This window comes from Cupressus sempervirens, chromosome 10 (genome assembly GCF_028749045.1).
Source record: "Cupressus sempervirens isolate cs-2001-9-10 chromosome 10, ASM2874904v1, whole genome shotgun sequence".
NCBI lineage: Eukaryota > Viridiplantae > Streptophyta > Pinopsida > Cupressales > Cupressaceae > Cupressus > Cupressus sempervirens.
Genome location: NC_143127.1, coordinates 184,523,796 through 184,595,884, shown reverse-complemented (window position 1 = coordinate 184,595,884; position 72,089 = coordinate 184,523,796). Strand labels below are relative to the sequence as shown.

At 32.9% G+C, this 72,089-nt stretch overlaps 2 protein-coding genes across 2 annotated transcripts; both read right to left on the bottom strand.

The window, feature by feature from the left end:
* Window positions 1-55,296: 55,296 nt before the first annotated feature.
* LOC149533251 (uncharacterized) lies at window positions 55,297-56,859 on the bottom strand. The gene is made up of 2 exons (XM_089804485.1): window positions 56,277-56,859; window positions 55,297-55,594 (listed from the first exon to the last, which is right to left on the bottom strand). The coding sequence occupies exons 1-2, from the start codon at window positions 56,737-56,739 to the stop codon at window positions 55,455-55,457; spliced, it is 603 nt and encodes a 200-aa protein (XP_089660611.1). The 5' UTR covers window positions 56,740-56,859; the 3' UTR covers window positions 55,297-55,454.
* Window positions 56,860-59,490: 2,631 nt separating this feature from the next.
* On the bottom strand, window positions 59,491-62,154 carry LOC149533250 (G-type lectin S-receptor-like serine/threonine-protein kinase LECRK3). Its single transcript, XM_089803912.1, has one exon. It carries the CDS (start codon window positions 62,086-62,088, stop codon window positions 59,695-59,697), a length of 2,394 nt encoding a protein of 797 aa, XP_089660038.1. The 5' UTR covers window positions 62,089-62,154; the 3' UTR covers window positions 59,491-59,694.
* Between the last annotated feature and the right edge of the window lie 9,935 nt (window positions 62,155-72,089).

Sequence of the window (72,089 nt, the reverse complement as noted above, 5' to 3'; positions counted from 1 at the left end):
ATATTTAACATATAATTGATTACACTATAAATATTTTTGACATTGAAATAATATATAATTATAATATATAAATATATTAAGTAATATAAATAATGTAATATTTCATGAATGATTGAGTTTTCCTTTTTTGATATTTTGTGTTAGGATGACACCCTCTTCCTTAAAAATAGAGCAAATGCTTTGGCTAAATCCACTCACTCTTTTGGATTCTATCATGAGTCTCCTTCATTTTAATAGAATTTAATTAAGTAGTAGTCATAATATATCTTTACCAATATTTTATCTAATCTATGAGATTTGACTCAAAAAAGTAAAATTTATTTTCATTAACTATAGTAATATACAAATACATTATTTTATTTTTTAATAAATTTTTTTTTTAAAATCAATATTAAGTTATTAAAAAAAAAAAGAATTATTTCCAATAATTCTAATTTTTATATTAAATTTTCAATTAAATAAATTACTAAAATTAATTCCTACACTATTAAATCAAAATTGAAGGCATAATGGACAATAAAGATTACATTTTTATAAATTCTTATCAAAAGGGATTTTGTAATAATTTATTAGTAGTTTTTAAAAAGAATTACAATTTAATAAAAAAAAAAGATAGAAATATAATGAAATAATTGAAAGATAACTCTAAACTATTTTTAGATTTATAGCTTTATTGTCCTTATAAAAATGCTACTATCATTATATTTTCTTATACGCTATTTTTGCTAATTTAAGAAAGACTTTAACCTATTTTCTTTCTTCTCAATAGAAGCTTAAGCTATTTTTTATAATTTATGAAATTTGTATTACCTATATAAACTCATCCTTTGCTAGGATCTCATGTGTCTGAACGAGTCAACATAATGACAAGAGAAATATGTGAGAGGAATTATGCAACTATTGAAAATGGACGAGAGAAGAACAATACTAGAGAATTGAAGAGGTTCATTCAAAGAATTTTTAAAAGTGATTCTTTGAAGAAATTTAGTCATATGTGTTGTCTTTAGCTTTCAAGAATGCTAACATCATTTTTGCTAGAGATTGTCCCGATTTGAATGATGACATTGTTGAGAATATTTTGGCAAGATGTTTGTTGTAATCATTATTGAGAGCCAAGACCGTTTGCAAAGCATGGAATACTGCAATCTCATTGCCCAATTTCAATGCTAAGGATCATCATATTCATCATGATCATTATTTTGTGATGCAGGTGGGTTACAATGAAAACATAGCCTTGTTTAGCACCGCCCTCAATCGCTGGTTTATAATTCCTCTTCTTGCGAGTACAAATGGTTTTGATCGTCGCATGTGTGCAGAAGCTGTAAGGCTTTACCTCTTTGTTCAATGGAATACCAATTTACTGTATTATAAAATGATCATAGTTAACCATGTAACAAAGTAGCAGAGGTTATTTCCTCCTCTTCCATACAATTGGACCCAAATGGTAGTGGAGCTCATGTCATGATCCGCCTTGTGACTTTGATTGTTTTTGTCTACATATGTGGCAATTATGTGGCAACTTTGGCGATTTTGACTTGGTCAAACTTTTTTTAACTTGGATTTAAATAATAATTGAGTTAACTACTATTTTACGATATGATTATTAGTATGATTTAATGGATAATAAAGGTATCAAAAAATAATGGTTACGTCATTCATAATGTTTTATGTTATGATGAATTTCATTTTAAATGATAATGTAATGACTTATGTTACGTGAGGATGTTGTATTTAGTATATTGATGCTTATGTTATCATATTTATTTTTATGATGTTGAATCAATTATCATTTTGAGGGAAACTGACTCAATTTTATTTGTGAGTGCTTGAGTGGATGCAAGATCGATGGGACGAGAGTGTGGTTGAGGTAGAGAGGGTTAACCTCTTAGAAGGGGATGGACAGATCATTTTTAGTAGCCCACACACCATGTAGGCGTTTTAATATTTTTTTAGAAATTGTTAATGTGTTTATTTAAATTTTATAATCTTATGTTAAGAAAATGAAAAAGAATGTGAGTGTTTAGGTTTTTTTCTCTTATATAATGTTCCATTAATAATTATGCAAATGTAAAAAACCTATTTTACTTTAATGTTGTTCGTAATTTCAACAAGATAGTGGTGTATCCCTTTTTGTGCTGAAATATATTATAGGATTCTTTCTTCGATTATTTATCTTCGAACAACATTGAATACAATTATTTGTTACGAGAGAAGCATGAGGGGAGTGGAAGGGATATTTATTAAATAATCAACCTAAATTCTAGAGGATAAGGAAGCTGGAATGAGAGTTGGAGGAAAAGACAATAGCAGAGGAGGAGTGTGGAAGAGAATTAAATGAGGAGGGCACTGGACTTAAATAGAGGGAAGTTTTGAGGGAAATAGATGGAAGGGGGGGAAAAAAAGAGAGAGGGGGTTTTTGTGAGAGGAGAGGGAAATTGGTAGTGAATAGTTGGAGAGAATAGGGAGAGCAACAACTGGGAAACAGGAAAAGAGATTGAAAGCATCAGCAAACCAGGTTTTTTTTCCTTGTTAATTTATTGTTTATCTTGTCAATGTTGTGTTGTTATGTCTAGAACTTCTATTTAAACTGCATCAGGCTTTATTACTATGTTCCTCTGTTTCCTTTCTTGGAATTTGATAATATCCCATGTAAGGCTTTAGCTATACAAACCTCTTGAAATTGTGAATGATCATTTGCTTGTGGTGGAGAAACTTTTTGTTGTTAAAAGAATTATGTTGTTGTTCCTAACCTAAATGTTGGGTGTCCCTAAACACAGTAATTCAAAATCTTGTGGTTGGTATCTATGACATAAAAGAAATTACTCCAAATAGCTGAAATGATTAAGTGTGGAGGTAACCGATATATGCTTCAAATTGCAAATCTTCCTAACAAGAGTTAACTAGAAAAATTAGCTTTCATTGGCATGGGATCTCTATGATGAATCAGCTATTAAAACTTCCTCAAGGCACAACACCTTGAACCACTTGACTAGGGCATCTTAGCATTTAAAGAGTTAAATATATACTATCTCTTTATTTCCAGCAATCTTGGTGTATGACTTATAGAACTATTATTGTTATTTCAGCATTCATGATGTATAAACATAGTGTTGTAGGTTATCATGTTGATCTACTACCTTCATCTCAGCATTTAAAGAGTTAAATATATTGTTGTTTCATTTCCAGCAATCTTGGCATATGATTTATAGAACTATTATTGTTATTTCAGCATTCATGATGTGTAAACATAGTGCTTTAAGTTATCCTATTGATATACTACCTTCATCTCAGCATTTAAAGAGTTAAATATATTGGTGTTTCATTTCTAGCAATCTTAGTGTATGATTTATACAACTATTATTGTTATTTCAGCATTCATGATGTATTGACATAGTGTTGTAGGTTATCTTGTTGAGCCACTACCTTAGTATACTATTGTTTTCATTCCAACAACCATGGTGTACAGATGCATTGTTGAAGGTCAGTTCATGGTGCATAAATGTACTTGCTATAGATGGTGTTGTTGATCTAATACTTTCATTTTTAGCATTCATAATTATTAGGTACTGCTACTTCATTTCTAGCTATTTGGGTGTGCAGCATAGTGTTGTAGGGTGTTTGTGGCTCTACTAACATTCAATTCAATGATCATGATGTTGACTATACCATAGTGGGAAGAAATGGTTATATTAGTGATTTTGGTATAGAATTATAAGCATTATAGGTATTAGGCTGAATTTTTACAACAAAATTTCTCTAGTTAAAGGATGATACCATTTAGAAGGATTATTATTACAATGATAGATAGATAAAAATACAACCAAAGATAGTTTTGACATCTTGCTGAAAACCTGAGTGTTGATGTTTAATTCCTTAAGGAAGAGTGTAATGTGGCATTTGGAGAAGGTGGGGATGGATGCATTATGTTATGCTTCTCTCAACCTATCAGATCATGAACAATAGGATTCATTATGTTTTCTCTCTCCTTTCTAGTGATGCTGACGAATTTTGTGCTTGGCCAAGGCAATTTTTATTGCATTTAAATATGTTATTTTTTAGACATGTAGCATATGTGCGTGACTATGCTCAAAATATCTTATATATGTGCAGATACACTTTATTTTAAATAAATGTACATGTGGATAACTATGTTACAATTTTTCTTTCACTGCATATGGGTGGATGTGTAGTGTTCTTTTTTTTTTTTCCCTACCACATTCTGTGATTAGGCTACTAGGCACATGGATACATGTAGTATGTTTCATGGCTACACCGGATCCATCCAATCCATCTTGTTCTAGGAAGCTAGGCTTCTCATGTTAGGGTTAGGGTATTCTTCATTATCAGGAAGAATCCTAGGGGACTAAACACTCCATAGTTGGTGAGGTAAAAACACCTGGGCCACACTCTCATTCTCAAATAGTAGAAGGACAATATCTGAGGGCTTTAGAGACTGCATACTTTTTTAGAACATGTATCAGGTTTTAGAATCAATCGCGGTCTTGTATCTTCATCTTAGAAAATGATGTATAGTATTGTTCATTTGATGTAACATTGATTTGGATATTGTAACTTTAAAAATTGGTAATGTAATATCATTCATGTATATGATGAGCATGTGATGTATATTCATTGTAATTCAAGACCATGGTTCACATGATGTAATGATTATTTCATCAAATTAGCAGCTTCATTTTTATGCCGAATTAATTTTTAACTTATTGAAATCTCTTTTACGAACAACATTATATTATGAGTGGTACTTTCAGTTAATAGCTTGTTAACCTTGAATATTTTTAAAATACAAAGATGCTTAGCTTTTTCTTATTTTAGCATTGTATGATGTGGCATTTTTATTCTGCACTTTTAGCATTTTTTCATGTGATTTGGAAAATACATTGTAGGATTGGTTCTTACAACTTATCAACCACTCTAACCATATTGAGGTTATTTCTTTTGGGTTCCATAATAGCTCTCCCTTATATTTGTGTGCCTTGATATTCATTTCCTTAACAAATGAGTGGAGGAATGGTCATTTAATGAGGGATACCATTTAGTTTAGAACCTCCTTGGGAAGATACCATGGGATCAACATAGTACACAATGGCATCATCTACATTACAACACTCTCTAGTACTCATCTTTCTTTGTATGATATTCAATCCCAAGAGTTTCAGTTTAGACAGATTGTGAGACATTTTCTTGTAGGGTATTTTAATTATTATTCTATGCCTTTGTTAGTTTTGTATGGTGGAAAGCTTCTTTTGGTGGTGCCTATAAAGGAGGCCGATATCAAGCACGAGCAGGTAGAAATATGGGAGGTAAATATAGATAATGACAATAATGCATGCTCTTGTTCTCTTATTTATGTTACTCCCAATGATTTGATACAAAGATCATGGGGCGCATTCTATTTCATAATCATAGCTGCATCAAAAAAAATTTGGCTTACTATTGAACTAATTAATAACAACACCTTAAAGAGTAAAAATAGAGCTTAAAAAATGGAGAAGCAAAACAAGATTGAACATATCAAATATGCACACTTTATTATTAAAGCATAGCTAAGAAGAATGCTCTATTTATAGAGCTTATACATATTTCCAGTAAGAAGCTTCAAGAAAGGAAACATTCTAGAGATTTCTATATAATTTTAAATTTACATATTGCTCAAAGAAAGAAGCTTCATTAGGTAAGTAGAAAGTTCTAGAGTATGCATTAAATGCATTCCTACCACTGAATAAATAAACATTATTCCAACACCCTCCCTTAATTCCTACCACTAATGGATCTATATGTGGGAGAAATTAATCAAATAGGACATGGGTCGTGACATTAAGCCTTCTTAGTACCCATTTTCAACATAAGATTTTGGTTCCCCTTATCATTATCATGTTATTCCTATTGTCATTAAACTTTGGGTTTTTTTACGAGTTCACCCATAACCATTTGGGATTTTCCAACTAATACAATTTCCTTTCTCTTTAAGTTTTTCACCCAAGCAAGTGGTTTTGGATTACCACAAACCCTTCAAAGACTTGGTACAAATATCATCTCAATGATGGGGAAATCATCTCTGGGTTTTTCTCCTTTATGAAATCTTATTCTTCGAGAATGATTTTGATTTTCTCAAACCACTTGTACTCCTCCTTGAGAATTCACAGTTTGAAAGATTTTTATTATCATTCACACTTGAAAATTTTCACTTAAAGAAACCTTTGATTATACCTACAATCTTTTGCAAACTTGATTCATAGCTCCGTCCAAAGTCCATTTTTAAACGCTTGTCCATACAAATATTTTTACACTTTCTATTCCAACACATCTTTTCACTATGACTCTTTAAGCCACAAATATTACATGGATGTAGACCCCGACACTTTTCTTTTGTATCTCCTTTCCTATTACAATTTGAACATCGCATATATTGTTTACTTTGAACAATTTTTCTTGAACCAATAACATCATTTCTTTCATCTATTATATATCCTAGTCCTTCATACATTGGTGTCATTGTTGGTAGAATAGGTTCTATGATTCCTTGTTCATGTTTTCCCAATACTTTACCTTTGTAACCTATTTTCTTCATGATATTCCAACCAACATTCTTATTATCACAACTAGTATTATTTGTGAACACATTGTCCTTTTCTTCTTTACATTCGTTATCATCTTTTAAAACAATTTATAAAGTGACGATTCCAAATCTTCTATACTACACAAAATATCACATACTAATTTCATCTCTAGGCATACATTCCTCAAAGTGAGTGGTTGATTTAATTCATCTTTTAACAAGCCATTCTCTTCTTCTAATTTCTCCATTTCTCTCTCCAATTCTTCATTTCTTTTCTTAACAATATCAAATGACTTTAATTGTTGTTCTAGCTCTCCATTTTCATCTATATAAACACTAGTCTAGTTTAAAAAGTTACACTTTTCTACACTCATTTATTTTCTTAACTTTGTCAATTCTTCATGCAAAAAAATCTTTTCACAAATTTAACCTATATTTTCTTTCTTCATCTTTATTAATTCTTGTTCTAAATTCTCTATTTCATAAATTAAATTTGCATTTTCCTTTAACACTCTTTTGCCTTGTTTTCCTATTGTAATAGAAAACTTTTACTTTGCCTAAGTAAGATCTTGCAGATTCATAATTAAAGTTACCTTTTCTTCAACCTTGATTAACTATCTACCTTCTCCTTGAGGAAATCTAGAAGCTTCTGCACTTTTACTCAAAAAATGTTTTGGATTCTTTCTAGCTAATCAAATGCTTAACTATAGTCCATGGTGATAGTAAAATTCAAATCAGTGTAATGTCCCCATTTTAGCAGTTGACCAAGTGTGTGTGCGTTAGCCTTGTTCTACATGGTCCTGAGGGCTAACGAAGGGTTTAATGGGATCTTGGAGTGTTTTGGCCTAGTCATTTCCAGTTTGGGCCAAAACGAAGTTGATTTACTCAGTTTCAGGCATACTTACTATTTTTAGTAAGTCGGCAGGACACAGTGCAGGTCAATTTTGGTGATTGGATTCGATACTCCTCGGTGAGAGCTTTCTGATGAGCTATCACTCGCATTATTCAGAGTTCGATTGCTAATACATTTTAATGCCTGAAATTTTATTAAAGTAACATCTAATTTAATTGTAAAATATTAAAGTGTTACTTTAATATTTATTTTATGGTGATGTGTACCCAAGGGAGACATAAGGGGTATTTTAATATATGTTTTATATTACACATCTTTTATCCCACATTGCCCATATGAGTTGAGCGGACCCATGGGAATAGAATAAAAGGAAGCATCTGTGGCTTCATTAGGCAGGTTGAATATGAGAAGAAATTGGTGTGTGAGTTGCAGCTTTGTTCTTGGCATTTGAGGACGTCTATCCTCTCTTGTAACATTCTAGACGTCATTCCCTTGGGGTTTGGCCTTTGGAATTCTTTCTTATTGGCTTTAGTATCAGGCAGTTTAGTTGCATTTCCGGCTACAGGCAGATTTGATATTTTGCTCATATCTTCTTCACTACTTGTCTGACGCTTATGCCGCTTGGAGGGAATGGTATTATGAAGGTAGTGGACTGATTGGAGGACAAAGTATTGTAGCAGGAAACTGTTTGACAAAATTCATTTCAGAATATTGGTTTAGTTTTATGGGACATCCAGGGGTGTCCATTTTAGTGGTATCAGAGCTATAAGTCCTGCCATCCTGTGGAGGTCTTATAGGGAATTTGGAACAGCCGGATAGAGGGAAAAAGTAAGTAAAAAAAAACATAGGCTAAGTATTTATGTTTGAGCATGCGACAGGGGTCTTATAATTTCCGCGATACCAGAGCAAGACAAAATAGGATTTCAGACTTGCAAAGCAAACAGTCTAGTACATCCGTGCAGGGGGACATTGAATTCAACCATATAGACACAGAGGAGATATTCTGTGATCAGGACAATAATATGGGTGATCAAGATGACAGGAATACAGGATTAGGCGGAGGCAGAAATGCTGGTCCAGATCAAGGGGAGGTACTGTTCCGATAGTTACTGGATACATTAGAGCAGGGGCAGCGTATGCAGCAGGAGCAGAATAGGCAAATGGACATGATGTTGCAGCTCATGGCTAGACAGATGGGTGTCAATATTAATCCAGGTGATGCCAACAACAGAAACAATAACAACGAGAGAAACAATAACAACGGGAGAAACAATAACCATGAAGGCCAAGGCAACAACAATGGTCCTGAGAATAACATTAATGGTAATAATGGACATGGCAACAATGGGAATGAGGCTGATAACTTTAGACACGTTGCACGCCCAGCACGGACTGTGAGCTCGAGACCTCTTCTACCCACTTTTCCACCCAGAGATCCGGTTCATCCAGTAAACAAACCGCAGATTATCGAGTTACAGGATCAGTTCAGGAGGGACTGGGAGGCTAGTGGACCAGAGTTTCAGGCAGATATTTCTCTTAGAGATTATATGGACTTGAGGATGAGACACATGCCTAAAGAAGGAGGGAGGAATCAAAACTTTGAGCTGAGGAAGAAAGTTGGAAAACTTTCTTTACCTTATTATGATGCTTCAGGGAAGATGACTGCACGAGCTTGGGTGCAGAAGGTAGATACATACTTGCAGCTTAATCCTATGCTTGAAGAGGAGGCTATCAAGTATGCGGCTATGCACTTGGATGGCGTTGCACATGAATGGTGGCATCATGGCATGGTGACTTTGGGGCATAATCAGATTACATCCTATGAGGAATTCACCGAAACATTGATTGGGAGATTTGACACTAAGGATCCCGAGTTACATTTCAAGGAGCTAGCACAGTTAAAACAGTCAGGTTCTGTGGATGCTTACATTGCCGAGTTTCAGCGCTTGTCTGTACTTGTTACTGATATCTCTCCTAGGAGATTGGTGGTGTTATTTTGTGATGGTCTTGCTGATCCATTATGAGGTTGGGTGAAGGGACATGATCCACTCACGTTAGCTGAAGCAACTAAAAAGGCACGAGATTTAGCCCCTTCGGTATACAAAGGAAAAAACCATTCAACAGATTCTTCCTACTGCAAGGACAAAGACAAAAAATCATTTTAGAGAGAGTATAGCAAACCCAAAGAAGGATCAAAAGGACTAGACAATGAAACCTTGAATGAACTTCGAAAGAAGAAGCTGTGCTTCCATTGTAGAGAGCCTTGGGACTTATCTCATAAATGTTCTCTCAAGGCTAAGGCAAATCAAATGGAGTATTTTTCAGTAGAAGAGTCAGAGTCAGAAGGGGAGGATCAGCACTCCGATTCAGATGAGGGTAACACTATAGAGGAGAGCAACATTCCTAAGGATGATAGATCGTTGGCACGCTTGACAGAGGCCCAAAAGGCAATGACATTTAAGGTTAGTGGTACTATCCAGGGGCAGAAAGTGATATCTCTTATTGACACTGGGGCTACACATAACTTCATAGATGCACAGTTGGTAGCCAGGAGAGGGTTACAGACAGAGGAGCATGATGGGTTTAGAGTCATGGTGGCTAACGGTGATAAGTTATTATGCACTCAGAAGATATCTAATCTTCGCATCAGGTTTGGAGATGGCTACGAGTTGGAGGATGAGTTCTATGTTGTGGACATGGGAGATTATGATGTCATCCTCGGCATGACATGGATGGCTTCACTAGTTGAGTTCACACTCAATCTAGCGAAATTGGAGATGAGATTCCAGCATGAGGGGAGAACTGTGGTACTTAGAGGGCTTTCAGATGGAGGTTGCAGAATAGTGTCCTTGAGGAGAATGCAGAGACTTTTTCGTCATGATGACATAGAGTGGGTGGCAGAGTGCCACATTATGCCAACTTCACCAGAGCCACAAAAAAAGAGTCATCCACTAGATGTCCAGAAGATACTCGATAGACACGCTAAAGTATTTAGCGATATTCCTCATGGGGTTCCTCCTGACAGAGGGATGGAACATGTTATTGAGCTCGAGGAGGGAGCCAAACCAGTTATGATTACTCCCTATCGTCATCCTAAGAAACACAAGGATGAGATAGAGAAGGCGATTAAGGATTTGTTGGAGATGGGGCATATCAGGCCCAGTAAGAGCCCTTTTGCTTCAGCAGTAGTATTGGTAAAGAAGAAGGATGGGACAATGCGCATGTGCATCGATTACAGGGCACTGAATAAGAAAACAATTAAAAATAGGTATCCCATTCCTAGGATTGATGAGCTGATTGATGAGTTGCATGGGGCATGCTTCTTCACCAAAATTGATTTGTGATCCGGATACCATCAGATCAGGATGAGAGCAAAGGACATTGAGAAAACAGCCTTCCGATGTCACTATGGCCACTTTGAGTTCATGGTTATGCCATTTGGTCTAACCAATGCACCTGCTACATTTCAAAGTTGTATGAACCAGGTATTCAGGAAGCAGCTGAGGAGATTTGTCTTGATCTTCTTTGATGACATCTTGGTCTTCAGTAAGACCTGGGAGGAGCACTTACATCATCTAGAGGAGGTGTTATCTATTCTGGAGAGAGAGTCATTGTATGCCAAGGAATCTAAATGTGAGTTTGGCATGACTGAGCTCCTTTACCTGGGGCATATCATTAGTGCAGATGGCGTTCGGGTTGATCCTGAAAAGATTAGAGCTATTGTAGAATGGCCTACTCCCACAAACCTTACACAGCTTAAGGGATTCTTTAGTTTATGTGGTTTTTATAGGAGGTTTGTTAAGGGATTCTCACAGATTGCTACACCCTTGACAGATCTTACCAGGAAAGGAGCCTTCGTGTGGACAGGGGCAGCACAGAGGTGTTTTGAGCATTTCAAGCAGGTAATGTCTTCATGTCCAGTTCTAGCTCTACCGAATTTCACGAAGCCTTTTGAGCTTCATTGTGATGCATCTGGTGATGGGATTGGAGCAGTATTGATGCAGGAGAAGCATCCCATTGCATTCGAGAGTAGGAAGCTCCGAGGAGTTGAGAAAAGTTATTCTATCTATGATCGGGAGATGTTGGCCATAATGCATGCATTGGCCAAATTTCGATCATATTTGGTAGGTGGACGTTTTGTGATCAAGACTGATCACAACAGTATTAAATACTTCATGAGCCAGCGTGATCTTAATGACCGGCAACAAAAATGGGTGACTAAATTGCAGGCTTTTGACTTTGACATAGAGTTTGTCAAAGGTAAGAAAAATGTGGTGGTTGATGCCTTATCTCGGAGACCTCACTTATGTGCTCTGACAGAGATTTCAGGAGATTGGAGAGATCGAATTATAGCAGAGTATGTCGGAGATGCTTGGGCTTCTGGATTGATTTCAGGTACCATACAGGATGATCGCTATGAGGTGATAGATGGATTGATCAGAGTTCAGGACAGGGTTTATTTGATTCCATCATCACATTTGAGAGAGGCGATACTGAAGGCATTTCATGATGCACCCACAGCTGGACATCTGAGGGTCTTCAAGACCTACAGGCAGATCTGAGAGCGGTTTTCATGAAAAGGGCTCAAGGATGATGTTCAGAGGTATGTCAGGGAGTGTGTGGTTTGTCAACAGAATAAGGGAGAACACACATTTCCTGCAGGTTTATTACAGCCCTTGCCCATTCCTGATAGGAAATGGGAAAGTATTTCGATGGACTTCATCACTGGTTTACCACGAGTACAGGGAAGGGATTGCATCTATGTGGTGGTGGACCGCTTGATGAAGTTTGCTCACTTCACTTCATTGCTATTCCGTCCACTTACACAACAGCACAGGTGGCAGAGCTTTTCTTTAAAGAGATATTCAGGTTACATGGGTTGCCCAGATTCATTGTCAACGACTGGGATAGTAAGTTTATGAGTGTTTTTTGGCAAGAGTTGTTTAGGTTGTGTGGTACAGATCTTACACCTAGCACTAGTTATCATCCGCAAATAGATGGGCAAACAGAGATTGTGAATAAATGGGCGGAAGGATATTTGAGGAACTATGTAACTACACAACAAAAGGCTTGGATCAGATGATTGCATATGGGAGAGTATTGTTATAACACCACTTATCATATGTCCATCAAGATGACTCCTTTCATGGCACTCTATGGTTATGAAGCACCTAGCTTCATGGATTTAGTTTTGGGGGACAGTAGAGTGCCCAAAGCCAAAAACTTATTGCAGGATAGTCAGGACATCCTGAAAGTGCTCAAAGAGAATATACAACAGGCCCAGAATCAACAAAAATTGTATGCTGATCAGCACCGAATAGAGCGCAGCTTCGAGGTAGGGGATATGGTTTACTTGAGGCTACAACCATATAGACAGTCATCGCTCAAGAAGAGCAGAGCTAAAAAGTTGAAACCTAGATTTTATGGTCCATACAGGGTGATTCGCAAAGTGGGCAAAGTCGCCTATGAGCTTGAGCTTCCAGAAGGCAATCGAGTGCACAATGTGTTTCATGTGTCTAGGCTTAAGAAAGCCATTGGTCAGAGTGTAGTGCCTTCTGTAGATTTACCCCCTTTGGATGAGGAGGGGAAGGTTGTGTTAGTACCTGAGGCTATTCTGGATACCAGAGAGAGGAAGCTTAGAAGCAGGATAGTGAAGGAGTATTTGGTCAGATGGAAAGACCTGCCAGAGGAAGATTCTACATGGGAGAGTGAGCAGGTTATTCAGCAGGCTGGACTGAGATTGCTTGAGGATAAGCAATTTCAAGGGGGGCGGACTGTAATGTCCCCATTTTAGCAGTTGACCAAGTGTGTGTGCATTAGCCTTGTTCTAAATGGTCCCGAGGGCTAACGAAGGGTTTAATGGGATCTTGGAGTGTTTTGGCCTAGTCATTTCTAGTTTGGGCCAAAACGAAGTTGATTTACTCAGTTTCAGGCATACTTACTATTTTTAGTAAGTCGGTAGGATACAGTGCAGGTCAATTTTGGTGATTGGATTCGATACTCCTCGGTGAGAGCTTTCCGATGAGCTATCACTTGCATTATTCGGAGTTCGATTGCTAATACATTTTAATGCCTGAAGTTTTATTAAAGTAACGTCTAATTTAATTGTAAAATATTAAAGTGTTACTTTAATATTTATTTTATGGTGATGTGTACCCAAGGGAGACATAAGGGGTATTTTAATATATGTTTTATATTACACATCTTTTATCCCACATTGCCCATATGAGTTGAGCGGACCCGTGGGAATAGAATAAAAGGAAGCATCTGTGGCTTCATTAGGCAGGTTGAATATGAGAAGAAATTGGTGTGTGAGTTGCAGCTTTGTTCTTGGCATTTGAGGACGTTTATCCTCTCTTATAACATTCTAGACGTCATTCCCTTGGGGTTTGGCCTTTGGAATTCTTTCTTATTGGCTTTAGTATCAGGCAGTTTAGTTGCATTTCCGGCTACAGGCAGATTTGATATTTTGCTCATATCTTCTTCACTACTTGTCCGACGCTTATGCCGCTTGGAGGGAATGGTATTATGAAAGTAGTGGACTGATTGGAGGACAAAGTATTGTAGCAGCAAGTTCGTAAGCATGGGCTGGAGTATTATGACAATATTGCTGAAGCAATTAGTGAGTTGATAAATCTGCCATGTATTTGGTTTTATGAATTCTAAAAATAACATTTTATTAGCAGCAGTTCATTTCCACTTTGCATATTGTTGTAGTTTCTCTCTTGTTTATGTTGTATGATACCAATTCCATGCACGAAACACAACAAACAAATAAACGTTTGATTTTCAGAGTTATAAGGGGTTTTAAGAGGTTGCATGCAAACTGTTTGACAAAATTCATTTCAGCAAATTGGTTTAGTTTTATGGGACATCCAGGGGTGTCCATTTCAATCAGTTTTCTTCGCAAAGTTGGCTTGATCTTCTCTAGTGGAGACACCTCTTCATACTCAAAGCAGCAACAATTCTTTTTTGCAGACCTTGGAAGGATTTTTAACTATGGCTTAACCTTTAACAGCTTCACTTTGTAAACAAAAGTGCTAGATTCCCTTAATAAGAAGTCTATACAGCCAGTGAGAAGCTTTTTAAACTCTTCTGCATACCATAATAAAACACTGAAGAATAGAAAGAAGAAGAACTTTAAATCTATTGAGAAATTAGAGTTTCTCACACAAAAAAAAAATCACAGCCCAAGAATCTATTTTTTCTTTGATACCATGTTGAACTAAGTAAAAGCAGCATCATAAAGAATAAAAATAGAGCTAAAAAAAAAAAGCAACAAAACAAGCTTGAACATATCAAATATGCACACTTTATTATTAAAGTACTATAAAAAAAATTCATGCATTTACAGTTGAGAGGAATGCTTTATTTATAGAGCTTATACATATTTCTAGAGACTTCTTGAAAAGCTTCAAGAAAAGAAGCATTTTAGATATGTTTTTAAATTTACATATTGTTCAAAGAAAGAAACTTCATGAGGTAAATAGAAAGTTCTGAATATGCATTAAAGTCATTCCTACCACTAAATAAATAAACATTATTCCAACACTTTCAATTACAGAATCTTAAAATTTGATTACTTTTAATATGCGCTCAATGAAATGGAGCAGTGTGTTGGTGGGTTGCCCAGCTGAATGTGGAATCGGCATGTTTCCAATTCTAGGGAGGGTGGTTTGTGGAACATTGTCCATTCACAACAAGCTTCATTTGTTCGACTAGAAATCTAATATTAAAGACCCATGAACGCTTTCTCTATCAGATATGTGATCCATTTTTGGTTTTATGAGTTCTGCTAATTTATGTATGCCTGTAAATTTTTTCTATAACATCCCATATTTAGCTAGCAAAATAGAAACCATATTTGTACGAAAAAGATCAAACAAAATAGAACAGAGCTTTGAAAAAAAGTTATATCTTATTTTATAAATAAAATTGTTTATACAGTTGGACAAATAAGTCTAACTTAAGCATAGTGTTATCTCACGGATATGTTGACTCACAAGACTGAAATGAAAAACAGTGATCAAAAAATCATGCATAGGAACAAAACTTAATCAGCATACTATGACACTATAATGTATATGATCTTTCTTTTCATTCTGATGAGTATATTTTGGATTTATCTGACAAATTTATTTATGGCGAATGCATATGATCTTTATTTCATTACGATGAGTATGTTTTAGATTCTAAGGCTAATTTATGTATTCATGTATGCATATGATTTTATAGTTCTTAAATGAATATCGATTTGAACTAATTTGATAAGTAGGTAAGTTGTTATATACCAAAATCTCATGTTTCCAAATCGGATTTATGTTGATGCATAAGATATTCTATGCCTCCAAAATACAAAAGCTACAAAGATTAACCATTCTCAGCAATAATTGCCTTACACAAGAGAACAAAGAAATCTCAAGAATTACATCACGGTTCTGGAGGTGTTGCGTCTTTGCAGACAACTAAACTCTCAAAATAAATCTTTTTTAACAATTTAAAAATTAATTTAGAAATTATTTCAAACAGCTTTTCTATTTTTTATTTAATATTCAAATTAAATAAAGGTAAGCTATTTAGCCACTGGCCTGATATTCCATGCATGGGTCAATTGCAAGAATATATTCCCTGTGTGTGTTAATTCCTAACTTAAGTGATTTACAGAGCAGTCATGCGTCAGTTTAATCTTGTTAATAAAGGTGATCACATTTTATGATTTTGCATATTTCATGCAGCTAACTAAGGACTTTTGTTAACCGTCTATGCATGTTATATTAATAGGTGGTTTACTATCACAGTTTGTTTTTAATTGCAGATATCTAAATTCTTTAATCAATTTTGAGTTTATTTAAATGGAGCCAACTTATTTCCATGATATCCAGTCATTGCATCCCTATCCATTCCATACATCAGTTGTGGCTATTAGTCCGAGTGAAAATCTTGTCCCACTGATGCATGTAGCAATTAAAATTCGCACCAACTTCTATCGATAGAGCTAATAAATAGAAACCAAAACTATTGATTTTAAGAGAAGAAAAACTAAAATTTCATTCTTTGTGAGCAGAACATTTCCACCGGTGGATAGAGTTCCTATTGTGTTGTTTCAGTAAGTTATTTAGATTTATTTATGTTAGAATTATATTAGTTCCTTTGTTGTTTTATTTATATTTATTTATGTTAAATTATATTTTGGTTTTAAAAGCTTTCTGTTTGAATTATAAATAATTATTTTTTATTTCTTTAAAATTGTAAAATTCAATTGACATTCTGGAATTTTTTGCATTGTCAAGTATTGTTTTATACAATATGAACAACTGCGAGTCAATAGTGTCTTGTTTGAATCATTACAATTGATCATTTGGTACATTTTATTGAATAAAAAATAAATATTTTTTTTCTTTTTTTCCAAAGATTTTTTTAAATGCTTACAATAAAATCTATTAATTTCTAAGATTTTAGTTGATCAAGGTTATTCAAAGGCAAAAAGCTAAGGAAAACCAAGTTGGTAAATTATAATTATTTATTTTTATTTGTGTATGTTTGAGGGCTTTTTACAATTTGAAGTATCATTCATTAAAGATTATAAGAATTAAATATAAGTTTATTTAGCAAGTGTAAAATCATTTCGTCTTAATTTTTAAATATTTAAAAATAAATTAAAATATCTTTAATTTTAAATTAAATAACATATTCAACATGTTATTTAAACAAGTGATGCAAGTTTGACTACTTCAAATATAAGTAGTTAAAAGCATTCGATTTTATTTGAATGATTCTTAGTAGAAAAATTAAGATTAGAATGTCACATAGTATCTTAGAAATAACAAAAATACTATAGAATTGAAATCATAGTATGTATCTCTTATCAACATCAAACTAGCATCATATCTCTTCTCAACATCGAAATATTAAAATACTAATATTAAGTTCAAGTCACTTAATATTTGTGTGTTAATAATATTAAAAAACATAGAGTGTTGCACAAATGTCCAAAGAATATCAACAATCATACTTAGGAGATCATTAGATATAAAATGGTCACCTTCAAATTAGGTTATGTAAAAAATAAACAAAGCTAATATTAAAGGTTTCACCTAAAATTCATAGGCTAAACTTTTTCAAACTTTTCCTTTAAAGAATTTATTTCCATCTTTCATTGCTAATGTCCAATCATATAGCTAACCTTTGCATTGAAATTTAGTCATTTTACCAAAATTAGAATTTCCTAAAACAAACCCCCTTCCTCAGTCATTGCTATAGTAAGCTCATTAAAGTCCACCTTGACTTATCTTTTATCAAATCATACGTAGTAAACAAATATAGAACAATATATCATACATTCACTTATAATGTATCAAAAAAAATATTGAACTTTTGTATCTCTCATTTTTTATATTGTTGAGATATTTAACGATATCTCTATAATTCTTATATTATTAAATTGATTTTTATATACTTTATTTCTATGAGTTTTGCAACATGGCATGGAATTAGACACTAATAGTTAAAAGAAAGTGTTAATACCAAGTAAAGAGAATTATACTATAGAGTGATTAGAAAACTAGTATATTTACTCCTACATTTTGAATAGGACAATCACTAATTATTTTAATATTATTCAAGATGGGTAAAAGGAATAAATGGGAATCACTCATCGCACTAGGTGTACAAGATATTCCAAACCAAGGAAATGATTTCTCAAGTGATAATCTTGAATGGAGACATGTTGAAAAGGGTGGTGACATGTGCGGCAATCCCTCTTGAAAGACCCCCTCACTTTGCCAAAGGGGAAGGTGTGTTGAATAGTACAGAGACACACTTTGTATATAAGAAGCATAAAGAGCCCATCTCAAAAAATCCTACTAACCACACTAAAATGACATACTTAAGGTTTTCCTAAACTAAAGAAATTAATTAAATGTCAGATGTATTGATACAATTTTATCAAGTCAATTAGATTTTTTTTCATATATACATAGTTATTGGTGTGCTTATGGCCCTAAGAACAATAGAAGAAAACCTAAAAACATTGAAAGGAAAAGGAAATTTACCCCAAAAAGGGGTTGTCAAGCTCATTTCCTAGTTCGGGTTATGTATGGTAGAAAAAATGTTGATATAATTACATATAATGATTTTACCCATTATGACACTAATGGTGAGTTTTGTCATGGAAAGGATGACCCTATTGGTGATCCAAGGAGCAGTTTTGCAACAAGATTATCAAATGACTGCAAATCCTACATTAAATCTTTATTACTAATGGATGTCAAAATCAAATAGTATGTGAGCAATACTACTTAGATCATAGTCTAGCTAAGTTGATGAATAAAAGCTATGCAACATGTTTATTGAGAAAAATATATATTGAATGTATGGAAGAGAGTGTGATCTTTTCAATCTCAAAAAGAAAAAGATGATGCAAAAAGTATAAGCTTATAGCCTGTAGAGGATTAAGATAATTTTTTCTACTATAAGAGGCAAAACAATACAGAAGATGTTCTATTTGTCATAGGCATCCAAACACCATGGATGTGAGAGATGATGGTGAAACATTCACATAACTCACTTATTGCAATGGATTCCACATTCTCTACAAATAAATATGGTGTAAGTAAAACATTGATACCCATATCTATGGATCATAAATGTATCATTGATACTTCTAATCTATAACTTCATAAATATACTTTATTTATTGAGATAGTATATCATGTGTAGTTCAAGCTATATATTTTACTTCTATTCGATGAGAAAGAGGTTGGTGCTCTTGTTACATGGGCAATATCCTCAAGAAATGAAGTTGAGGATATAAATGGATAGCTAAGTGATATTTAGAAAAGAGGAAAAGAGTCCAAAGAAGACTATCATGTTAATGCATTCATGATAGATGATGTTGGTTCAAGGATTGAGGCAATCGTATTTTTATTTCTTGATACTTAGTTTATAAAATTATATTTTTCATTCAGTTTGACTACTAAAAAAATATTTTGGTCAAATAATACTTATGAATTGCTATAATTGAATTTGTAGGCTATCCTTCAATTGTCAAATAATTTTATCTATTTGGCATGTGTGTGGGGCATGGTTGAAGAATTTGTATAGGTAAGTGAATTTTAAATTATAATGCATAAATATTAGATGTTGGAAAATCATATCTTGATATTTTACTTTGTAATTTAGGTATGGGAGAAATAAGGACATTGGAACAAAAAAATTCAATAGACTAGGTTAGATTATGTATGCAACGAATGATGATGAAGACATTACTACTCACCTAATAAATAATTTTCTGGAGGAATTCAAAGAGGATAAGGGTTTTATTGATTATTTTCAAAAAAATTGGTGTCATCATGAGAATCATATTGGTAAGATCATGTGATTATTCATTACATTTATATAAATTTATGTCATATTGTCTATTTTTTTCTAAAATAATTATATTTGTTTGTGTAGAAATGTGGGCCAAGAATGTTTTAAACTTTTCTCTCTCAAATCAAGAGACCAATGCTTCAAAATCATACCATTGTCACATCAAAAGTCACTATTTATGTGATCATTCTAAGAATTGAAAAAGGAGAATGGATTGGCTCATCCATGTACTTCTTCCTAGGTTAGAGCCATTCTATAAAAATAAAAAAAATTTGTAGTTATCTAGGTTTCTAACAAACTTCAAAAAAGAATGATACTATAAAACTACTCTAGAAAGATAAAAAATGAAACTAGATATAGATTGCTATGCTTATGATCACCATAATAATGTGTATAACATAAGAAGCCAAACAATTCTAAAAAAATGGTAAGTTGTTAGAAGATGTGGACCTAATTTACATGTGTATGATTGTCAGTGGGCAAAAAAAGGAAACATGTGCAAACATGTATTGAAGATTTTACATCTTCTAAAGAGAAACAAAATAAATGAGAAGGATCAAGTTGTAGGTATGTTTTATTTCATACACATGTTTAGTTCTTAAAATTTTAATTATTATTGTTATTCGTGTCAAATATAACTAGTTTAATATTATTATGCTATAGAAGGTGTTGGTCTATTTCCTAATGGTGACCACAATGACAGAGGGTATCTTAATCATGAAAACATTGATAATGGTAATCTCTACAATATCGTTACAGTTAAACATTACATTATTTTATGGTTCTCAAAACCTGTTATTTCTTATTTCAAATTTATATAGATAGTTGTGTTCAATTTCAAGATCATGATGCTCTCGAATTTATCATCGGTGAAGACCAAAAATAGGTAAATTTTGTATGTCATCATTTCAAAATAAAGTGATTATATTCTTTAAAGTATTTTCTAACTTATATTTATTTCCAATCCAGATAACATATTTGATGGTTCAAATGAAGACTTTGAAAATTCCATCAATTATGTAAGTTCATTGCTCCAAAATTTACCAACTAAAGCATATGAGAAAAAAAAATCTTAGTGAATATATTAAGACATTTAGAAAAACTATTGAAACACCTCTCACTTCTTCCAAATTTCAAGCAATGCCTAGGTCAGAGAACATTTTCATGAGATGAATATCACCATGGTCCAGTCTAAGAAAAATGCACAAACATCATTCTACTCAATGAAAGCGTAATACCATTTCTCAAAACTTAAGCAAAGAGTTGAGCATGAAACCTTTCAATTCCCCTCTAGAGGATGTAGAAAGAAAATGAAAAGTGAGGGAATTAATTGCTTAGGTATAGCAATACAAAAGGAAACTCTTATTATCAGGAAAAAAAAAGGTGAGTACATAAAAATAATTAATTTATAGAAGTATGATTCTTTATCATTTAATATATTAATAATATGTTGGTGCAACTTTGTATACTCAAGAAAGTACTTCTTTGTAAGAATTTGCCTAAGGCAATAATTCAACACCAAGATCAAAAAGCTCAATAGATAGCACAAGAGAGACTAATGATGATCAAATGAGAATCTCAATAATGATCAAGATGATAATGGATATCCAATAATTGGATATGAGATGAATATACACTAGAAGTGCCTCTTATATAAAGGTAACTAGAATGACTAGGATTCAGCAAAGAGATAAACATCGTAACTAAGCACATGTCCACCAAGAGTGGATTATCCTCCATTGAGCACAAGAGTTTGTGTGATAATAAGAGGATAAATTTACATAGGTGTATCTCATAAAGAGATGTTGTAGACACCATGTTCTCTAATTAATTGGTAACTCTTCAACAAGACAACTCATGTGTCTATGCATATTCCTAAGTGTCTATATGACAACTAATATAAAAAAATAAGTAAGCTTAAGTAAAGTGTAATAAAAAATAATTATTTATATTAACAACCACCCCCCCCCCCCCCCACCCTTAAGTGCAACATAGGGGAATGCACTTAAGCTCACAAAGCTAAATGCAAGATGCAATGTGGGTCCCATCTATTAGGCCATGTTAGGTACCCATGTGCAAATGCAATGATCTACAAATAATGCAATGCAATCTCTCTAATAACAGATAAAGAGGGAAAACCTCATTGGAAAAATCTCCTCCAAAAAGATAGATGAAGTAGTACAAGATGCATACAAGGATAGAATAATCAAGGACCCTCATGCATCATGCATGTACAAGCTTATATCCCTCATAAGAAAAAAATGCATGATGGTATCCCCCCTTATTGAATAATCTCCTACAAGGATGTCATGAAGATAAAAAAGTATCCAATGCCTACAAATGCAATTTCTCCCTTTAGAAAGAAGATACACCAAGTATAGGTGCAAGTATACTTCCCATTGTGGATAGGAAGATGGATGAGGAATCCATATGTAGTATGTTATGGATGCTACCTCTAAAGTCTACTCATATGTTGACAAGTCCTTGATAAATGTAGATGCCTCAAGCCAATCTGGTGGATGCCCAAAAGAAGGTGGCAAACAAGGTAACATGTCCATGTATGAAAGTGAATCAAAATCCAAAGACAAGGAAAATCCTTATAGGAAGATATGGAAAGAGAAGCAATGTAGCTTCCCCTCAATGTTGAATGCACACCCATGAAAGAAGCTCCTTGATGATTGAAGAAGCTACACCATGAAAACTTAATGATGTTCCTCCTTGTAGAAGATATGATGTCTAAGGAAACTAGAATACAATCTGCAAAGACTAATATGTCTCCTTTGAAGTAAAAGAGTCCTCCAACTACTGTAATGAATTGTCCACAATCATGTCAGACTTGAAAGAAAGATCAAGTGGTTGAGGGTCATAGTGTTCCCTCACAACAAGTGAAGAAGAAGTCTCCTTAACAAAGAGAATATGGATGTCATAAATGATATCTCCCACATCTTCAATGTAAGACTCCACAACTAATACTACAATTTCTGGAAAGAAGTCATCCCATGAACCTGAAATAGGAAGATATGTTGTTTCCTATTGCACTAAATCAGGAGCATCTATAGCTGGAACTGGAACAGTAGAAGTAATAGGAGCATCAGGAGGTAGGATTTCAACTAGAGTTGTAGGTACCATTATTGGAGTGACTAGAGGTAGAATGTCCTCTGGAAATAGAGGGATGCTTGGATCTCCATATGCTTTCCAAAGAGCCATCCAAAGATCATAAGGTTCATTGACCTTTCTAAGGACATCAAAACAATTAGAATTGATATTGAAGGAAATGGCTTGCGCAATTATGTGAATAGGTGTCAAATCAGTGTAAGAGGACATTTCTTTAGAACATAGAAAAGGAAATACTTCCTTATGCTCTCTTAGATGATCAATCATCAAAGCACTCCATTTGTGATAGTTCCTTTTTGTCAACTTCAATTTTAAACCAAACTAACACTTGTGACATGACTCCATGAGATCAATAAATATATGTACCCCCCAAAATGCAAAAAAAATCAAAGAAACCCCCCTAATGCATAATTTGGCACTTTATATTTAATGTGATTATAATGGGCCACTTGCCAATTTAGGGCCTAAATGGACTTCTAATTTTGTTGGTTACAACAACAAATATGAAGCTATATCAGACTCAACAAGATAAAACACAAGACCTATCAAGGATTTAATTAATTATAAGTGCCAATAGGCCAAAATGAGACCAAATTCTAAAAGTACTATGTCTACTCAAAATTACTCCAAATTGAATATAGCACTCTAAAAAAAAATAGCACCTGAATATGTGTCTAGATGAGCCTCAACTAAGCCTTTGAAGTTGCAAAAATTGGGATTTTTAAGTTGTAGAAAAATTCAAGAACAGAGATCTCAAACAACCTACACCAATGTGTAGATCATGAAATTCTACTCCAAAACCAAAAAACTTTCTTGAAAAAAGAAGTTTGTATGAGGGAGATATCACTGTTTGAAAATCATCTCTGTAATTATTTTTCCTAAATTGCTATCGTTGCACCTCCAAAAATCAATTGACTCTAGATTTCACCTTAGATGTCCAATTTTGATGAAATAAAAGTCAATTTGGGGGTTTTTTGACCTTCTAAATATGATGCCAATATTTGATTGCAGATCTAAAAATTAATTGCATAGATCTAAAGAGATCATACCAATTTTGCAAATTGGGCCTTCGGGTTCCAGTTTGCAAACAAATTTGCCTCAATTTTGACTATGGCCTAGGGTAGTCAAATTTATAGTCAAAATTTACTTAACCGATTCTCTAGATGGAATGGTGAGGTCTGCATTGGCTCTAGATGCTCCCAATAGTGACAGATACTCTAAATCTGAATTGTGGTCCTCTGAGAGGTGAAGCAAAAATGGTCTCCAATCGCTATGAAATGACACTCATATGGCTCTGATACCATGTAAGAAGTAAGAATTTTTCTAAGGCAATAATTTAACACCAAGATCAAGAAGCTTAATAGATAGCATAAGAATTTTCCTAAGGCAATAATTCAACACCAAGATCAAGAAGCTTAATAGATAGCACAAGAGAGACTAATGATGTTTAAATGAGAATATCAATAATGATCAAGATGATAATGGATATCCAATAATTGGCTATGAGATCAATACTCACTAGAAGTGCCTTGTATATAAAGGCAACTAGAAAGACTAGGAGTTAGCAAAGAGATAAACATCACAACTAAGCACATGTCCAACAAGAGTGGATTATTCTCCATTGAGCATAAGAGTTTGTGTGATGGTGAGAGGATAAGTTTACATAGATGTATCTCATACAGAGATGTTGTAGGCACCATGTGCTCAAATAAGTTGCTAACTCCTATGTTGTCAACAAGACAACTCATCATGTATCTATGCATACTCCTAAGTGTCTGCATGACAACTAATATAAAAATGCATTATCCTAAGTAAACTTAAGTAAAGTGTAATAATAATTACTTATTTACACTAACATTCTTGATGTCATTTACCTTTTTCTATTGATCTAAAGAAAACAATAATAGGTGAATTACACCTCATAGATGGTATCTTTTAAATATTAAATTTCTTTATTTATTTTATAGAAAATTAATTAATTATGTATATAACAAAATCTATAGAAATTCAAGCAAATTAGATACAATTTTTGGAGATTAAGCATTGATGGTGAATGTTACCCCTGAGCAGACATTTCAACAATCCATAAATACATTTTAAATATTTATATACGAGTTACATTAAATAATTTTACACTTGAAAAATGTTATCTAAGTTGACTAAAATTGAATGTGCATGTTATTTTAGTTTTAAATGTTCAAAAACAAAATGGACATACGTTACCCTTTTTTATGGATCTCAACCAAACACCAACAACAATGAATCGAATGCAAATTGGATATGGTAAGAAAATTATAAAATAAATTATTGTGAATCTTTAATTTTTATTTGGTTTGCTAAGTTGACATTTTAAATTTTTATGTTATTATATATTTAAATGATACAATGGAAGGGCATATGTTTCCTTATGAACTATTGATATCAACCATACACCAATGGATGATGCAATCCAAATTTTAGATGGAAGAAAATTATGAAGTGAACTAGTCAATTTTGAATATTCAATTTGTATATTGATTTCATCTAATTTGACTTGTGAAATGTACATATTTTTGTAGTCTTAATTGATCACCAGAATAGTCAATGACTATGTTTGGACCTTAATCAAGAAACTTGAAAAATTGAAAATGTAATGCAAACTAGAGATGGTAAGAACATTGTACTATGAAATTCGATCAATTTTGAATCTTTATTTTGTAAATCAATTTTATAACTAGCTTATGTGTTTGTAGGTACAGATGATACTATAAGGGAGGGACATGGTCAATATTTTTTTTGGATAACTATTATTCTGAATTAGTGTAATATGAGTTACCTAATGAGTTTTTTAATGCTATTTAAAATTTGGCTCTCAGAGATAGTACCTTGTAGATGACTATCTATATGTTATATACTTTTGAGTCGGACAAGTATTAAATCTTTTGAAACTTGGCTAACTTTCTTATGGGATCTTAACCATTTTATGCGACAATCAATTAATTTTCTTTGGGTCACGTAGTTTTTAGAACATAACTGAATTTATTTAATATTTCACTTGGCATGTGTTGAGTGAAGATTTAATGATTTGTATGATAATAAAGTATTGTTTTGTTAGATTTATGTAGAGGACATGTCAATATATGTTAGTCTCCATTCATAACTAACATAAACATTAATTAAATTTAAAAAATTATCATATTAAACAACTTTTATCTAGATATATGATTACAATATGATCTTAAATTTAATTAAATTTTTTTACTCAATAAATAAAATTGAAAGAGTATCAACAACCTTTGCACATTTAGAAATTATTTTAACTAGAGAAAGAAATGGTAACGTCTAAGGAAAAACAATTTTATTTGTTTTTAACTAAAATCAATAAATTTTAAATATACTAAATTGTATAGTAAATTCTTAGTTTGCTAATTTATTATTATAATGGTTGACATATAGATGGTTGACAAATTTAATCTAGAAGAATAAAAGTTAACATTAACACACTCACACCATCCCATTCCCCCATTCTGCCATTATAGAATACCTATCAGAATTAATAAAATAAAATAATACACTTTAAAATAAATAAAAAATATTATGTATTTTTTAAAATATCTCTCAACACATATAAAATAAATTATTTAACTCTTATTAATAAAATTTACACTTTAGAAATAAATATTTTTAAATCAAGAAACATCAACTTCATTAAATCTTTTTTTTACTACCAATATATTATTTTATTTTATAGTTTATTTTACGAACACAATGATCTATCTCATGTAAAATAGTGAAAAACTTTTATTAGTACCAACATTTAGATCAAAGGCCATATATAAAAATAAGAAATAAGAAATAAAACACAATGAAGCCTTGTGAGTGGTGGTTATTCTAGCAAGTCTTCTCATATTCCTCTATACAGCAAGTTGAAACTGGTCGGCTATTGATTTCTCAGAATTTTTGTTTGCAGTCCCGATTCTTACCAAATTGGTATGCACGTGTACTTACAAAATTATTCTGCACGCATACTTAGTGTGAAAAATCAAACTATTGCAGTCACTGATTATTAATCTCCTATCACAAATGATTATTAAACTGCTGAAAATAAATTCCCAGCTAATATCGAAAAATAACACAACTGCAACTTCACTTAAAATATGGAAAGAAATGTGCAACAGAATCAACACAATATTTTCGGACAAATTGTCCCTGGAAAAACCCCTAAGGGAAAACCAGTTCTACAGATGAGAAATTATATTAAACTTCAGCAAATCAAGAGATACAAAATTCCTTGCCTCACACTGGCAGAACTCCGACAACCTCCTAATTTCTTCCTGTTATATTTCTCACTGCTATCCCTGCGCTAACACTGCGCCCTTGCTAACACTGCAAGACTGTTTGCTAACACTGCAAACTGCTTCTCCAAAAGCTTCCTTGCTAACACTGCAAGACTATTTGCTAACACTGCAAACTGCTTCTCCAAAAGCTTCCTTGCTAATACTGCAAGATTGTTTGCTAACACTGCAAACTGCTTCTCCAAAAGCTTCCTGCCTTCCTCTCCAAATGCCCCCTACACCCCTTTTTATACTACTCTCGTTGGTAAACCAACGACCGAGATTAAAAAAAACCAACGACTGAGATTAAGACAACTCAACAGCCAATAATAGAATTGGTTGCAAGGTGTCCAAAAGGGAATCTCTAAAATTAGTAAATAAAAACCATTTACTAATTTTTGGCAAGTGGACAAACAGCTGTCCAAACCGCCCATAAATACAACCACTATTCATAGATAAGGACGAACAGTTGTCCAAGCTACCCATAAATAGTGCTGCTATTTTCGGGTCAGAAATAACAGCTGTCCAGCTAACAATAATTAACACTCCCTCTTAGCGAGGAAGTTGTTCTGCATGACACCCATCTTATCTCTGAAGAAGATAAATTTGGCCTTTCCCAAAGCCTTCGTCAGAATGTCTGCTACCTGCTCATCTGTAGGTATGTATTGTAGTCGAACAACTTTCTTCAATCTGCACACGTGGGTCTCTTTGCTGTGTGCTACAAAGCCTTCTGGTTGTTCTATGTATACCTCCTCCTTCAACTCACCATTGAGGAATGCTGTCTTGACATCCATTTGATGGATCTGCCATCCCATCTATGCTGCAAGTGAGATTACAGCTCGTATAGAAGTATACCTAGCAACTGGAGCAAATGTCTCCTCATAGTCTATTCCCTCCTTCTGAGAGAACCCCTTTGCCACAAACCTAGCCTTGTATTTCTCGATGCTACCATCTGCACTGTGCTTTGTCTTATAAATCCAGTGTGATCCAACTACAGCCCTATCTGTTGGTCTAGGTACTACCTCCCACACATCATTCTGCATTATTGAAGAATATTCCTCAACCATAGCATCTCGCCATACCTGATGTTCTGCAGCTTCCTGATAGCTAGAAGGCTCACTATCTACCAACTGACTAACTAATGCCACATAGTCATTGAACTTGGCTGGTTGTCTTCGCTGTCTAGTACTCTTCCTAGGAGCTCCCACAAACTCCTGAGTATCCCTTTGTGTATCTGGAACCACATGGTTCCTGCTGCCAACTGTAGAGGATGAAATGTCAACCTCTAAGTCTTCCAGATGCATTTCTTGTTGCACCTATTGCTCCATACTCTGTGAATCTTCACTAACTAAGTCTACACTCGTACTGGTAACTGTACTTGAGCTTTGATGCCCTTGACTTGGTCTTGGAGCTTCTATTGGCTGCTCACTCTGATCATCTGCTAGCAAATCTCTGGATCTCTTGAATGCCTTGTCCTCCATGAACTTGACATCCCGTCTGACAATAACTCTTTTAGTCCCCGGAATGAAAATCCTGTATGCCTTTGAGGTCTCACTGTACCCAACAAAGTACCCCCTCTCTGCAGTTTGATCTAACTTTGTACGTGTATCTCCAGGAATATGATAATATGCCAAACTCCCGAATATCCTGAAGTGACTAACATCTGGCTTCTTCCCTGTGAAAGCCTCCTCTGGTGTCATCTTCCCTAGCACCTTGTGTGGAACTCTATTCTGAATGTAGACTGTTGTATTACACACCTCTGCCATAAGCAACGGGGCATGTCCTGGTCATGTAGCATAGCTCTTGCTGCCTCCGATATAGAACGGTTCTTCCTCTCAGCAACTCTATTCTGCTGTGGATTGTAAGGAACAGTCCATTCTCTCTTGATTCCTTCTCTGGTGCAAAACTCCTGGAAGACATTTCCTTTGTACTCGCCTCCATTGTCTGACCGAAGAACCTTTATCTTCTTTCCTGTCGAGTTCTCCACAAGAGCCTTGAACTCTTGGAATCGACTGAAAACCTCATCTTTAGTCTTCAAGAAGTATATCCAGGTCTTTCTAGAGAAGTCATCAATAAAAGTAACATAGTACTCATATCCTCTGAGAGATTTCGTTGACATTGGTCCACAAACATCTGAATGTACTAGATCAAGAACACCCTTAGATCTGGTGTCACTCCTTGGAAAAGATGCTTTCGCAAACTTCCCCAACACACATCCCTTACATACATCATCATGCTCTGTGCTCACCTCTGGAACACCTGTCACGATCTCACGAAGCAATCTAAGTGCTCCATGATGAATATGGCCCAACCTCCTATGCCATAGCTCTCCAAGATCTCTAGGATTATTGTTGCTCATAAGTGCCTTAGGAGTATCAAACTACAATCTATAAAGGCGACCACTCCTAACTCCAATAGTTATGGGTGATTTCCAATCCTTGTGCTTAATCAACACATGTGTCCCTCTAAAGAGTACATTATACCCCCTATCCTGAAGAACAGATGCAGAAATCAAATTCATACCTAAGCTCGACACATATAACACATCATGAAGAGGAATTATCTTTCCATTCTCCCTCTGAAACTGAACAGTCCCTTTCCCAACGGGGTTGAGTTTGGACAAGTTTCCCATAGAAATCTGGATGTTGGTGTCCTCCTCCTTGTAACTGGAGAAGTACTCTCTAACTCCTGTCATATGAAATGACGCCCCACTATCTATATACCAAACACACTGTGAGGTTGAGCTAACCATACAAGCTATGAGTGCAAACTCATCTTCCATTCTACTGGAGAGTTCTTCTGCACTTGCTGAAGCTGCCACCTGCTTCTTACCCTTTTTCCTCTCTGGGAAATCACTGACATAGTGGCCAAACTCGTGACATCCAAAGCACTTGACCTTAGAAAGGTCCTTCTTCTTCTTTTCACTTTGTGAATTTGATCCTTTGCTAGATCCCTTCTTCGCTTTCCCTTTACCCGCTAGGGCAACGTTCTCTTGTTCCACCTCATTTTTCTGACTCTTGTTGGCCCCATTGACAAGACTTAGTCTAAACTCCTCCTGAGTGAAATCAGCCCATAGTCGATCCCAACTTGGTAAAGTATCTCGTCCACTGACAACTTGAACAAAGACACTCCATTGTTTAGTAAACCCATTTAGGGCTATTCTCACTAGCTCATCATCACTAGGGCTATCTCCAACAGCTGCTAACTCATCCTTGACAAGTCTGGGCCTGGTGAGGTAACTTGTGACGTCTTCTCCCTGATTCATCCGGGTATTCTTTAGCTTCTCTCTGAGAATCAACTTCCTGTTAGTGGTAGCATTCTGGTACAGATTTAGAATGGCGTCCCACATCTTCTTTGATGTATCTAGCTCCGAGATATGTGGAACAATATGATCCTTGACACCATCAAGGATAATTCTCCTCGCTTTGGCATCGTCCTTCCTATATGCTGCAAGCTGTGTTGCATCCGTTGGTACAGGTACACCACTGGTAGCATAATCCTTGATACCATTCTCTTCCAACAATAAAGAAATTCTGGCCTTCCAGACACCAAAATTTGAGGCACCATCCAATCTATCCTGATCTCTCAAACCAGCTGAAGCCATCTCAAGGGTTTAAAGCAATAATAAATCTAAAGAGATCAAAATTTCTTTCCTAGGGCAAAACTCTTCTACCCTTAATAATGCTCTGATACCATGTGAAAAATCAAACTATTGCAGTCCCTGATTATTAATCTCCTATCACAAATGATTATTAAACTACTGAAAATAAATTCCCAGCTAATATCGAAAAATAACACAACTGCAACTTCACTTAAAATACGGAAAGAAATGCGCAACAGAATCAACACAATATTTTCGGACAAATTGTCCCTGGAAAAACCCCTAAGGGAAAACCAGTTCTATAGATGAGAAATTATATTAAACTTCAGAAAATCAAGAGATACAAAATTCCTTGCCTCACACTGGCAGAACTCCGACAACCTCCTAATTTCTTCCTGTTATATTTCTCACTGCTATCCTTGCGCTAACACTGCGCCCTTGCTAACACTACAAGACTGTTTGCTAACACTGCAAACTGCTTCTCCAAAAGCTTCCTTGCTAAGACTGCAAGACTGTTTGCTAACACTACAAACTGCTTCTCCAAAAGCTTCCTTGCTAATACTGCAAGACTGTTTGCTAACACTGCAAACTGCTTCTCCAAAAGCTTCCTGCCTTCCTCTCCAAATGCCCCCTAGACCCCTTTTTATACTACTCTCGTTGGTAAACCAACGACCGAGATTAAAACAAACCAACGACTGAGATTAAGACAACTCAACAGCCAATAATAGAATTGGTTGCAAGGTGTCCAAAAGGGAATCTCTAAAATTAGTAAATAAAAACCATTTACTAATTTTTGGCAAGTGGACAAACAGCTGTCCAAACCACCCATAAATACAACCGCTATTCATAGATAAGGATGAACAGCTGTCCAAGCTACCCATAAATAGTGCTGCTATTTCCGGGTCAGAAATAACAGCTGTCCAGCTAACAATAATTAACACTTAGGAATTTAGATTTTCTTCTAGAGTATGTTAAATTCAAAGGAAACTTTTCTGCAATCATACACAAAATTCAATTCCATAGTATGGACGGAAACTTTGAATGAATTGAGGTGATCTTTTAGGGCTCATCTTGGATTTATTGTACTATTGCCCTTTTTTTAAAGGGTTCTCCCTGTTGCATTGTTCTCGGCAAACTTTTAACTACAAACCAAAAAAAGTTGACATATTTACATTTCTAAGTTTATATTTTAAATGATAATCTCATATATCTTTTAAAACCTATTTTCTATTACATGGATTATTTATTACAAATTTAAAAATAATATATTGCTTCAGATAAAATTGTGATTTTAAAAATTAAAATTAAAATGACATTGATAACATTTACATTTCTAAATTTTAATTTTAAAACATTATCTAATATAACTTTTTTTTTAAACTCGATTAATTTAGTAGAATTTCAAAAATAATAAATCGTTTCAATTATACCACTAATTATACTTTTTTCAAATCTTTTACCTTTAATTTTTTTTTCAATAACTATAAGATATAGGAAAATAACAAACTTAGCCTTTGTTTTCTATTTATTAATTTTTTTATAAGTATTTTTAGTGTTTTATAATTTGTAATTAAATTGTAGATATATAATATTGAATTGATATTTTTAAATTTAAGAGAATTTTTACTATTATAAATAGGGATCTTTCATATTTTTTGTTGAAATATTCATCTTTTGATATTTAACATTCAAAATTCAAACATACAAATTATGAGTGCATATATAATATGTGTTTAGAGAGGAGACAATTTTTGAAGTGGTACAATGGATCTATAATAGAACTAAGAATTTAAATAAATGGGAACAATATTCTTTAAAACTAATTATATTTTTAAGTCTTCAATAATATAAACAACTATTTTTATTTTAATCTATTTTATACAATAAAAAAACATTTTTTATTTTTTCTATGTTTATAATAACAAACTATTAGTATTTAGAAGAATTTTTTGAAGTTATTCAAACTTATTTAAGAATTTGTGAAAATTCATGTAATCATGATGAGAATATTACTCTACTTTAGTAAGATATATTGTACTTTTCTTTTCAAATTTTAGCTACAAACAAACAAAGAAAAGAAAATTTAAATTTAAAAACATTAATTATCTAAGAACTGATTTCCATTACATAACCTCTCTATTACAATTTAAAAATAAAATCATACTTCAAATAATATTAATATACAACTAATGATATGAAATGAAAAATAAATTTTGTAAGTTTTGAAATAACTCTTCACTTCCTATTACTATTACACTAAGGTAGGTACATGCCACTATGTGACACTTGTTAAAGATAAAAACTATTATGTTTTGCATATAATAAGGCAATGCAAAAATTAATATATGTTTTAATTATTAGTATGGAATGAAATAATAACTGATATTAAAATGTCAAAATATAATATAATATCAATCAAAGTTTATATGTAATGTTAATTATTGAGATGTCCTTTTTAATGTTAAGCTTTTGAAAATAATTTTATCATCCATTAAAATTAATTTATTAAAAAATCATTTTTAAGAAAGTAAAATTTACATGTTATATGTAAGTGATCTTTTATTATAGAAATTGATTGAAACATTATGGTTCATTTGGTTGTTGGCATATGAATTATAAATTAGAATTCAGAATGGGAATGGATATTGGGAATGTTAGAAAACATGGATCAATATCTGCAAATGTAATTACATTGTCATTGTTATCTAGATATTTTCCAAATGCAGATCCCAATCTCTTATAAATATAAGAGTAGGAGACATGTTTTTATGATTAATCATCCTTATTAGTTAGTATATATTAACAATATAAGTCACAATATAACATATATATATATATATATATATATATATATATATATATATATATATATATATATATATATATATATATGTTATATTGTGACTTATATTGTTAATATATATATGTACATATGTACATATATAATATTACAGATATAAGATATGTTATATCAACATTGTATCTTATGATTAAATCAATCCAACTGTAGCTATATCTTAACACTCCCTCTTAGCTAGGAGGATTTGTTATGGAAGACATTATGCTCTGAAGCATATGGAGATATATCATCTCAATGTGATATTCATGGAATAAAATATTTAAGGATATCAACATAAATTTATCAAAACACACATATATAAACATATATTACATGTGGAATTGGCTTCAATTCACTATGAGGCTAAATTTTTCAATACTCCATCTTTAGTAAAGAGATTTAATTAAAGCAATTATAATACAAGATTTTTAACACCACCTTAAGTTTTCACTATGGTAGATTTAAGCTATGGTATCTAACAAGATCTAACCCAAAGAACCATAACAAATTGATTTTCATGGTGTTCAGGAAAATTTAGCCCAAAGAACCATGATGAGTTGATTATGAAGATGCCTAGCAAAATCTTGCTTGAAGAACCATGATAAGTTGGTTACCAAGGTATTTGGAAAAATCTGGTCCAAAGAAGCATTAAAACACTTGCTCCTAGACATCCAACACATTTAGGTGCTACAAGTTAATGTAGTGTATCTAGGAGATAGGTCAATCCATTAATAAGCTCTTCACCTCACAATTGTTACCATCTAGTTGATACATTTGTTATCATAACTTCTAGCACTCTTTGACAAAAACTTAATGAAGTCTATCATGATAATAGGTCTACCATTTATAATATTGTCACCTTACACTGGTTACCTTTAGTCTATATATGTCAATGAAACATCGTCACCTTGCATTATATATCATATGTGAAATAGTAACCACCATGAACCCAATTAGTGGTTGGTGTAAAGGCTTTCAATTTAATTTTCTCTCATAAAGAAGAATGCATTACAAGGAGTTTCAAATAGAACTTCTCCTCATAGAGAAGATATCATTCACAAAGGATTGCACCTCAAGAATTCTCCCTCTAAATGATGATCCTAGGAAGTTAGGTTCAGTAGTTATTCCCTTAGAGGTTCTCTTCCCCCAATGATTCTTCTCAGACTCACTCTAAATCTTATATAAATTTTCTAATTTTCTAGTGACAATTCATCACTTCCTCATGATATGTACATAGGAGTAGGCCCATCAACATTATGCACTCACACATATGTATTTCTAGACTCCCTCTGAGTGTCAATCTTCTAAGCTCTTGTGTTGCTTTAGAAGAAGTGTCATACTCCCTCTTAATGCAAAAGAATCTCATAATCTCAATTGTCAAAGATGTTTTCTTTAAGAGCCTCGCTTTATCCATCTTGACCATCAAGGTCTTTGGAGCTTCTATCATTAGATCATCTTCAAACATAAAGGAAAAGATCAAGGAAAATAACCCTTATAGAGATAAATGTAAAAGATAAGAATACTTATCTGCACATGAAGATTCATAAATTTTCTTCTTAGATTATTTGAGAATGGAATATATCCCCTCTAAATAAGGTTTAAGTGGGAATGGAAAATTGACTATTATTCCCCCTATAATGTAAAATTTATACTCATTCTTATTTTTGAACAATTTTTTATCAAATATGACAATTCTTTTCTAAGTTTTAACTTTCCATTTTCATCCATTGAAGATCCAAACATTCATCTAGCTTAACATTAGAAGTGAACATATCTTTCCATTTTCTCAAACTCATCCATAATACACCAATATCTACAAATCATATTTTGAGTTTCATTCATCAAAGACAGATTTGTTAGATGGTTCAAATGAAATCTTAAAAGCTTAATTAACATCTCACAATAACTCAAATTTCCTTTGTTCATACAAAGTTATTTGTTTGATCTTTAAATTATGAAACCTATTTTATGCACATCTTGCAATCTATGTATTCCAAATTAAGATTATTAGTGAATCTATCACAACGTGTTTTACTCCCTCTCAATTAATATGATCAAGATCACGAGAGGTTGACTGAATCATATACTCTTTACGCTCCCTCTCTTTTAAGGTTGCCTCAAATGCTAGCCTCCCTTTGAATTTCACTCTTTTTCCTTTTATATATCTCATAGTTCAACATCCTTGTGAGTAGGATAAGTCAATTATTCAAACAAAGTTCAAGGTTTGGACAATGTGGTGGGTGGATTTGGGAGCTCTCTCTTTATTGACCAGTCCACTAGACATGATGTCATGGCATAAGATCTTTCTCATTTGAGTGCAATTTCTTATACTTCTTAATCCACCCTAAAAGTATTTTATTTGAAGAGATTACAAATAGTTCATAGAACTAAACTATCTAGAAGGAAATTATCAATGATGGAAGCATACAATATTTTATTATCCCATTATTATAACATGAATTAACTACATAAAATTCATGACCAGTAATCAAAAGTATAATCATAAAATACTTATATCCATTATGGTCAAAGATTAATATAGTCCATATGATACTTAAACAGCTTTAACTAGGAATCTCATTATCTCCTCATTGCAAGTTTCCTCTTTCTCCTCCTTTTTAATACATATATACTCTGATATTACCAAAAGTACAACTTGATGCTACCTTACAAAGCTTTTCAGCAAGAACACATGTTTTTATATTTTTTGAAACTTAAGGATCCAAAATCCTTTCTAAAGATATTTCTAGGGATCCACAAGATATATGATTCATACATTCTATTTAAAAGGACTACACAATCAAAAAACATATGCCAGATGATTGAAATAATTCCCAAGCTTGACCTTGTTTTGAAGCTAATGTTTGCAACTCCAAAGAATTTTCCCTCATCAACCCTTGTGATGATAAATCATTTTCTTTTCTCAAATCACTATGGGTCCCAACTAAAAAAACTTTTGATGATGATTGAAGCTAGATTTATGGAGTTGAGGATGTTATTGTTTGAGGAAAATCCATCCCTTCTTTCTATTCAAGAAGACAACAACCAATCATAAGGAGTTCACTAGTTGCTATACCACTTTTTAATAATCTTGCTCCCAATTCTTGGTGTTTTAGATATTACTTTGTTATAACTAATACTCTCACTATTTCCATCTTGGTGAAAACAAGGAATATGGACTCATGAAATAATTAGACACTTCTTAAGATCATTGTACAATACTTTTAGAATCACATTGATCATCAAAACTTTCTCTCAAAGGTAATGATAATGTCATCCCCGTATTGGAAAGACTACACACCCTAATATCGTTCATGGGATGAATGATATTTAAAAGTATTCCACACAAGTTTGGATATATTCTTCCACATTATGATTAATTAATTTCCGTCCATGGTGGAGGTATTACATCATGATTACAGTGGTTCAATTAGTGACATTGTACCACTCTTTCATCAATGAGTTTCAAAAAATTCCTCCGCCATTCTCAATTGTCAATGTATTGACATGTCTTTATCTCCCATTATGATTGGCTTTGTAGATTTCCTTTCTTAAACTATTTTCATGAACTATAATGAGTATTCATCAAACTAGACAGTTTAAAAAATATAATTTACCCTTTTCAAAGGATTGCTTAAATCTTAACTAGCATTTAGATCTAGAAACATCACATAGATAGATGTTAACTATGTCTTTGTAATGGTAAAAACTCTTGCTGTGTGGTATTGAAAACACAATAAACCATGTACATAGATTAAAAAAAAAAAAGTTATCAACATTTCTAATATTGATTTAGATTGAATAGTGGTTTGATCATGGATTAACATTAAAGGCCCGTTGCCGCCCAACTTATTTCATTAGCTTGATATGTTTGAATAATTATATGGGAAACAAGTACTAAGAGGGAGGTGAATTAGGATCTTAAACTTTTGACTTCAAAACCAATTTCATTCATTCATACCTAATTTATCTCATAGATCTATCATTAAAACTAAAATGTTGAAACACAAATGAAATAAATTATATCCATAAATAGTTAAACACATAAGACAATGATTTGGTTACCCAAAAACACTTCAAGATGAACGTAAAATTGGGGTGGGGATGAAACCCACAAATTATCACTATTGAAACAATAAATTTAACCTATTAAGGTTACAATGTTTGATTATAAAATATGATCTACCCTGTGAGAGGTATGACTTGTTAAAAGCTTAAGAGACTATTAGGTCTCATCCTGTTAAAGGATTTTACACTCACAATGAAGTAAGGACTCTATTAGGAGGTTTACATAGGTCTATTAGGGCTACTCTGTTAAAAGATTTACCATGTCTCAATTAACAATAACTGATTTGGTACAAAGCCCTTAGTTTTCTCTTCAACTAGATCTTCTGTCTCCTATATTTTATATCTCTAATCTTATCTCTTTATGTGATAACTCAATTTAGTCCTTCACAACTTTGATTATTCTTTATCTGCTCTTCTTTAAGACTTCACATTTACTCCTTTATATGTGCATAAGGATATTTGTCCTTAACTCTTCCTCCTTCTTCATACACACACATACATGATTTTAGGGTTATAATCCTCCTTAAATAGATATTTTGTGAAGGTTTTAGATCTTAATCAACAGCTTACACTTCATCATCTTTTGTCGTTTCCATCCCATTTTCTAATTGGTTGAATCACATGCCTTGGGAGAATTACTTTCTACAATGACATGTGATTAACTCCTTAGCTAGCTCTTCAAATATTAAATATCATAGAAAATTTGACCAAAATGGTTTACATATGAGCTAGTGCCATTACAAACTTAAATGTCAAAATTGAACTCCTTGACACTTGAATGCTCTAATGCTTGGTCATATAAACATCTTCATGTTGTTACTTGACCTCTATAATCCTATTTACTTTTCTCTTGATAACTTGTAAATATGCTTGGTCTCTACTATATTGCTCAGTGTGTTTATCTTCTTAGTCACTATTGAACACTCGACAATCACTATCCTTCTCAATATAAGCTTTGTATGTTCGACCTTTACTAGATAACTTGGTCATAGTGATGATTTTGTAATCTTTACTAATAAATGACTAAGTATTTGTGTAGAAGTTGATGAAAGCCAACTTCACAACTTTCCAAGATCACCTACATGCAAATACCCTGCTAAAGAGAAACCAAAGAAGGAAAGGAAAGGCTTGGAGAAACTCAAAAAAGTGAGAGAAATTGTACTGCAACAATGACAAATGAAATTGTTGTACAATATGAGATGAAATTACAATAGGAGAGCCTATTTATAAAGGCCTCTAGGAAGCTTCTAGAAAAAGCTAGAAAGTGCAGGGAGATAATGTTGACAACTAAGTATATGTCCACAAAAGGTGGATTATCCTCCATGTAGGTGAGAAGATAAGTATGACTAGGTAGGAACAAACTCTCATGTTGTCAACAACTCCAACTAAATGCATTTATCCTAAGTAAACTTAAGTAAAGCGTAAATAATAATTATTTACTCTAAAAATTTGGACACTAATTAGAGACATAGGCTTAGAGATCAAAAAACTTCACCTTTGACATTGGTGGAAAAAGCACTTTGTCATAAAATAATTTTATTCAAAAATGTACACTCCTCCCAAGACAATAATGTGATCATATAAAATCTTATATCTTATCTTTGATCTACACATTGATTCTCCTTGTTTTATTCTTTCATATCCCCTTTTATTTCATATATCCCCCTTTTATCATCTTCATTCCCCTTTTTTTTCTAACTGATAGAACTTTGGGCTTCAGGGGCTAGCTGATACATATCAAAAAATTGTTGATGACTTGCCACAATATTGGCATAGCCTTTATTCCATCTGTCTTATATTTGTTACAAAATTTGAAATTGAATATCTAGCTCGATAGCTAGACCAATGAATCCTTCAATATGCAAAAAAAGAAAAAAAGAAAAAAAAAAACCTTTTCTTCAATATCTCCTTAGCAATATGTAGATTGCCTTCTAAATAATTTCTATATGTGGCACTAACTAAAGTTTAATCAGTGTCAACTTGTATCTGATCTTTGTATCTTGGGCCATGAGCTCGGCTAACATCTTTTGACTGAATGTTAGCTCAATATAAGAGGATGATCTTAAACTTGCATTTTTCCCAATGTTACATGACATTTTCTCTTATGTTTGCATGCAATAGCTCTAATGAGCACATTGTGTCTACTAGAAAGAAATCTATATCACACAATTTCAAATATAAAGAATTGGTGGTCTTCAAAGTTGTTTATATCTTAATGATTACTATAGAAAACACACCATCTTGGTATACTTACCCTGATATTTTGGTGTAAATCCTCTAACAAGGTCACATTAACAATGTGTTTTTAAACCCTTAACAAGGTTGGCCTTGAGTAGAGATGACTTCATAAGAGTGAAAATTTTGGGCTGTCGGTCCCAGGTGGCTTTCTCTTTTTAGGATTTCCACATTAAAAATATTGGTGTCAAATGTGTGGATGTTGTTATGTTACAAGTTAATTTACATGTTATTTTCATTTTACTACAAGTTGGTAAGAACTAAATTAATGGTCAGTAATAACTAATTTTTATTTCTTTCAATCAATTATAACAGAATGGTGAACAAACAATTTAGAGGTAGTGAATGAGTATGTTAATTGAGAAGTTTAATTAGTATACCAAGTAATTGATTTTGATATTTTTGAAGTTTATTTGGCACTAGAATTGTTTGAAGGGACTGTAGGATAACTAAACATAACTAAGTCACCCCACCCACCCACCTTTCTTAGTTATCTAACAAACAACAATACCTTCTTATCTCTAATTCCTAAGAAATTGAAATATGAGGATATGAGGGATTTAATGCATATAGCCTTATACAAAATTATTTATAAAATTTAATTTGAAGTATTGGCAAAAAGGTTAAAGAAAGTGATACCACAACTTATATCAAAGGATCAAACTAGCTTTTTACCTTCTAGATCAATCTTTGAAGGGATAATTGTCATCCAAGAACTTATTCACTTAGCTCAATCAAATAAATATTCATGTATGCTAATGAAACTAGACATTGAGAAAGCTTACTCAATTAGAGATTTCTTTGTGAAACCTTTGAACCATTTGGCTTCTCATGTCAATGGATTAATTTAATATAAAAATGTAACTCAACACCTAAAATCTCCTTACTTATCAATGGGACCCCTCAAGGTTTCCTCAATATATCAGGAGGTATTAGGAAAGGGGACCAAATCTCATTTTTTCTTTTTATAATCATGGTGGAAGTCTTTGGTAAAGATATTAAAACACCATAACTAAAATGAAAGATTAAAGGAATTGTAATCACTAAGAAAAATCCTAGTATTACTCATCAACAATTCATAGAGATTCAATTCTCCTAGGGGAAAGCACTTTTGAAGAGGCTCAAAACTTCAAAAAAGTAAATAAAACCTACATGGAAGCTTTAGGACAAAAAGGAAACACGGCCAAATCAAGACATTTCTTTCTTAATATGCCCCATAAATTAGAAAATAAAATTTTTAATATAATAAGATATAGAAAAGGATCCTTTCCTTGCAAATACCTTAGTATCTGATTAAAAATTGATGCTCGCAATAGATTCTTAGAAACCAATCATGAACAAAATAGACCAAAAAAAAAATAGAGAGTTCGAAGGGAAAATGATTAACCAAAGCTAGTAAATCAACTATGATAAAGGAATTATTAACTACTATACCAACATTTCAATTATCCTTTACTCCCACTTCCTAAAGGACTTAAAAGTTAGTCAAAAAAATATGAAACTTTTTCTGGAAAGGTACAATAGAAAAACCAAAAAAATAAATAAAAAATGAAGTGAGCCTTAATTAAATGGGACCTAGTTTGAAAGCCCAAAATTTTTAGAGGATTAGGAAATAAAAACTTGAGTTCGAAAAATGAGGCTTTAGGAGATAAATTAATATGGAGGATATACCAAGAAATTGAAAGTGAAAGGGATAAAGTCTTATTTCATAAATATTTTAATTTATCACTAATATCTTATCCCTCCTTTGAACATGGAATCCTCTAAATGGATCTAGAATTTAGAACTTCATGATGAATTGGTGTCGTCTTATAATAGATAATCTTACTTGGAACATTGGATTAGGCAAGGAGGTAGTATTTTGGGAAAATTCTTGGGATGGACTCCCTCCCTTGGATAGATTTAACCTACTACCTGCCATTAAAATATCCTTAAAACTGTAAGAGTTGATGAAATCTAACTCCACATCTCACCAAGATCACCTACATGCAAATAACTTGTCAAAGGGAAACCAAGAAGGAAGAGGTGGAGCTTGAAAAAACCTTAAACAGACTTGAGATAGAACATATTGCAAAACAATGAAAATATATTTACAATGAAAATGTGATAAGACATACAAGGAGAGAGCTTGAATATAAAGGTCTCGTGGAAGCTTGTAGAACAAGCTAGAAAGTGGTAGAAGATAAGGTTGACAACTAAACACACTTTCACAAAAAGGTGGAACATGCTAGAAGGGAACAAACTCTCATGTTGTCAACAACTCATCACTACAACTATCAAATAAATGCATTAACCTAAGTAAACTTAAGTAAATAGAATAAATAATTAATAGCTAATAATTTACTCTAACACCACCACCCCCCCCCCCCCACCCTTAAGTACAACTTAGGGGAATGCCTTAAGCTCACAAAACTAAGATGAAAATGTAGAATGGGTCCCGACAATAAGGCCATGTTAGGTACCCATGTACAATGCAAAGAGATGCAACCTCTAAAAGTGGGGAAAGAGAGAAAACCACGTGGGAAAAACCCTTCCCCAAAAAGAGGTAAACCTAGTGAAGGACCAAAGAAGCCTCCACCTAGAGGAATTTTCTCATAAAATAGGAACAAGAGAAGATCATGAAAATCTGCCATCAGAAAGACACTGTTAATTTGAAGAACCTCCATGGAAGAGAAAGGCATGAACCGAGTGTGTCTATATGGTAGATGATCCATCTCACCGAAATACATATGTAGCCAACCACTGCAATTACCTCGTATATAGGATCAACCATTGAATACATAGCTCACACTATCGAACCATCAAACCAAGGATGCATTAGAACAACAAAATAACCCCCTCTTAATGCAAACAGGGTGAGATGACAAGCAACTGAGAAGGTGGGCCAAAATCTTTTGCAAACAAAACCAAGAACAACAAGAGAGGGAATAGGTACAAACACCTATAAAGACACGGTCACACTGACACTGCATGGGGCTAATGTTGTGGAAGGGACACTCACTTGACAAAGGAAGAGGGCACAAAAAATGGTAACAACTATCCCCCCATGGTGCTTTATAAAAAATAGTGTAAGTACACATGTCTCAAAATAATGTTCATGAACCAAAAATGCAAAAGTGGCACTTTATCTTAGTGTGTATACATGAAAGTGCTTACAAATGATGTCTACAATGATCAGGAAAGGGAAAAAGTTGACACAAAAGATAGTATAGCTCAAAACAAAAGATTCCATGCCTTGAAAACAATCCTCAAAAGTAAACACCCAAGATATCCACCATAGAGAAAAAATGCCAAAAATATGATAGAAAGAGAATGGGCCAAAATCTAAGGAAAAAGACCACATTTCTGAAAAGATGACAAAACTAGCTTTCCAAAAATATAACGTTTTCAAAAATTGGACATGGGACACAAAAGAAAAGCTTGCCAAAGTCAAAAATAGAACTTTGGACTTCAGCTACAAAAACAAGCAAAAAAGTTGCATCAAAACTTAAAAATACCTACACCAATGTCTCCATCTCAGAATTAGCTTTCTGGTACTTCTTTCGGATTGGAAAAATACCTTCATATGCTCAAGATATGGTCAAAAAATTGCAAGTAGGTCAAAAAGGACCCTAGAGAGATGCAAGAGGGTTGATGATGTAGTGCTAACATCATGTTGACATCAGCATTTCACTAGAAAAAAATTGATGGCCTAGGGGTCCTCACAGCAAAAAAATGCCACGTAGCAACCAGGTGGCAAAAGTTGATGTCGTAGGTGACATGGCAGGGTCCACATGGAAAAGTGCCATGTGGTACCCATGCCACATGTCACCTGCACACTATGCCAAATGGAAAAAAGACTATGTGCCCGACTAACTGTAACTCGAGGTAAGCACAGAGTTGTCAGGTGTTCTACGAGCATAGAAACTGGGCAGAGCGGTGACTGAGCCACAAAAATTGTTGTAGAACTAGCGGAGGTAGCTGGACCAAGGTGAAGTGGAGATAGGAGCTAAGCACTAGTGGAGAGAGCTAGGGGTGCCACCAATAAAATGGTGCATGGGTCGAGGCCAGGAACAAAGCCGCTGCGGTGGTGAGAACAGGGGGCATCGCCAGAGGAGTGGTGCATAGGCAGCCCTATAATGACCGCTAGGCGGTGCCATGGGGGTGCACCTAAAAAATATATTTTTAAATTTTTTTAATGCCAAATCCGTCTGTATGACCGTACAGTAGGGCCTGCAAGTAAAAAAAATTTGCCTCCCAAAACTCTGTCTCCAAAATTGGCAATTTTTATATGAATCCTAACTATAAACAACCTTTCAGATCCAATGGAAACATCTATTTGGGCCTAAAGTGCTCTAAAAGATCACTCTTTCCTGAGATTGAAGAAAAGCTCACAAACAAACTAGGGTTTATGTCTTTGAATTGTGGCTTCAAAAAAACTTTCAATGAAGCAGTAGCAGAGAAGCTCTAATACCATGTAGGAGTTGATGAAATCCAACTCCACATCTCACCAAGATCACCTACATGCAAATAACTTATCGAAGGGAAACCAAGAAGGAAGAGGTGGAGCTTGGAAAAACCCTAAACGAACTTGAGAGAGAACATGTTGCAAAATAATGAAAATGTATTTACAATGAAAATGTGATGAGAGATACAATGAGAGAGCCTGAATATAAAGGCCTCATGGAAGCTTGTAGAACAAACTAAAATGTGGTAGAAGATAAGGTTGACAACTAAGCACACTTTCACAAAAAGGTGGAACATGCTAGAAGGGAACAAACTCCCATGTTGTCAACAACTCATCACTACAACTATTAAATAAATGCGTTAACCTAAGTAAGCTTAAGTAAATAGAATAAATAATTAATAATTAATAATTTACTCTAACAAAAATTCTTGGGAGACTTAAGTAAAATATTATAAATTTAAAATGGATGACCATTGGTACAAAGGTTGGCTATAGAAATCCATGGAAGATAATCCCCTTTCAAATCAAGAAAAGTGTAATTTTGATCAATTTATAAAAAAATCATTTTTTAGTCATAAGGAAAGGAAAGATAGGATAACTTGGGGAGCCTCAAAAGATGGCCAATATAATGTCAAAAAGAATATGTGACGATCATAAACTCTCACCGATGGGATAAGATCAACATCCCCCTTAACTTGTTTTGGGATCTGATTTGTCTCCCAAAAGTTGGTATCTTTCTTTGGTTATCCCTTTAGAAGAGAATCTCAATTCTAGATCAATTTACCAAAATGGGTTTTGAGGGACCATCTAGATGCCCCCTGTAAAAATGAATCTAAATCTGTTGATCACTTATTATTTGAATGTACTTTTTCTCAACAATGTTGGCATTGGTTATGCTAGAAATAGTTGTGATGTAGAACCTAATCAAACTTGGAGGTTTATTCAATGTAGTTTCCCCCCAGATAATTTATATGGGGGTTTGGGAATAGTGCCACCAAGACAGGGTCAATGTGCAGTACCCCAAGTGCACTCCTTGTCATGGTATAGGGTGGGGTAGAGGGGAAATACCCCTATAGGGGTTCTCAAGGGCAGGGCCCCGAAGCTAAAAATGACCTTATATTTTAAAAGGCATCAACTATTATTTTTTTCTATTCGACGACTTATTATAGCCCTAATTTTGTAAGTAGAAAAAGCTTGTATAAAATGGCTTAGGGTTAGGGATTCCATTATGTATGGTGACATTGTAGCTTCTTATAGTGGTATTGAGCTATAAGGGATTGTGGATCATAATCACTAGATAATAATAATATTGGACTTACTATTGGTGGATGTAGCCCAAGGATTGGGTGAACAATGTTAAATTCTAGTGTCTTGTGTTCTCATTTGTGCACTTTATTATTTTCTAATATTAGTTATATTTGCATGTAACTATCATTCATGTCCATGGTTAATCCTAATAGAAACTAGATTGGCAAATAACACTACTTGATAACCTTTTGGATTTCCTCAAAGGTTGGCCTAAACATAGGAGCTCTAAGGTTTACAAAAATCTTTGGAAAATTACCCCATGTATTATATTATGGGAATTACGAAAATAAAGGAATAGAAGAATTTTCAAAAATAAAACATTAAAAGTCAACCCATTTCTAAATAAATTAGAATCATGTATTCTAAAAGTAGCAAACAATAACCTTAGAAACCCATACAACAAAGGATCCTTCCCAAAATGGGATGTTGAAATGCACAAAAACTAGTATAGTTTATTTAATTAATCCTTAGATGACTTAATCAAAATCAAAGAAATTTTCTAGAGTAGTATACATGTGGGCATCACATCAAGGGAGTTGGGCAAAGCTAAACTTTGATGGGCCTTCTAGAGGTAACCCGAACCAAGAAAAACTAGGGCATATAATTTGTACTGATAGGAAATGAAATACTCCAAATCTGGAACTAAACTCCAAACTTGAGTATGCATTAACATTATTAGATGAATTCAAAGAAACTTTCATTAATGACATCTATTGTGAAGCCAATAAAGAAGTAGATTACCTATCCAAAAAAGGCACACATGGGGAAATCATCTTAGAAAATTTTATTTAATATTATTACCTTCTAAATTATATAGCACTTTAAAACCATTCAACTCTTTAGGACCTAGAATCCCTTAGTTCTACTAATCCTCTTAGAAGGCTTTAGTTTTAGTCTACACTTATTATCTTGTGATTCTCACTTTTTTCATGTTATCCTTTTTCATAAAATTTTTTTCCCCCCTTATTTGGTTAGTCCCTTGGATATAGCTTGGTTTCCCTTAATTTCTTTTTTCTTTTCAAATTTCTTTCTTCCTCATTTTCCCTAGCTTTTGTTTATTTATATTTTTCTTTATCGTTTTCTATTTCTTGTGTTTTTATTTCTCCCTATTTAGTTTTGTTTATTTCACCCTCTTATTTTCATGATGTGTTGGACCTTCCCCCAATAGTTCTTTGGTATTCCCTCTCTCTTCTCTAAACTTGTGGCCATTTGTTTCATCATTATCCTTTTCCAAAGCACTCTCATTTTTGTCTTTCATCTTTGCCATCTCTTTCTAGAATTTTCTAGATCCCTCTTCCCCTCCTTTATCTTGTTGTGCACAAAAAAAAATGTTGTATTGTCCTATGTGTTCATGTTGCTTACCTAGTCACATTTTCCTATGTCTTGTACCCCTATTTATGCCCTTATGGAATTAGATGTGATTATTTATGATGAGATGGAAGATATAATTATGGATTTTAGAGGTTCTATCAAACACAAGAGATGGAGTAAGATTCTTAGGAATGTTGGCGACCTCACCAGATTAACCATCAAGAGAGATTTGGGTGAAAACCACTTCAACAATGAGTTTACCTAGAGGATGAAAAGGAATGTCATTAACACTCTTATAACTTTTCTTATTAGGACTAAGGTTTTACATTTTGATATAGTTCATATCTATATCAATGTTTTTTTATGGAGCTTGGATGAAAGGGCTTTATCGGTCATTCTTCAACATTAATTAGAATGTAGAGATTCCTTAACCAGAAGAATATAGTAAAGCCCCTATTAGTAGTTTGGTTTATGAGAAGAGTTGTTGGAGACCCACAATGATGATCAGAGATCCAGTTCACTTTGATAAAATTTGGCTAGAAACATAATGAAATATTAAATTCCTGTTATGTTATGGTATCATCATTAAACCTGGTTGTGAATGGTTAGAATCCTACTTCAATTCCTCTAGCTATCAAATTTCATTGCATTTGAATTTCAATGATCTTTATTACCTTATCGTCATATTCCCTAACTTGAAGAAATTTGGAAAAAGGAAGGTAGTCATGTTAGAGTTGCATTGCCATTGCACCAAAAGACCAATATGTAAATGTTAGATACAACCACTCAACTTATATTATAGAGGAGGTAGTTAAGCCCTTTTCATGAATCTTGAAATGAGCATTGAAGAAATTTTGAACAATCTCCCCCTCATCATTACTTGAGGGTCTGAGGATTCAAACCTATGACCAATATTTGATATCACTTGTTATATTAGGGTTGCCATTATACCAAAAGATCGATCTATGAATTTCTGATACAACCACTCAACTAATAGTACACAAGAGTTGATTAAGCCCTTGTCACGAATCCGAAGGGGAGCATTGAAAACAAATCCAACAAGTCATTCTCCAATATTTTGATTAGGAATAGACAAGAGATATATACCTTAAAGATGAATTCAAAGGTGATATGATAATAGCACATCTACTGCCAAGAGGTCTGAATTACAAATATTTATGCTTCCCATGATCTTTATACTGCGTATTTTGTAGTATTTCTTTCTCTAGGCATTCCATCTCTATATTTTATATTGCTAGTAGGTAGTGCTAAGTTCTAATTTTGGTCTATATAAGGCACAAATATCTTATCAAAAATTTTAAAATGTATAGTATGCAGTGGGATTCATTTAGTTTCATGCTCTAAATTCTCTAAGATTAGTCCAAGTGTAAGTTTTCAAATAACTTATTATATAGTTATGGTTGACATCCTTCTGTTACATAAAACAAAGATAATGTCATTGTATATGAATATAAATTAGTAGTAAAATTTTGGTTTGAATTATATTCTATTATTATTTTGGTCTCGATTATTTGAAAATCAATGAATTGTAATGTAAATCCAAATGTAGAAATTAAAAGGATATATTGGTTATTTAATATAGATAGAGTTAGATTGACAGATAGGGCAATTGGAAACATAGGTAGAAGTATAGATTGTTTAAAGATATTTCAAAATATTGCATGCATATAGCTTTAATTAAATTTTAAATATACTCATTATATTCAAAATTCTTGTTTAAATAGGGGACATCAATTGTCCTTTTAAATGGAATATCACTAACACATAAAATTCTCTATTTTCCTCAGCTATTTATACCATATTTTAATTAGGTTGTTTCATATTGTAGTTTTGCATATAAAAATAGCTTGGTAAGGAAACTTTAGGCCTTTCTTTAGCTTGCCTTGTTGGATCCGATTTGGCCTCTTTCAAATCCACCCTCTTGGTCTATTTCAAACTACCCTCTAATAAATACATATCCTTGTAAGTGTAGGGAAAAGCTAAGAATGGTCAATATTAGTAGGATAAACACTTTGCATCCAAAAATGATCACTTAATTCTCTATTTATGTTCATACTAATGCAATGACTACATTATTAACAATAAGAGGAAATCCATGTTATTACATTTATAATATTAGGATCAAGGATATTTACAAAACTCTCAATCTATCTTAAATTGGAATTTCCAATTAGCTAGAAAGGGTCAAAATTAAACTATTTGCCGATTCATTAAGAGTGATCAAAGAAATAAGAAGTGATTATATAGACAAATAAAATAACCACATTTCTATTAGTTAAGAAAATCAAATCAAATGTGTCCAAAAAATATATAAATCTAGGGCATAGAATTTTTTTTAAGTTCACATTATCATCTAAAGATTCAATTGACTTGGATAAGTAGGAGTTTAATTACCCTATTAATAATTTTGAAGGTTCACAGTCAGCTGATGGAATCACATAAACAAATTCATAGTTCGTGCCAAGTGTTTATCCAAAGAAACAATAAAATAGGATTATCATACAATAACAACAAATTCATTTATAAACATAAGTTACAAACCACAAGAACACTTTAAAGATAACACTTTTGATAACAAAAAAATTATAAGTAAAAAGTAAAAAGGTATGTGGATACAAATTTGAAGATACACATATTTCGCTTTATGAGAGTAATTTTTTATCAATAACTACACATACTTTTCAGCCACCCTTAAACATCACACACAAAGGATAAAATTATGCTTGAAAAAATAAGTCAACTCAGACTATTCAACACTTCTAGCCTAGGAATAAAGTCTTAGTGTGTGATGTTTAAGTCATTCGATACTTTCCATCCTCAAAACATTTCATTGTAATATTGTTTTAAAAGAGCCTCATGAAGATGTCAAGGATAACCAAGATTACTTAAAGTTAGAATAGAATATATTCACATCTCAATGTAAATGATCAAATTATTAGGTTATCAATTTTGCCAGAAGGATAAGTTAAATAGTTACTCTAAACTAAAGTTAACAATTTTCGAAACAAATATTAATACCGCCCTTACAATATATTCTTGAACATACTCATCATTATTTTCCAATAATCATCTATAAGATTAACCTCTATAAATCTAAATTTATAAATTTAATCTATAGTGTCATATCACAACTATATAGGTTCTCACAATTTAGTGTTGATTGAATACAATAGAAAGGTTTAGATTAGTGATTAGCTTACTCATTTGTAATATTTATGAAATGTTATATTTTAAACAAATTAATTTTAGGATTAGATTATACTCATTTTATCATTATGTCAATTTGTATGGCATACGATGATATAAAGTTAATATCCAATTTTTTATTGTTTAATCCTAACAACAATCTTGGTCAAGAAGTAATTGTCTGTAGACTATATAAAATAAAATTCAAACAAGGAGGCAAAGAAACAAGAAGATCATTTAGTAAAAGGAAACTATGGGAAGTGTCAAAAGAAGAAAAGATCAAAATTTAGAATATTTTATAAATTGAGGAATAATCCTCACAATATCACTATTTGTAAATAAGGGTAATGTGCATATATATTATTATCTGCATCTATAGTGAATGCAAGTCTTTGAGCGAAATTGAATGTTTTCTTGACCCTCTTCTTTCCTACCAATGCCAATTTGAATGAAGGAACCGTGTAAAACTTTATTAATGATCAATAAAAAGTATTGGCTTTGTCCTTTTACTAGTTAAACAATAATAATAATAATCAACTGAAAATGAATTTGTTCATTCACATACTTTTGTTAGAAAAATATTGTAGGTAGTTGGATAAAAACTATATACTTTTTCAAAATTTGATTTTCAAACAAACTCAATATTTGTTTTAAATCTAGGCAAGAGCTTACAACACAAGGTAAATTGTGAGCCTCTTATTTGAGAGGTTTTGGGTTTGAACCTACTTGAGACTAATAAATGATAGTACTAATTAATCACAAATATCTAAAAATAAAACTTTATAACTCTTATTATCTAAGTTTAAATTGTATAACATAAGAATAAATTTAAGAATTGTCAAGCCCAAATATACATTTTCTAAACTACGAAATCCACACGATTTTTAAGATGAAAATACATCTTCAAAAATTATTTTAAATATATTTTATCTACATCTAAAACAACCAAAATACTACTTGAATGCTTAATTTCAACATCATAAGTTTTGGAAATCTTTTTGAATAAATTTCATTTAAGCTTTGATCAAAATGCACTACAATAGTTCAATTTTAGAAACAAGTCAAATTGCAGATTGGTGTTGATTTTCTCTAGTAACACTAATGATAATAGCTAGATATTTCATATCCTTGAAAATTATCCCAATTAATCAGGTAAAACCAAGTCACCAAAGGTAGCTCCAATACTTGTGGGATCTCCATTGATGATTCCAAGTCCAATATTTAATAGATATATACCACCTTGCAAAGAAAGTCTCTGACATATATGATTATGGTCAACTTTGACTATAATATAGAAAAATCAGTGATATTTAGATCAAGAAAATAAACAAATAGATTTTAAAATTTTAGCTATGCACCAAGATATATTTTGAAGGAAATATAATTATAATATTCTTATTAAATCCTCTTAATCTAAATAATAGAATTTATAGTATTATCTTATCTCAAAAATATATTAAATTTCTATATATATTACATTTTATTCTTTAAAAATTATAAAAAGTTATTAAAAATATGAAATTTATCCCTTAGTAATTTGCGGTTATATGTTTCAAATTTGATTGTTTAAATTTTTTTAATAGTTAAATTACATATCAAATGTTGTGATCTATGATCAAAAGAGAATAATATATTATTATATTTATTTTTAATTATTTATAAACTTGATTACAATTTTTTTATTATGAACATTTATAATCAAATAACATGGTCGTTAAGAAATTAAGAAAGTTAAACAAATGAGAAAGAAAATCCTTTTAGAAATTTTAAGAAAAATAAAAAGAAATTACTTTATTACCAACTTTACATGATCTATCATCACCAAAAGATTAAAGACCATAAAAATAAAAATTAGAAACGAAACACGGTGATCCCTATTCTTTTTGGCAAAGAATTTTCCCCAGCTCCCCACTAGGAATTATAGAAGATTGCTTAAAACTACAAAAAAGAAAGTTCAAAGTACCTTGAGATCTCAGATCTGGTTGTAGGGGAGCAGTTTGAGCATCAACATGCCTTGTGGGAGGTGTTTGAACATAATTAGCATGGTGGGTGGGAAGTTTTTGTAGTTGAGCAAGATTCTTGGGAAGCAAGACACAGGTGGGGTGTAGAACATACACACACGAGCTACTTGTGCAATAGTAGCCCATCCCTGACACACTTCCTCCGCAATTGGAGCACTGCATTTGACTGTGGAGGAACTATGTTAGGGATGGGCTACTATTAGTATTATTATGTATGTGGAGCATTGCATCTAACTATTAAATTATTCAACATGAACTAAAGTTTACTAGTGATCGGTATCAACTAAACTTTATTCAGAGCACTATTGAGTAAAGCTTAGTTGATGTCAAGTACCAACAAACTTTAGTTTGTGTCAATTAATTTCATAGTGGATGCTAAGCAACGTAGTATGTGTTGAGCATCAAAAGTTTGATAATGTCGAGCTACTGCATTACTTAAAAGATCGTGGATTCGATGAGTCTGAGTCAACAAGTTTGTTTTCTTGGATTGTGTGAACCAAGTAGAAGATAAGGTTGATGAGCTGGTGGTATAGAATTCAAGGTAAACCATTTTTAGGAAAATTCCAATGGATTCTAGGATAAGCTTCTAGAAGAGATATGAGATATGGGGTAGATACATTGTATCCTACCTAATCCATCCGAACCCTAAATTGAACGATGGAAAATGAGTGACAAAATATATTAATTTTCTATTTATAGGGATGGTTGGTCATGAATCAAGGTTGTCATGTGCAAGAACCTAAAGGAGACAAGGAGTTAACGGTTTTGCGTCATTAAGTGACCTAAGAGAAGAGTCTGCAATGACATGTTAAGCAAGAAGGCTTAAGGAGATAAATGCTTGAAGGCTGAACAAGCTATCAGAGTTGCAAAGTATGAAGGCCAAGCCAAATTGAGGACTGAATAGAGATCTACAAGATATAAGAGAAGTTGTAAGTTGTATCAAATCAAAGCCTTACTGTTACTCTCTAACAACTGTATCAGTCTAGGGTAAACCCTTTGGATTAAGGTTGACCTAACGATCATTTGTAATCCTTTAACCAGGTGACATTCCAAGTGAATTGTCTAATGTCCTCTAACAAGGCTCACTCCTAACAAGGTGATTGAAATCCTTAACAAGGTCACATTTAATAGTATGTATTGTAACCTTTAATAGGGTTGGCCTTTCATAGGGCATCACTTTAGAAGAGTGAAAAGAGCAGCATGTTACTGGTGGTTTTTCCCAAATTGGGTTTCCACATAAATCATTGTGTCAAGTGTGTTGATGAATCTATTATGTTTCATGCTTTAATTTTTTGCAAGTTGATTTGACAGTAACCTACAAGTTTTACGTGATTGCATAATTTTATGGATGCATGCATGAGTACAAATATTTTATGGGTTCACTAAGCTATGAAAATTTTTATTTATTCATCTAGACCTTGGATAACTAATTCACCGCCCCCCCCACCCCCCGAAGTTATTCTAAAGTATTCCAACAAAGATCACTTTAAAGATAACACTTTTGACAACAAACAAATTTATTAGTAAAAATTTAAAAAGTAATGTGGATATAAATTTGAAGATACAAATATTCCACTTTATGAAAGTAAGTTTCTATCAATAACTAAACATACTTTTTAGCCACCCTTAAACACCACACGCTAAGGATGAAATTATGATTGAAAAAATAAGTCAACTTTGACTATTTAACACTTCTAGCCTAGGAATAAAGACTTAGTGTGTGATGTTTTAGTCATATGATCTACTTTCCATCCTCAAAACTTTTGATTGTAATATTGTTAAAAGAACCTCGTGAAGATGCCAAGAACAACCAAGAGTACTTAAAGTTAGAATAGCATATATTCACATCTCAATGTAAATGATCAAATTATTAGGTTATCAATTTTTTTATAAGGATAAGCTAATTAGTTACTCTAAACTAAAGTTAACAATTTTCAAAACTAATATTAATATGGCCCTTACAATATATTATTGACCACACTAATCATTATTTTCCAATAATCATCTATAAGATTAACCTCTATAAATCTAAATTTATAAAGTTAATCTATAGTGTTATATCACAACATCTATATAGGTTCTCACAATTTAGTGTTGATTGAATACAATAGAAAGGTTTAGATTAGTGATCAACTTACTCATTTGTAATATTTATGAAATTGTATAGTTCTAAAAAAATCGTTGTAGGATTAGATTATACTCATTTTATAAATATGTCAATCTGTATGGCATACGACGATATAAAGTTAAAATCCAATTTGTCATTGCTTAATCTTAATGGCGGTCTTGGTCACTAAGTAATTGTCTACAAACTATACAAAATAAAATTCAAACAAGGCAGCAAAGCAACAAGAAAATCATTTAGTAAAAGGAAACTACGAGAAGTTTCAAAAAAGAAAAAATCAAGATATATATAATTTGCATCTATAGTGAATGCAAGTCTTTGAGCAAGACTGAATGTTTTCTTGACCCTCTTCTTTCCTACAATTGCCAATTTGAGCGAAGGAACAGTGTAAAACTTTATTAATATTCAATAAAAAGTATTGGCTTTTTCCTTTTACTAATTAAATAATAATAATAATAATTAACCAACTTAAAATGAATTTTTACATTCACATACTTTTGTCAGACAAATATTATAGGTAGTTGTATAAAAAATGTATACTTTTTCACAATTAGATTTTCAAACAAACTTAATATTTGTTTTAAAACTAGGCAAGAGCCTATAACACAAGATAAATTGTGAGCCTCTTATTTGGGAGGTCTTGGGTTTGAGCCTACTCGAGCCTAATAAATAATAGTACTAATTAATCACAAATATATGAAAATAAAAGTTTATGAGTAAAACTCAATTATTATCTAAGTTTAAATTTTATAACATAAGAATAAATTTAAGAATTGTCAAGCCAAAATATACATTTTCTATACTATGAAATCCACTCAATTTTTATGATAAAAATACATCTTCAAAAATTCTTTTAAATGTATTTTACCTACATCTAAAACAACCAAAATACTAATCAAAATCATAAATTTTAGAAATCTTTTTTGAATAAATTTTACTTAAACTTTGATCAAAATGCACTACAATAGTTCAATTTTGTAAACAAGTTAAAATACAGACTGGTGTTGAATTTCTCTAGTAACACTAATGATACTAGCTATATTTCATATCCTTGAAATTATCCCACTTAATCAGGTAAAACCAAGTCAGCAAAGGCAGCTCCAAAACTTGTGGGGTCTCCAGTGATGACTCCAAGTCCGAGATTTAACAGACATTTACCACCTCGCAAAGCGAGTCTCTGACATATATGATTATGATCAACTTTGTCTGTAATATAGAAAATTCAATGATATTTAGATCAAGAAAACAAGCAAATGGATTTTAAAAATTTAGTTTGCACAAAGATATATGTTGAAGGAAATATAATTATAATATTCTCATTAAATCCTATTCATTTAACTAATAGGAATTAGTATTATCTTATCACAAATATGTATTAAATTTTTACATATGTTACATTTTATTCTTAAATTATAAATCGGGGTGGGCCAGTAAGGGTGGGTTTAGATCTTGAAACTCTTAATTAGAAAATGTTTCAAAATTGATTGTTTAAATTTTTTTAATAGTTAATATTACATATCAAACATTATGATCTATGATCAAAAGAGAATAATGTATTATTATATTTATTTTTAATTATTTATAAATTTGATTAGTAATTCTTTATTATGAACATTTATAATCAAATAACACGGTCCTCAATAAATTAAGAAAGTTAAAAACAATTGAGAAAACAAATCCTTTTAGAAATTTTAAGGAAAATAAAAAGAAATTACTTTATTACCAACTTTACATGATCTATCATCACCAAAAGATTAAAGACCATAAAAATAAGAAATAAGAAATAAAACACGATGATCCCTGTTCTTGTTGGCAAAGAATTTTCCACATCTTCTACTAGGAATTATATAAGATAGCTTAAAACTACAGAAAAGAAAGTTCAAAGTACCTTGAGATTTCAGATCTGGTTGTAGGGGAGCAGTTTGAGCATCAACATGCCTCGTGGGAGGTGTTTGAGTATAATTAGCGTTGCGTGTGGGAGGTGTTTGCAGTTGAGCAAGGCTCCTGGGAAGCAAGGCACAGGTGGGGTGCAGAGCGTACCCACAAGAGCTGCTTGAGCAATAGTAGCCCATTCCTGACACACTTCCTCCACAGTCCGAGCACTGCATCTGACTACCGCCGGGAGGCCTCGTTTGGAAATGGACAGAGTTTCCGTTGCCGCCATGGAAACTGTGGTCGAGAGAGGGAGGAGCCGTGGCGCAGCATTCGTGGAGATCAAAATTACAATCAGCGCATCTGTACCCGCACCCGTGCACACCCTCTCCACATCCACTGCATACAAAGCCAACTGGATATCGAACAAAGGTCAGCCAGTGCTCTGGGTGGCTGGGATGATGCATCATCTTCTGCATCTTGATCACTACAAACTCGGCGCCTACCCAGCTACAATGCGTGAAAACTAAAAGCAAAGACACATTTCATAGCGTATGGAACTTTCAAACCTTATTAAATTGTTCACCGCAAAATTAGTGACGCATCCGTGGAATATAATAATGTTTTGAGCAAAGATTTGGGTGGTCTTTTCTCAGAAGTCATCTCGTCGTCCTTGACCCGGCGAAAGTAGGTTGATGTCGACTTTACAATTCAATCTTTCCACTTACGTTGGAATTTTACTAATTTTTTAAGTCCGTCCAATACGAAGGAAACATCCCCGCAATTCATAACAAAGACTTGGACCCGCCATATGAGTGTAGTGGAAATGTTTTTTTGTTTTTTTTGGGGGTTTTTTATTTCTCGCGAGTTCTCTCATATTCGACGTCCTTCACACGGCGGAAGTAGGTCAGTATAGACTTTCTAACAACCAGTCGTTCAAGTTACTCTAGAAATCCATGACAATTCTGATATACCTTGGGAAAGGTGGATAGACAAAATAAAGTGAAATGGAAAAATACTCAAAGTGCTGTGGCAGTAATATATTTTGTTAAACCATTTTGTCCATATCAATAATATTACAAGATGCCTCTATTTATAAAGGTCTTTGATTATTTCTAGAACATTTAAATTAACTGACATAGAACAAATAGACTTTTCTATAACTATCTAAACATAAATGACTTCTAAAACTTTACAAAACTAAATATTAATTTGACCTAACCCTATTCTAACTGGAGTTTCTAGAATCCTCTTGTATGCTTTTACATTTCATTTGAGAGGGAAATTACGCATTCCAACAATTACGTTGTTATTTCAAGTCATTTTTCAAAAGTCCATCCAATGCAAAAATCTCTGCAAATCATATACCCATGCCCTATCTTCCATTATGTGGGTGCAACCAATTTTCTTGTCAATTTAAGTGTATGGTGCACTTTGTTAGGGAGCCACCCTTAAATGCCACACAGTAAGGAAGAAATTAAGCTTGGAAAAATAAGTTAAATTTGACTATTTAACACTTTTAGCTTAGCAATCAAGCCTTGGTGTGTGATGTTTAAGCTATCCATTGTTATGGGGTGTAATTCTATAAGAACCCAAAGGCATAAAAAGAGATTTTTCAAGGCCTTAGGAACAATCCCAATGGTTGGACTAAATTGAGATGGTCATTTGAGCTAGTTGAGTGGCTAAGAACTCGATCACTTTCACCTTTCAGAAGAAAAAACATATGCCACATAATACAAGGTTTAGAAACTATGCCAATATGTTTGGTCTAGTCTGTGAATGGTAGTTGAGATGTGACTAATGTTTTCAAAGATGAGTGATAGTTCTAGATTAATTATGGCTATATAACATGAGATAAATAGATGTCATTATCAAGAATTTGTGTTAGGTTTGATTTGTTAGTTTATAAAATAAAAATTGTGTTAGGTTTGATTTGTTAGTACATAAATAATGTTATCTGTTGATAGATAAAGAGGGAGAGGTATATGTGTAGTGAGATGGAATAATAAATTTATGTAGAAAGCCAAAGATATACTACAATGCACTTGTACATGAGTAGGTAACATATGATCCTACTCCATTTATATGTTGTCTTAGGATCAATAGATTCATCACTATGACATATATAAACATTTAGCTAAATATTATTCTCATACAATTTTCTCAAGCTAATCTCTATCCAAAATGCACTAAAGACAAAACAAAGTGAATTTTTTTTTTTTTTTTTTAGATTCACAAAAAAGTCGTGATTTTTTTCCAATTTTTTTTGTTGTTTTCAACTACAAACTATGTATATCATTAAAATCAAATGCTGAAATTTTCAAAAATATTCATGATGTTTTCAATTTTTTGAAAATTGGTCAACTGTTTGGATGGAGGATAGTTGCATCCATTTTCTCATAACCATCACTCATTATGTTCTATTTGAATTTTTTCTTATCATATGTTTACATGATGCTCACATCAAACATCAAAAAGTTCTAAGTTGTGTATGGAATCTATTTTTTTCTATTATACCATTTGTTTAGTGTTATATGGCTACAATTAGCCAAATTATGCATATATAATATAAATTCTTTGATTATTTTCTCTCAAATTTAAATATTTTTAGTGTTTGTGACATTTCAAATAATGTCAAATACATCATATTTATTATCTCCTCCAAATTAGACTAGAGTTAATGTGAACTTGACACTTGAACTATTATGAGTTATTAATGATCACAATCAACTTTATTACAATATTACTAAACATAACAATTTCAAATCATAAAGTATAATTGTGATAGGTTGTCTATCATTATTAATACATTTCTTCCTTGCAAATAATAAATTACTAGATATTATGTTGACAAAATATCACGCCATTAATCCTATGTTCTAGTAAAATTATTTTATTTCTATGAAAAAACAGATAAAATGAATTGGTTTAATTTTTAAAATTCTTCCTTAACATCAAAAATGTCCCATAATTGTAGCATATATTCTAAACTATCAATCTTTGTACCTTTATAATTTTATCTCTAAATATGATTAAAAAAATATTAACTTTATACAATATATTAAATATATTTTTAAGGTCAAAATTCATAAACTAATAATTGAACATTATAATGCAAATTCCATGTAATTCTAAACCTAAATAACTATCATTATAACTTAATACATTACATCTTTATTTGAAAATTGGATGAAAATAAACTAAATCCCCCAATGTAAGAAGAAAGCATATTCAAACTGGGAGAAAATTAATATTGAATTATAGATGTTAAGGAGAGCTACCAAAATAGCACGCTGAACATGGCAGTTAAGAAAAGCTATTTATCCCATACTCTACTACTACTTAGTACAGTTGATGAATGGACACTTCTGATATTACTTTTGAGAAGAAAGAGAGGGGGCTCAAATATTGCAGAGCAAACAGTTTATCAGTAATCACAGTAAACTGATGAAAGATTCTGGAGAAGGTGGCAGCGCAATCTGAACTGTTCCTTCCAACATCTGAACAACCTTTTTCATTGATGGCCTCAACGATGGGTTCTCTTGAATGCACCAAAGACCCACTAAAACCATTCTTTCCAGCTGACTGGAATCAATTATGATGTCCTCTGATCGCTGCTTCTCCATTAATTTCTCAAGCGAGTTCTGTTTCAAACAATCGTAAACCCACTCGGATAGGAACATTTCTTTTTCGGGGGCGTCTAATTTGATGGCTTTCCTGCAGCAAATGATTTCCAATAACATCACGCCAAAGCTGTAGACATCCACTTTGACAGTGATTGCCATGTTTTTGTGCCACTCTGGCGCTATGTACCCCCTTGTTCCCCGACCTCCTGTAAACGTTCGAGTCTGCTCCGCCTTCATCAATTTCACCAACCCAAAATCTGCAATCTTTGGATTGAAGTTGTCGTCCAGCAAGATGTTCTGAGGCTTTATATCGCAGTGCACAATCTGCGCTGTGCATTCTTCGTGCAGATACAGGATGCCCCTTGCCGTCCCCTTGGCGATTTCAACGCGCGTCCTCCAACTCAGAAAGCTGCTATCTACAAATAAAGTCTTGTCGAGAGACCCATTTGAGATGTATTCGTAGACAAGAAGCTTGTGAGAGTCTTGATCGCAGAAGCCATAAATCTGAACAAGATTCTTGTGATGGCTCATGCCTATCACGCTCATCTCCGTCCTAAACTGCTTCTCCGCCAGACCATCGGGAAGCAGTTTATCCAGAGTCTTCACGGCAATTGCCATGCCGTCAGGCAGGGTGCCTTTATAAACTAGTCCAAAGGCACCGCTTCCTATCTCTTCTCTGAAACCTCCTGTGGCGAATTCTATATCCTTGTAAGAAAACGCTGCTAAACCCTCCTCAGCGGCATCCTCGATTTTTCCTCGACCGCACCAGCAGAAACAAATAGCTACTACTGATGCTGCCACAAGTGCCGAAGAGCAGACAATCAGGCTTATCCCGATCACCAGACGCTGCTCCACTTTGCCTTTCCCCTTGCTACCCTCTTTTGGCAGGAGAGGAAGCGGTGAGTGGAGTTTTCCCTTTACTTTCACGAATGTTTTTGCTTCAGCTTTTGAACCTTGATAGCCATCAACCAGAGGCAAACGTTTCTTGCGACACAATAGATCCTCGAGTCCAAATGTAACTACTGTGCACATACAGTCGTCCATGCAGGCCTTCTTGCATTCCATCTCGGTGATATTATTCAGCACCATGTAGTCGTTGCTCAAGTCCGTTGCGTAGCTGAAGTCTGTCTTCCAATCAGTGTGGTCAAGCTTATACATGACAGCGGTGACGGTCTCAGAGCAGCTCTGACCCGGGGGTGATTCGGGCGAGCATCCCCTGAAATGGTCGTCATTGTCAGTGAAATGGAAGCCCGGAGGACAAATGCAGATGGGCTGGTTCATGCTACTCGCTTGACACACGCCACTGGGCCCGCACTGGCCTTTCACCTCAAAGCACGGATCATTCACAGCTTGCCATTCAGATGACCAGGAAGTATCGCCCTCTGCGTTCCAAACATACATCCCCAGAATCCCATCGCTCTCCAGCGTCAGTCTGCGCAGAAAACGCCCGCTTTCTGTCTCGACATCAGTCAAGTTTTTAATTCTGGTGCCGTTGTCCAAATACATGTCTCCACTGTCATCAAATATCAGGTCGACGGGATTGTCGAAATATCGATAGGTGTTGGAAGACCAGTAAGCTCCTTGCTGCTCGCCCACGCGCTCAACTGGATAGAGAACCAAATTGCCGTCCTCTTGTAAGACCAGCTCGAACCGTCCCGATGAATAGTTTGTAGCAGAAACCTTGGAATACATGGTAGACTTCCACTTGAGTATCTGACCCGGCAAGAGCGTATCTGTAGGAAAATCAAAGCTCTGCCAGACGTGGGCACCTGTGTGATTAAACACCACGAAATTGCCAGTGTCGAGCAACGCTGCCTTAGATACATTTAGACCTCCAGAGGGACTTGCGGTCCACAGCGGCGTTCTTTTGGAATCCAACAGCTGAAGTCCCGCTGCAGAGAGCTGCAGAGTAGACCCTTCTTCAACTGTAAGTCCTCTATCGCCCTTTTTTACCGTCCACGCCAGAGTTTTATCGGAGATGTTATCAAACCAGACGCCTACTATGTAGACAGCAGGAGAGATGGTATAGAATCCAAATGCAAATTCTCCATTAGACGAAATCCATTTAGAATTTCTAGAATTAGCAGTAAGAGATGAGCCAATAGAGATATAATCTGTGTCATGAATGGGCTCAGCCAACGCGACTAGGCACATCACTAGAGACGTAATGGCAATGAGGGGGAGCAATGGAAAAACTTCCATTGATTCTGGGGTTTACAAAGAAAGCCAGCAGAGTAAATTATTCGTAGCTAGAATAAAAAAGGAATTTTGAAGTAGATATGTTACAGTATTACCGTCTTGGAGTCTACATTTATAAATTGCGCCGTGGGTGAGAGAGGTAGACATTTCCTAGTCGTGGACGTAATTTGTTGTGAAAAGTCTGGTGCCGTATAGCCACGGGCTTGTTTTTCTGGTAAGATCTCGCAACGTCCTTGACACGGCGAAACTGGCGGGTCCACAATATTTCACTGTCTGCGCAGTCGCGATTCTTACCCAATTGGTATAGACTCGTTTGTTGTACTTGTACCAAGCCATAATGTATTTATCTATGTACTAATAAATTGTTTTGTCCTAATGAAAACTAATTATTTTCAGTTTGATTTTTTTAAATTAAATTGTTTATTTATTAAATTATTTTGTTATACAAATTAGTCACTGACAAATGATTTCTTAAATGGTTTTATTGTTATAAGAAGTGTTATTTTGAAAGTGTAATTTGTGCAATCTTTCTCAACATTTCTTTTTACAATTTCTATTTAAAATGTTTTTTTCTAATATTAAGCTCTTCAATAGGCTTATATTAGTGAGTACTTCATTTCTAAATTTTGATATACAAATTTAATCATATAATTGACAAATTCAAGGTCATATCTCGTTTTTAAGTTTTGTTATGCATGTTATATTATTAATTTACAAATTCAAGGTGAACATATCATTTCTATGTTTTCTTTTGCAAATTCTACTATGCAAATTTTCAATCTATGGTCGCTTACCTTCAAACATCTTCCAATTCAACAACACAATTGGGAATCCTATTTTGGACATAAATTTGATGGTCAACAACCTATCTTCACTCTGAAGAAATCATCCATGCTACCTAGGAGTGCATCCAAGTATTTACAAATTATGCCTTTTTTTGGAAATCCTGCTCAAATTATGAGGTAAATTCTCACAGTGCTACTACATAATTTTTATGAATGTACTTCAGTGACCATAGTAAAGGTAGGGTTGTACCTCCTCATTTAGATTAATTCATACTTATTTATTTAATGTCTTTATTTTTAGTACCATTTCTATAATAAAGGTTTTTCTTCTTAAATATTTTTTCGGAAAAGAAATTATGTGTAAATGACACACAAGATTTGTTATCCATGAAGTATGCTAGGTAGAGATGTTTTTAATACAAGCATTGAACCAAGCTTTGATCAAGTTTTCATGGTGGGTTTGACTATTATACTGGAAAACATTTCACTAGCCACAATGAGCTTGCTCTTGTAAAATGATTAAAAAGAAAAAAAAAATCCATTAGAATGAGATAACAACAAATGAGTGTATTCCATCAACTTCATTTCACATCTTCACCATTTGCATGAGATGATAATTATGGAACTCGTCTAATGAGTTTCGCATATCTTCATCACCTCTTCTCAAGGTCTCTTAACACCCAATGCCAAAAGAACAAGGTTGGTTTTCTTGTTACCTTGGTAAATATTTATTTTTCCTAATATTAATTTAAGTTTCATCTTCAATATTCTCTAATGAAATTCTGACATTTTTTTACAGTTTATTAAGTTTATTTCACTTGTGATTTTTTAAAATGTTTTATCATTCCATTTTCATTTGGCCTTTATTGTTGCAATAAAGGTTTCATTCTTAACTTTAAATCTTTCTCAATGAGTTTATTTGTGATTTTTTGTATTATTTCTTGTAATGATTAAGGTTTTCTTTATTGATTTTTTTTTAATTAGAGATAATTAGTAACTTTTATGGTAAAATGCAAGTTAAAATGAACAATCTAAGCTATATTTTATGATTCGATTAAATGTTGATTGTCAAATCCATTTTCAACTAAAAGATATTTATGTTTTAGACCATTTTGTACTAATTATGAAATTACAATGCAAAGAAAATTAACCATGAAAATAGATTTCATGCATAATTTGTTCAAATTCATTTCTTTCTTTAGAAATTGAATAAGTTGGAATTAGTGAAAACCAAAACATGTAGATTTATGCCTCAAAGATTGAAATACATAATGCAATTCATGTAAGTATTGTTTGAACAACTTAAGATGAAATATTAATATTTTTTCAATTGTTCTTTAAATATATTTATATGTAAAATCTATTTTCAAATATTAATATTTAAAATAAATAATAAATTTATAAAGATATTTAAAGAGATATTTTAATATTTTAAAGAGATGAGCTTAATATTTTTTATAAATTTATAGTATCTATTTTTTTAGGAGGCTATTTAATTTTGTGTATTTTGATTTTACTAGTATAAAAACCTTTATTAGCATAAAAATTATCTATTTAAATTGTTAAAGAGTCTAAATAAATAATAAATTGATAATTTTTTTTGTGTTTGATAACAGTACCTTTACTTAAAATAATTTGTATGACTAAAAATTATAATGAAAATAACATATTCTATAAAATCTAAAAAAATTAAAAAGGAAATAAATGTAATATAAAATTACAAATTAGATTTTTTTAAATATTTTATGATATTTATCAATCTATTAAAATAAAATGTTGTGATAATAAATATCTTGAGTGTACAATTAAACAATTTGTAAGATTAAAAATAATAATGAAAATAAGGTATTCTATAAAATCTTTTAAAAAATTTAAAAAGAGATAAATTTAATATAAAATTAAAAATATATATTTTTTCATATTTTATGATATTTATCAATCTATTAAAATTAAATTTTGTGCTATTAAATTTATCAAGTGTAATATACTTTTTGTTTTAGTTAGGGTGTGATTAGTCTATTAAATATTAAATTAATATAAGATTGAAAGATAACAATAATAAATGAAAAATAAACTCTATTAAATTTCAAAAAATAATAAAATAATGTCTATACAATTATTGAAGAAAATGTATCTTTTCACATTGTGTAAATTTTATTATACTTATAGGCAACAACATCAAACACAATGGTGAGTTGTGAGTCACTTGTGTGAGAGGTCTTAGGTTAGAGTCTACTTGATCTTAATGAATAATAAAAATAATTAATCTACACAAATTAAATTAATAAGTAATTCATCTTTGGCCCATTACCCATTAGAAAAATAACAATTGATCATACTTATTGGTTTATCATGTTGAAACTCTCTATTGATATTTTAGTATGTTATAATGTCACTGTCCTTTAGTTAGATAATTATAAATCCATTTAAAACTATATTTAATTTGTGAAGAATAATAAGTAATTTAACCAAATTCAAAATAAATTTGAAGAGAAATAGGCATAACCATAAACAAGCATTTTTTTCTTTTAATTTTTCAAAATCTCATCACAATTATTATTAGCATATCAATCAAAGTCTCTACTTGCATTTCACAATTAACATTATAGTTCCACTTACCTAAATGACTAGAAAATGATAAGTCCACTAAATAACATGATTGATTTGCAAAGTACAATTAAAAGTAAAAACAATTAAGACATTGAAAAGATAATATATTGTGATTTCTATTTAGATGATTTAGAATGATATTATATTTTAGTACTTTGGTTAGTGTAATATATATATATATATATATATATATATATAGAAAGAGAGAGAGAGAGAGAGAGAGAGAGAGAGAGAGAATCTACGTCTACATGTTTTGTCAAGTATTACGTCCTTGTGTCAAGGGTTCCATGTCAAGGTATTATACTAGAATACCCAACACTAGAATTTCAAGTTAGTTCAACATAACAACTAGTGTTTATTGGCATGTACAATAGTTTTAAATCTAATTCTTGAATTTGTGATACTTCTTCAACCTAGTACAATTCACACAAACTCTTAGTAAGCTTAAGACTACATGTGACCAACAAGGCAAGAGTGATTAACAACAAATTGTACTCAAGATTCTGCATTAGCCCTTCAAATTGATCCACTAAATATAGAAACACATATGTAAATGGAAATAGCAATAATATGGTTACTATATTCTTGAAATTGATGAATATATGTTATCATAAACACAAATATCATTTAGCTCCCAATAATACTTCACACAAACTCTGCTAATGCTAAAACTCACTATAATAGTTGTATTGTAGAAAACTCTTAATTTTTTTTCCTTTCTTTATTTACATTTTTTATACCATTATTGCTTAACAATGTGCTATAACTATCCTCTACAAATTTACCATTCTCTAATGAAAAATCCAAGACTTCACTGCAAAATCGAACCTTTGTCTAGTGATGCAATATTGGAAATAGAAATGACGTAAATCCTTACTTATAAAATTTACCTTTAACCTAGATTCCTCTTGATTGTAGTTTTCAACACAAAAGAGATATTTATCCTTGAAGTCCTTGAGGAAACTCTCCAAACAATCTTATCAATTCATATAATTATGAATGTACTTGAAAGAGAAGTATTGAATATCTTTTATAACACTCTCACAAGATCTCAGGCACTCATTTTGCCATCGTTTTGCCAATATGAAAAAAAACATTACACCCTTTTATAATTCATTTCTCTCTATGTTATAAAATAAAAAAGAGCATTTTATTTTAAAAAAATCCCCACATGACTATAATCTAGTATTAATAAAGCTCAACATTTAAATTTAAGTTCATAAATAAATGGTATCAAGAAAATTGTAATTCCTACGATATTATAATTCCTATGTCGATAAATAGATGAAATTCATTGGAATTTTTGGATTTAGAAGAAAGAGGTGAGCCAATAAGGATATCGTTTGGGTTAATGAGCTGAGCCAACGCGGCTACGAGCATCACCAGACTCGTGGAAATGGAGGGCAGCAATGGATTTACTGCTACCAGGAGAGAGAACGTGTAAGGAAAACTGGAGTATGTTCTTTGGTGGAGGCTACATTAATAAATTGAGGCTCGTGGATGAGAGGTAGACATTTCTTGGTGAGCAGGCGGAGTCGTGTAATAGGATGTCACGAGTGTCCCACTTAATTAGCGTTGAAAAGTCTGGTGCCGGGAAAAGAAGAGCGATGCAGTTGAAATGGACGACCACTTCATCTGGCAAGTCATGTCAAACATCAGCTGACGCGGAGAGTCATAAGCTAACAACGCATTTAAGTCCGTTAACAAGCATTCGTAGACGCATGTGAGTGTTCTAGAAAGATTTTTGGTAGCTTTTCTCACGAGTCCTCTCCTACTATTCACGGGGAAAGTGGGTGCGTTCTTATTACTAACTAGCAACCACACCTTATTAAAGTGCAATAGGTTTGTCGAATAGATTTTTAGAAAACAAAAGGCTGGCATATTTTTTCAATACAATATCATTATCCAAATCGTAAACACAATTCTAACCTTAACCTATTATCCTAATCTTAACTATAATTAAAAATTTAACTTTAACCATCAAACTAACCATATTCCTAAATGTAACCTCTCATAACAGTAACTATGATAATCTCTTAAATCTAACTCTTAAACCTTATTGACAACCCTAACCCCAACCTTAGTTCTAACCCTATCCTAACCCAAATATTAAAAACCCTAGTAAAAATTAATGTGAGGGCTACCAAGTTTCATGTTTGGTTACAATTTAACATGTACGATGATAGATTCACGAAGGATAATAAACCTATAGTCTAGTAATTTGTATATTAATTTTTCTTTGGATATAGCTATGACAATTAAAACATCACAACAACGAAATTCAAGGTGACTTCATAACATGAATTCATAATGTACATTCTTTTATCCTGAAATTCATTATCATTTCTAGCTTTCCATAAAAGAAATAATTTAATTTATAAAACAATCAAAACTATCTAAACTTCTTATTAAAAATCCTAATATAACTAACAAAATGTCTACCCAAGTAAAACTCTGCTTATGATTTCATTTCACCTACGCTTATTAGAAAAAAAAAAAAACCATATTCTAAGCAATTTATCATATGAGAAATCAAAAAATATATGAAGATAAGATTTATCCTCACTACAAAACGGACATATAGAGACATTGACTATGAGACTAACAAGTATTTGCGATAGTGTTAGTAGATATTAGGAAAAACTATAATTTTATTTGTTCTCAATAAACACATTTTCGAAGGGCAATTGGTCTTGAAGATCAATTTCATCTAGTTACCACTGCATTGATCTTGGTTGTTCAGTTTTTCCATTCTAATTGAACAAAAGGAAAGTCAAATGTTGGCAACAGGTAACAGAATGGAGACGAAATCCTAACCATATACTGAATCAAATTAGACAGGTTCAGTGCATTCAGAAAAATTTCAAAATAGAAGCCCACAAGATGCAGACTATGTGGGATCCGTTGAATCAAGGAGTGAATGCGAGAGGGAGGAAGCCCGTGACACCTACAAGACTGCTAAGTCTGAGCTATGTTCCCAGCAAATTCTTCGTCAATGCAGCTCCCTCCAGCTCGTCATTGAGCAATTTCGCCTACAACAAAAATCTAGCCAAAAAAAAATGTGGCACTCAAACGAGTGGAAACCCCCCTCGCACAAGCAGATGATTTTATAGGGAGGATCATAAAGTAGGCTTCCAACAATACTTTCCTACTGATGCCTTCGACTTCCTACTTTGCCTCCATGAAATACAAAACTTCCACTACAACATTCTCCTCCCAATAACAATGCCAGAGCAGGGAATGACATCTAGGTCTTCAACTTCAGCTCCATTGTGGATATTATTCTACAAAACACCAATAACCTGCATCTCAATGACTCCGAGAGCATCATCTTTGTTGAGGGCATAGAGAGGAAAACAAATACAATAGGTTGAGTTTTACCATTTATGAGAAGGTGCACAGTAATTGCTGGAATGCACATTACTTTCTCCAACAAACCTGCTATACCGTCCACACTGCTGAGAATGCACCCTCTACATGCCTATCATATTGAGCATCTCATGTGCACGCACTTCTAATGAAAGTTAAGAAGGCATAGGACACTTGTAAAGAGCAAATAAGGATCAAAAGACGAATCGAATTCAATTGTCTTGCAAGCATTTTAATAGACTTCCAACCGTTGATAAATAATGTGAAGTTGTACTCTTTAGTATGGTACGCCTTTGGCGTAATCAAATGTTCAATTCACTTTCGAATATGAATAACTTTTTATGTCCATCCAACGCAAAGAGCCCTCCCCATATCATACACCAACATGGGAATGTGACATTTTTCAAGTATTTTTCATTTTAATTTGCCCAAACAAAGTAGGACTTGATGGCATTCTAATTAGTGTTAAACAATATTGGTTTGATATTCAATATTATTATTACCATAATATTGTATCAATAGATGAGATAACAAAAATTGTTAGAATTGATGATAATTAAAATCTATTTCTTAGATTTTAAAAGTTAGGGGAAGAGATTCATTAGTTGGTTAGGCTAACTTTGCACATCTAGAATTCATAATCAATACTTTGAAATTTGGTGATTTTTTGGGTGAATCTTTGTAGGTGACTAAAGAGCTTAAAGCTAAGGTTTAGACATTTCCACATTTACGGAGCTCTTCATATATGTCAAAGTGCAAAGTGGTCAAAATTATTTTTTTTCAAAAAATTCCCTTGAAACCCATTATGTTCACTCTCCAATAGCTGCCCACCAAAAAAAATTGTACTTATTGTACAAATGGACCAATCAGCAACCAAGAAAGCTAAAAATTGATCAACTACTGTCACATGTCTGATTGACTATTAGCACATGTATTATTGGCTATTTGTTTATGTGTTATCAATTTTTGGAGCTTTTTAAAGCAATAATTGGGGGGATCTATAACGATACTATATCGATCATTTGACCCCCCAACAGCTAGTGGGTTTATTCCCCTAATCATCTTATACCACATCAATGCACCAATAAAAGATGACTTAGAATATAATAATGAACCTCATTTCTTTTAGAATAGTTTAAAAATACTTTATCACAAAGTGTGTTGATGTGGTATATATTTGATGAGGTGGTAGTGAGAATTTGATCATAAGAAAGAAATTTTCCAAGTAATTGGTCTAAAAATTTGGAACTGATCTATATTCACTTAGGATTTTGCAAAGGGCAAGGTTCAAGTGCTCAGTTAGTAGTTCGTCTCCCATGGAAAATCTAATTTTGTAAGTGCTCAAAAGAATGAAAATAGATTCACCGAAGCCAATGTGCACAAATCAAAATTGTTGGGAGTGATCTAAGGACTATCATTTTAGCTAACAATTTAGCTAGGGATTTGATTACTTTGAACCTATTGAAAATAAAAGCATAGGGTATGTGGTGCATAAAATAAAGCATTGTCTTGGAAAATGAAAAAAGAGCCCTTGGCTAGGGAAAATAAATAAATATGTTGGATAGATTAATAGGAGTTATAGTTTGAGAAAATAAAGTGTAGATAGACATACATTTTGTAGAATGATGAAGAGAGATTTTTTAGAACTATTTAGTTTTTATGAGTTTTGACAAAGTTAAACAATATTGCCATTGTATGATCTAAAATAATGTTATGTGAAAACTGGTTAGTATTTCTGGAATTTGATTGTGTTTTAAGTTTTTTGCATCGATGTTTCGGATCACACACAGTGATCCATCATCAGGATGAAGAGCAAGAGAAAAATAATAAGCAGCAGACTGGAGGAAACACAAAGATATAAAAAGAGGAAGGAGAGGAGGTGGGGGGGGGGGGGGGGGACACGCGGATCGAGGGGGAGATTTTTTAAAAAAAAAAAAAAAAAAAAAATGATAAATAACAATGAAAGTGCTCAAAAAATGGGAATAATAATAACAATAATTGAAGGAAAAAAAAAAAAAAATCCAAAAAAAGACCAAATAATGAATAACAATAAGAATGAACTAAGAATGAGAAACAAAATATATAAATACAAAAAAAAAAAAAAACAAACAAAAAAAAAAAAAACCCAATAATAAATAACAATAAGAATGAACAAAGAATGAGAAACAAAATATATAAATACCTAAAAAAAAAAAAAAAGGGGGTCAAAATCAGGAGGATCACAAAGGAAAGAATGAACCTCGGGGACCACTATAAAGTAAGAGAAAAAACAAGAACAAGGACATAGCTGAACACCGAAAGAGAAGGGTCAATAGAGAAGGAATGAAGAAACAAAGAAAGACAAGGGAAACAAAGGAACCAAAGATGGGGGCGTCCTAAAGATCCCGACAATAAAGAGAAAGGAAGGAGAAAAGAAGAAAAGGAAGAGAGCAATCACCGACCTCAAACAGGCCACCAACTAGGGAGAAACTAGGAGCAAGGAGGCGAGGGGAGACCGACGGACTCAGAACACCAAAGGATCAAGGTCGTTGGTCTTTAGTCAGCAAAGGAAGCCACGAAGGGTTTAAGGTTCACCCATCGTCTCTGTTGAGGTTAATAGGGTGACTGCTGATAACTATAGCTTCTTTGAGCTTCCTTTTAAAATAGTTGTCCTCCTTGGATACGATTTGGGCATCTTCTAAACAAATGTGGTGCTTAGTGGCTGACGAGTGCTCCGCTAAAGCAGACTGATGAACCCTGTCGTGTCTAATGTTATGTGGTTTATATAGTTTTGTATTCTTAGCGTAAAGTTTAGTTTAGTTTTCTATAGTAATTTGCGGACAACTTGTAATGCACTTACAATTCACATGTTATCTTCGTGATTAGTGGATTTATCTCTTATGCATAAGTCTAACTAATGATATGTTAGGACTACATAAATCTTTCCTATTCTTCCCTCGTAGTTCATTTTTTGACGATACTTTTCTCTCATGCAAACTATTTTCCATGGTTGGTAGCTTCACCTTTTTTTGGTAATTTTAGGTTCTTTCTAGCTAGATCTATGTTTTGACTATTCAAAAAAATCTACATGGTATCAAAGATAATATTGCTACCTAGAAAGAGGGTAGTTTTGTTGCAAGCATTAAAGATCATATTTGTTGAATAGAATGGAATTTCTAGCCTCTTCTTTTCTTATTTAATACAACTATTTTGAATGGAAGCCCAATATTCAACTTTGGCTTAAAAGTAAAGGCTTGTATT

Bases quoted from the DNA above. Each gene is read 5' to 3' on its own strand.
- LOC149533251 (XM_089804485.1), bottom strand. From the start codon at position 56,739: ATGCAGAAGATGATGCATCATCCCAGCCACCCAGAGCACTGGCTGACC. The intron at 55,595-56,276 runs GTACTTTGAACT...TCTATATTACAG, and splicing joins ACCAGATCTGAAATCTCAAG to ACAAAGTTGATCATAATCAT.
- LOC149533250 (XM_089803912.1), bottom strand. From the start codon at position 62,088: ATGGAAGTTTTTCCATTGCTCCCCCTCATTGCCATTACGTCTCTAGTG.